Source organism: Sinocyclocheilus anshuiensis, unplaced genomic scaffold (genome assembly GCF_001515605.1).
Source record: "Sinocyclocheilus anshuiensis isolate Anshui unplaced genomic scaffold, SAMN03320099.WGS_v1.1 scaffold940, whole genome shotgun sequence".
Lineage (NCBI taxonomy): Eukaryota > Metazoa > Chordata > Actinopteri > Cypriniformes > Cyprinidae > Sinocyclocheilus > Sinocyclocheilus anshuiensis.
In genome coordinates, this window is record NW_015549620.1 from 928,855 (window position 1) to 999,490 (window position 70,636).

A 70,636-nucleotide genomic window follows, 5' to 3' on the forward strand; every position below is an offset into this window, starting at 1 on the left:
CAAAACCATGTGGATCTGAAGATCTCCTCTGCTGCTGTATCAGACTCTGCTCTGTACTACTGTGCTCTGCAGCCCACAGTGACAGGAAACACATCAGCTCTCTACAAAAACCTGTTACAATGAGTGACAAGAGAGAAACACAGAGATACAGATGAAGACAGAGAGAAAGAAGCTGTAACTGTTTTATACTGTGTACAGTATACAGTATTATATATGTCAGAAAACTAATAGAACCAATGAAAATAAATCACTGGCAGCTACCAAAATCTAAACGTAGACAAATCATTTAACTAGTATAAGAAAAAACTAAACACAAACAAAATGTAACATTTTAAAGTGAGTGAATCTTTGGCAATATTAAGATGAAGTATGTTAAAATCCTACAGAACTGTCTTACAATCATAGTGGAAAAATAAATTTAGAACATGGTGAAATAATAATAATAATAATAAAAAAAACAGTCAAATGTAACAAATGTTAAAATATCTCACATGATTCTCATGTGTAATATATAGTGCATACAATCTCTTGCTTGTTCCAAATTATGGTTATATACAAACATAGCTAGACTATAATGAGAAAGTCAATATTCTTCTAATTTCCATCAGTTAATATTTCCATGTTCATGAGAAATGAGAGGAAATTAGACTTATTAGAAATTAGAGTGAATAATGCACATACATAAAGTAAGCCATGCCTTTATAAAGCAGAAAGTTCCTGTGTGTGTTTATGACTGATCTGCAGTGACTTACAGCTCAGAGCACTGAGAGCCTCAACAGAGAACTGAGCTGATCTGATTGAACATGGACAGATGCTTTATACTGATTCTTATTATGGGAACCGGTATATTTTTCAAATTAAACAGTGTATTTAAATGATCACAGTATGTTTTTTTTTTTTTTGGTAAGTGCTGTGAAATGTGTTTCCGTTTATTTGGTAAACTTTGCTTTTACAATCAGAAATCAGTTTATTTGTGCTTATTTGTTGACAGGTTTGGTGGCTAGAGACAACATTGAGCCAGATAAAGGGACAGAAAAAACCTCTGAGCTGAGAAAAAAAGCTGAGCTGCTCATATAGTACAAATAGTGATTATGTTTGGCTTTACTGGTACAGACAGTATCACAACAGAGATCCGCATTATTTGTTGCACAAAGGTGCATGATCATATAGTTATGAAGACACCTCTGATGATCAGTTTCATTCGACTGCCCAGTGATACAAATGAGATATGTCATACAAAAACCTTAAGCTCTTTTGAACTGATCTAGTGAAAACCACAATCAAAACCCCAATCTATCCAACCCAGAATGTAATCAAATATGTGGTAACACCTGTAAATTAGGCCTGTTATATAACTTCAAAGAAACATTCAAATACATTCAGGATATCATGTTCAAAGTAGTTACTTCAGTGCACAAACACGTCTTAATTTCTACCTTAATTATTACATTTCAATCGTTCATTTTTTTTCTTCAAGAAAATGATATGTAGGTCAATAGTAAAACTCATCTATAAAATATTCTGCTTTTGTAAGTCTAAAATAATTTAATAAAATAATATAATAAAAAAACAGCACAGATTCCAACCAAACTTAATTTGGTTCAAAAAGAAAATAAAAGACAATTACATTCATGTTGAAATTCAGTATGACTAGACTAAGGAGATTACTATATGACAAAACTTCATTATAGTTTACATAATCAACACCACTATTCTTGCCTATTTTTGAACATTGAACTTCTTTTCACACTGACAAACTAACAAGTAATCGTTCTGCTCACATATAATCCAAACATCTCACTAAATGCAAAAGCATGTGTTTGCTACATTCATACGTGGCCATCCCTTGTAATTAAATGGTGTTGATATTCCAGTAATTTATGTGTGGACAAATTAAAGCCATAGAATGATGTTCTATCTAAAGCGTTTGGGGAGGGCCCATTCTGTTCCAGCATTACAATGCCCCTGTAATTTCAGATGATGGCCACAGTGTGGCATAATCTATGATGTTTTAAAGGGGTGGTTGACTGTTTTTTTTTATAGGCTTGATTGTGTTTTTGGGGTGCAGTCTAACATGTGTTAATGCTTCGTTTGTTAAAAAACGCATTATTTTTCACATAATTTACCTTTATTCCACACCTCTCTGTCCCTTCTCCTCTGAACGCATTGATCATTTCCTGCTTTTATGAAGCCCCTCCCTCAGAAATACACGATGAGAACGCTGCTTTAGAACATTGATTTTGAAACTTGTGAATCCATTAGAATCATTAGAAGACAGAATCGCGATTCATATATGAATAGATTTTTACATGCACCTCTAGTTTTCTCTTCCTCTTCTCTAAAGCAGCGCAGCATGGCCTCGCCCCCTTTGCTGCGTGTTCCCGGAGGCGGGGTTTATGTAAAATTCTGGGTCCTTGACGTAGCGGACCCGGGAAGTAACTCGTTGTAGTCCCTTACCAGTCGTTTTTGTAGGCATTAAACTGCCAGAATTTTAAAAGAGGATATCTCCGTTTGCATTGAACTTTCAGCTTCGTAACTTTGCAGATATTGTTTATGATCAAACAGCAACATTACACACTAACTAACATTAAAAAAGTGAAATCGCAATCAACCACCCCTTTAATGCTTTAATACTCTAAGAGAGACTCTTCCGAACTTGCAGCAATACATTGATTGCCAAACCCATTTCTCATGTACATTGGATCTGTGTTATGGTAGCATTGAGGATGCATTTAGGGCAATATGTAGAGCACCCATTGGCAGATTGGATCACATACAGACAACGTGTTCGAAGTGAGAAACCAGAGGGGGGGAAAAAATCCAGGTTTGTAGTAAGGATAAAGAGAACATGTTAAAGGATTGTTTTTGCACTACAAACTGGGATGTTTTCGTTGATTCATGCAGAGACCCTTATGAATTATCAGACTGTATCACTTCTTATATTCAATTCTGTGAAGATACTGTTATTGATACTAAAGTGGTTAAAATCTTTTCAAATAACAAACCATGGTTTACTAAAGATCTGAAGAAATACCTTAATGAGAAAAATGCAGCCTTTCGTGAAAATGACTTTGACGGTTTTAAGATGAAAAGAAAGGAATTAAGAGCTATGATACAAAAAAGCAAAAATTTATTTTAAAAGTAAGGTAGAGGATCAGGTAGCAAATCATAATGCAAGGAGTGCTTGGCAAGGGTTAAATAAGATGATGGGGCGTGACTTAAAAGGTGTAAATAATGATATTATAGACAGATATTTTAAAATGGGTTAATGATTTAAACTTGTTTTATGGAAGATATGGTGAGGTTGGTAACAAAGATAAGGTTGAAGAAACTGGTGCCAGGATTCCTGTGGGTTCACCTGTTTGCTTGATTGGTGAACACTAATTAGAATGTGTCGCAAATCAGGTCCTGTAAAGCGCCAGGTCCAGATGGCCTTAGGGGCCATGTTTTAAAGGTTTGTGTGAATGAATTAACTGACCCTTTAACAAAATTATTTCAGTTTTTATTAAATTCTCAGATTGTGCCTAATATGTGGAAATTGTCATTTATACGGCCCATTCCTAAAAAAGTGGGGGTGAAAAAAATAGAAGACTTCCGCCCTGTAGCCTTGACTCACTTGCTAAATGCATGGAAAGGGTCATTAGTTATCATCTTAAATCGTACATATCAGAGCACCTAGATGTATTGCAATTTGCGTATAAGCCACAAAGAGGGACCGAGGATGCTACGCTCACATGGTCGATCCAACTGCTAGTCATTTACAACAAGCAAAACCTATGCACGTGTTCTTTTCATTGATTATACATCTGCATTTAATACAATGCAGATACATCAACAGACAGACAACAACAAGTCTATGTTAGGGGAGTTAAATCAGACATTATGTTTCTAAATACAGGAGCACCTCAAGGATGCATTTTGTCTCCCCTATTATTTGTCTATACAAATGAGATGCAAATGCAGAGTACAAATTATAAATTATATAAGTATGCTGATGATATGGCACTGGTTGCACTCTTATGGAAAGATTGTGTTGATTATGAGTATAAAGAGCATGTTTTGAAATTAGAGAAATGGTGTAAAGCAAGTTATATTTGCTACGGAATTTAAGATAATTTTCTGTTAGCCAAGGTGTTCTACAAAGAGTTTATACTAGTCTAATAGAAAGTGTTTTAGGGTATAATATAATGGTTTGGTTTGGGCGAATTACTTCTGTAAATAAAGTGAAATTAAACAGGATCATAAGGATGTCAAGTAAAATAATAGAGTCTAAGCAAAAATCAATTCATCAGCTGTATGATATGGCAGTTAGGAGGAAAGCTTTGGCTATAAGTGGAGAAATAACACACCCTCTGATCTATGCCTTCGAATTGCTACCATCTGGGCGCCGTTATAGGACACTGAAGGCAACTAAAGCAATATATAAACAAACGTTTGTGCCATATGCAATAAGTCTCTTGAACAAAGGGTAGGACTGCATTGTTTTTAGGAGGGATGAATGAATTAAGTATTTATTTGATGTGATATGTTAATTGTATTGATATGTGTATTGTATTGTTATTGTTGAATGTTAAGCAATACCAAAGACTAATTTTCAGCCAAGGCTAAACAATAAAGTATAACAAACAATGTTTGTGGCAACTGTTTATTTAAGCTCCTGCTGTATATGTGTAACTTCTACAAACAATTGTCCACTGGAAAACTTATTAGACTAACATTGCCTGCTGTACATAAATTATGTTAATTTGAATAAGAAATTTACTTTTAATGGCTGCAGTCCTTGGTAAATAACTGTTAAGGCAAGACACTGCAGGTGAATAGGGTAAAAAAAAAACTAATAGTTATGGCCTTACTTACCCAGCTGATTGATTACATTGATAATTGCAAACATTATTTGTATTACAAGTTTTTTTAAATGTTCGATTTAAATATGCAAATGAGTAATTATTTAATGAAATATGTGCTAATTTGCATACATTTCTAGTACAAAAATCTAAACACTGAATGATGTCAGTTTCAAAAGTCTTGTTGAATTTTTTTGACATATTAGAGTCAAAAGTTTTTACAGAGGGAATTTTGGGTATCTCATTTTTGTCACTCCATAATTCAGAAAATGCTTAGAACGGACAGAAAACACTATATTTTCAAAATTTTGGGGGGAATAAACTGTTGTATATAATGAAGCAAATTATATATGAACAAATCCCTCTGTAAAAACCTTCAGGATATAGACAGGAATAAAAATGTAAAGTTTGGTGTGTGTAAGTGCTACTGAAGTGGAGATTTATGGCTCAGTGTAGGATAAAAAAACTCATTTTGAGAAAATGGCCTTTAAAAATATGCATTGTAATTGAAATCTATTGACACAAATAGATAAAGTGCTATAAAAGAAACACTTAACAGTGTCTTTTGGGTGTTTTCTTTCCACTTGTCTGAAAAAACACTTAATGAAAAACCAAAAAGCCCAAAATCTCAAACTTGATAGGTGCATGAAAAAACAGTGTTTTTGCCTGCAGTGTCTCCCCTTAAATGTAACACATTTGTTTTGTTAAAGTTTGAGTTGAGTTTATTTTATAATTTTACTTGTAACTATGAATATCCATGACAACATACAGAACAAAATGAACTCTGCAACAATTTAATAGTAATTTAAATACTGAAGACATCTAAGATAATTTTCAAGACCATTGATGACTGAGACGCATGATAGTGCCAGTTGCCTTTCAAACTAGAGAGTCTGCTCTGGTTTCAGTTACTGTGATGAGCAGACCAATCGGACTATACAGTATTGCTATGGATGATGGTAAATATTAGGAAATATAAGACTGGTGCTGAATGCAACGTTTGACCAACCAGTCAAATAATTCAGAGAAGTATAATAAGAGACTGTACAGTGTGCTTCAGTGAATTAAGTGATATAAGCTAATCAAATGAGTGGATGCATACTGCATGTACATTCTAAGATTAATCATTGTACATATAGACATAATTAGTTGATATGGTTTTACATATACACAATATTACAGTCTTCACTGACACTCACTGTAGCACAGGCTCCTCCCAGCAGTCAGACCAAGTGATTTGAATGTATTGCTGCTTTAACAGATGCAGAAAGAGGAAGAGGATCACAACATCTCTGCACATTTTTCAAGAGTTGGTGATTTCAATTGTATATAATGGCACTGTGGAAAAGTGCCATTGTGATCGTAGTTTTGTATATCTGGGGTGAGTAGCAATATCAAATAATGATTATTTTCAAATATTTTTTAAATGAATTTTCATTATGTGTGTATGTGCATATTTTTTTGCTTTCTTTTTTAATCATAATGTTTTCATTCAATTTCAGGATGTAATTCCCAAGACAAAGTTGATCAGCATACAAGGATTCAATCTGCTTTTGAAGGTGCTACTGTAACGATCAACTGTACATATCAGACTGCTTTCACAAACCCGACTCTCTTCTGGTACCAGCAGAAAGTCAGTGGAATCCCCAAGTACATGCTAAATAAATTTTCTAAATCTGGAAACAGTGAGGAAGAATTCAAGGACAGATTTCATGCGAATCTCAGCAAAACTTCAGTTCCACTGACAATCCAGGATGTGCGTGTGTCTGACTCTGCTGTGTACTACTGTGCTCTGCAGCCCACAGTGACTGAAACACACTCAACACTCATACAAGAACTCCAACAATGCAGCAGCATACATTACATCATGCAATTAAATTTGTTTTGCTTAGTCTATGATTTCATTTATAAAACCCCTTTCATCCATAAATATATTCTATTTTAGTAGGTTTCTTTCACTTAAAAGTTTACATTCAGTTTACATTATCTAATTTTACAGTTTAGCTGCATTTAATTTTGTATTAATTTCCCCCTACTGTTGGTTTCAGGTGATTTGCTATTGTTCATGCAGCTAAAATAATATACTTTTTTTTTTACTAAGGTTTGCGGTTGTCAATTTACTGGTATTTGAACCATTATTTAAGTCCCCCAAAAAGCACGCCTTAACCCATTTTGCGCTCGACATGGCTGCGAATTTGCACTGCTGTCAGTAGATCACTCGCTGAACTTTCCACACCCATCTGTGCTTTTATGGGATTGCCCTGTTTTTTTTATATCTGGCCCAAAATATTCTTCACATTTGCATTATATTTTTATGCTTATGAATGATGAGTCACGTCATAGACAAATTTGGCTTATACATAAACTAATAGACGAACCAAAAATTAAATAGTGCAGATATTTTATTACATTAAAAGATACGAGTAGCATACTCGCTGCAACTAAGTCTCACCTGAAACACATTTACATGTACATACAATACAGTCTGTCTATTATGTCTTGAACACTCTCCATTTGCATAAATGTGTCTTTTTGTACTGTCCTTTTAATACCATTGCACAGTGTTGTTCTGTATATATATTGTATGCATTTAAAGTATATGTTAAGTGTATGTATAGTTAGATTACTTCTTTCAATAGCTTAGCCATGTATAGGTTTATATATGTTTATATATCTAGCACCGTGGTCCTGTGAGGCACAACATTTCGTTCCTTTGTAGTAACATATAGCTAGCAGAATGACAATAAATTTGACTTGTACTTGAGATGCCATGCAATATACTTGTAGTTAACCAGAAGAGGGCAGTAGGTGCTCAGTATTACATTTGATAATACAGCAGCTTTTATAGGTCTCCACAAGCTCCTCCTTGGACCATTATTATAATACCAAAAGCAAAACTCTCATATTCACTGATTTCAGGTGTATTCAGCATAGACACAGTCATGTCACACAAGTTGAGGGATATATTATTTCTCTTTGCACTATTCATTTTTGGTATGAAGTTTCATTTAATACAACTGTATTGATGTAAGTTGATTATATGTTGTATTGTATTGTACATTAAATATCCTTAAACATTTACAGAGTGCAGATCAGAGGACACAGTTGATCAGACAGAACAACATGTGACTGAAGCTGAAGGAAGATCAGTAGAATTAAAGTGTAAATATAAAAGTACAAGTCTCAGTACAAGAAGAACTATTCTGGTACATCCAGAGAGCAAATGACTTTCCTAAATACATCCTGAGGAGAAACAAATATGGAGGAGAAAATGATGTTCAGTTCCAGGAGAGATTTCACTCTGAAGTGTCATCAAATTCAGTTCCACTGACAATCAAGAATCTGCGTGTGTCTGACTCTGCTGTGTACTACTGTGCTCTGAAGCCCACAGTGAGAAAACTCAAGTCAAACCACATACAAAAACACATGAGCTGAACTGCAGTCAAGACAGTTTAACGTGCTTAAACCACATTTTACTATTTTAACCACAAATCACTGGTCACGAAATTAGCAAGAACTGCACAAATAGTGTAGATGAAGTAACTTAATACAGGATAGCCTTTCCCTTATATTTTCTTTAAATGTTTAAGCTGTGTGGGTAAACTTGCAGACAGTTTTTCACAGGGAAAAGAGTCAGTGCTGCTCCACTCAATACTGATGGCTTCAAACATGAGTAGTTGAAACAAGTCTCTCAGTTAGTTGGAGTTTAATGTGAGACCAGATACTCTTTTGGGCTTTTCACACTTGAAATAGTGAACCCTGGGTCATTCTAAACCCCAGGTAAACGGAGTCCTGGGTTATCTCGCTTTATGTTTCACACTGCTTATACTTTACCCAGGGTTAAAAGTTAATCCTGGGTATGTATAAACTGCCGTTTCACAGTGCACATTCCTGAGTCCTTATTTGCATATTTGTGGTGTCAGTGTCACTGATTGGACGAACCTGCTTACATGGCTTTTCGCACATCTGTTTTCCTGTCAGTTAAATAATGTCGCCACAGAGGTACTCCTGGCCTGTTTTAAGCCTCCTGAGGTGGAAACGGACATTGACACTTTTTCTGTCATTTGACATTTATTTTTCCATCAAATGCTGTACTTTTTATACAACCTGCAGTTCCTGTTACAGATGTGACATGAGCCACACTGTTCAATTTCTGATTGGTTGTCTGTTGCTAAGCATCCAGCAGTAACATTCTAACACCGCTCTGTTTCACAAAAGCAGTGCTAACCATGCTCCAGAGCAGGGTTTCATAACCTCGGGTAAAAAGTGGTGCTAAACACACTTCTATACCCGGGTTTAAAAGCGGTGTATTGAATGACGATCAGCGCAGTGTGAAAAGCCTTTTAATAGGTTCTAATCCGTATTCTGATCAGGCCAAAACATGAGTCTGATGGACTATTTTCAAGTCACATCATAGTTGTCTACACAGTGTGGGCAAGAGCATTTTCTTGTTGACAAAAAACATCTGATCATTCTTCTTTAGATAACAACTTTTTAATTGTAGAAAGCAAGCCATTCTGCAATATTCTCTTATACTCCAAAACATTGACTCTTCACAGTGAAACAGCTCACTAGTACCAGCAGCTGAAAAGGCTCCCCACATCTTGCTTCACTGTGGTAGAGATTCATTCATTATTCGTTATTGTATTTCTTTCCAAATCTTCATAAACACTGCTCTGACGCATCACCATTGTACAGCTTGTATTTTTATCATGATTTATAACTCCACACAACTCTGCTGAACCACTCTGAATCAAACTTTCTATATTCTGCCAAAAACTTTCTGCCAAAAACATTCTATCTTTGATGTTTTTCTAAGAAAGCAATGACTTGTTAAGGAGCTTTGCTTAATTCTTTCAAATTTCCTCACCAGTAATTTGTAGTTAAGACCATTAAAAGCTTAGTATTTAGTTATTTTGAGCTCTGGATTGTTTTTTTTAAAACCAAGAATGTTTGTTGGTGAAATAATGAAAACAGTGACTAAAATCATGGGTAACCATTAAAATCAAAAGGTAGACAAACTATTTAATTAGTCTATTGGGAAAACAACAGAAAAGTGAGCGAATCTTTACCAATTTAAATATGAAGTGCATTGAATTCCTACAATACTGTCTTATAAATAAATAAAAAAAATCTGTCAAATGTAGTAAACGTAAAAATATCTTAAATGCTTATCGTCTGTGTAATAAATGGTGCACACATTCACATGGAGCTCCTGCTAGTTCCAAATTGTTGTTATATAAAAATCTAGATTGTTTAATTAGAAAGTAAATATTGTGCACATTTCCTTCAGTTATGTTTCCATCTTCATGATAAATAAGATGAAATGAGTGATGAAGTGAAGTGACGTGACATGTGGCCAAGTATGGTAAGTATGCATACTTGGAATTTGTGCTCTGCATTTAACCCATCCAAGTGCACACACACAGCAGTGAGTAGTGAACACACACTGAACACACACCCGGAGCAGTGGGCAGCCATTGCTGCAGCGCCCGGGGAGTAATTGGGGGTTCGGTGCCTTGCTCAAGGGCAACTCAGTCATGGATATTGAATGCGGAAGAGAGCGCTGTTCATTCACTTTTCCCACCCACTAAAACAAGAGTGCAAAACACAATGTCATAGAGTAATTAAAGCAGGAAGTTCCTGTGTGTGTTTATGACTGATCTGCAGTGACTTATAGCTCAGAGCACTGAGAGCCTCAACAGAGAACTGAGCTGATCTGATTGAACAACATGGACAGATGCTTCATACTGATTCTCATTGTGGGAACAGGTACATTATTTATGGAGTGAAAACAACTGAAACAGTGTATTTAAATAATCATGTTTTATGATTTTTTAAATTTAAATAATCATGTTTTATGTTTTATTTTATTTTATTATTATAATTTTTTTAAGTGCTGTGAAATATGTTAGAGTTATTATTTCGTAAACTTTGCTTTCACAAATAAAAGATCAGCTAATTTGTGCTTTTTGTTGACAGGTTTGGTGACTGGAGACGACATTGAGCCAGATAAAGGGACAGAAAAAACTTCTAAAGAAACAGAAACTGTCAAGCTGAGCTGCTCATACAGTACAAACAGTGAATATGTTTATCTGTTCTGGTACAGATAGTATGCCAACATAGAACCTGAGTATTTATTACGTAAAGGTGCACGATCATATAGTAATGCAGACAGCTCTGATCTTCGATTTCAGTCGATTGCATCACGTACATCCACTGAACTCACTATTACTGATGTACGTCTGTCAGATTCAGCTCTCTATTATTGTGCTCTAAGAGTAGGAGCCCAGTGATACAAAACATGAAGAATGTCATACAAAAACCTGAAGCTCTTTTCACTTTGAACCAATCTAGTGAAAACCACAATCAAAACCCCAATCTATCCAGACCTGAATGTAATAAAATATGTGGTCACACCTGTGAGAGGTGAAATTAGGCCTGTTATAAAACTTAAAAGAAATATTAACAATATGTTCTGGATATCACTTTATTGCTTCAGTGTATGAATATTTCATCTTAATTTCTACATTAATAACTACATTTTTCAAGAAAGTCATATGCAGGTCAGTATTAGAACTTCATTTACCTACATAGTCAATGACACTATTCTTGAACACTGAGCTTCTTCACACTTACAAACTTCATCCATCTAAATCCAGCTAAAATATAACCCAAACTTCTCTTCAGCAAATGCAAAACCATATGCGTTTGCAACATTAACAATATGTGGCCATGCCTTATAATTAAATGGTGTTGTTATATCAGTAATTTCTGTGATCAAAGACACACATTGCCTGCTGTACATAAACTATGTTAATCTGCAGAGGAATTTACTTGCTGTTCTTGGTAAATAACTTAACTTTTAAATGTAACAAAACTGTATCCTTACATAAAAACATTTCTATACATGATTCTGTTAAGATTCCCAGTTTACATGCTCCATAAACTCTCAACTGGATAAAACAACATTGGAAATAAATAAATATATAAACAAGGAAAGATTTCATGCAGATCTCAACAAATCCTCAAGCTCAGTTTCTCTGTCAATCCAGGATCTGTTTATCCGACTGCTGTTTACTACTGTGCTCTGCAGCCCACAGTGACTGAAACACATAAAGCATCCTGACAAGAACTAAGAGCTCTGAAATGTGCAGTTTCTGAAATAAGCATTTTTCCCCATATTTTTAATTTTTTTTAGAAAATAAACACACTCCATCAGTGGGTGGACTTTATTCAGCTTGTTGTGAGACAGAGTCAAACAGTTGTTCAAACACTATTTTTGCCATCACTGTCTCTCTGAAGACATCATGTTTGTCTTTACCTGAATAATAATTCAACTTTGCATGGGTAAGAGATATTCATTCAATTCAATATTTATTATGAAACAAGAAAATAAAAAAACATTATCATTTTATTGCTTGATTAATTGGGACTCTTTTCTTTTCCACATGAATTTCTTTTGCTGATACAATAGAACAACTGTCTTCAGAAAAATGTGACACTGTTTTGTAATTACAGTACCAATACTGGCACTGTTAACTCTCTCCAGTGGTATCGCCAGTATCTTGGAGCAAAATCAGATTTCCTACTTCTTGTCAACAAATATTCAAGTAAATCTGAGCCTAATCTTCATCTATACTCAAAAGCTACAAAATAAATCAAACGTGTGGATCTGAAGATATCCTTTGCTAAAGTATCAGACTCTGCTCTGTATTATTGTGCCCTGCAGCCCACAGTCACAGGAAACACAAGAAAAGAACACTGTACAAAAACCTGATTCACAGTATTGCATCTGTATTACACAAATGTGACAACATGCTTTAGTAAACTGGTGGACACAACAAATGTTCAGGAGGACCTTGTTTACCCAGTCCAGTCAATCTATTTAAGGGATAATGTACAGTCAGTCATGTAGAAATGAATATGTGGATATAAAACTGATTTTACAGTTAAAGTTTGAGTTTAAAAGATTAGTTCACTTCCAGAATAAAAAATTCCTTATAATTTACTCACCCCCATGTCATGCAAGATGTTCATGTCTTTCTTTCTTCAGTCTCAAAGAATTTAAGGTTTTTGAGGAAAACATTCCAGGATTTTTCTCCATATAATGGACTTCAATGGTGGCCAATGGGCTGAAGGTCCAAATTGCAGTTTCAGTGCAGCTTCAAAGGGCTCTACATGATCACAGCCAATGAATCTAGCGAAACAATTGGTCATTTTCTAAAAATAAATAAATAAATAAATAAAAACTTGTATACTTTTTAACCACAAATGCACGTCTTGCACATGAATTTGTTGCAGTCGCACTAATTGCATCATCAGGTTCTGTGCTCTTAAAGGGATAGGTCGCCCCAAAATGAAGATTCTGTCATAATTAACTCTCACCCTCAAGTTGTTCCTAAACCTGTATGAGTAAATTTCTTCTGTTGAGTACAAAAGAACACATTTTGAAGAATGTTGGCAACCAAACTGTTGACGGTATAACATTTTCTTGTTAGTTTGTAAGTGTGAAGAAGCTTAATGGTCAAGAATAGTGGTGTTGACTAAATATTACTGACTATTTTTTTTACTAATGACTATTTTTTTATGAAAATTATATGCAAGTCAACATTAGAACTATATTTACATAGTCTACAGCACTATTTTTGGCTATTCTTGACTTTCACACTGACAAACTAACAAGAAAATGTACTGCTTTATCCAGACATCTCCTCAGCAAATCCAAAGCCACATGCATTGCTACATTAATGATATGTGGCCATCCTCTTGATATATCAGTAATCTCTGTGAAGCAAAAGAATGACATTCTAGAGTTAGTTAGTTATTATTATTTTTTTTATAAAATGAATCTCTCTCTCTCTCTCTCTCTCTCTCTCTCTCTCTCAATGTAATGAAACTATGTAATTTCAGATGTTGTCCACAGTGTGGCATAATCTATGATGTTGATAGTAACTATTTATTTAAGCTCCTAATGTATGTGTTTAACCTCTGCAAACAGCTGTGCATTGGAGACCTTACCTGCTTTACATAAAACAACATTAATCTGTGGAGGAATTTACTTTTAATGAATGCAGTTCTTGGTAAAACTTAATTGTTAAATGTAACTTCATTAGAACATATCTATACACAAGATTCTGTTAAGATTCCCAGTTTACATGCTCCATAAACTCTCAATTGGATCAAACAACAGTGAAAAAAAATGTCTCAACAAAACCTTAAGCTCAGTTTTTCTGTCAGTCCAGGGTGTGCGTGTTGTTTACTGTGCTTTTCAGCCCACTGTAACTGATACACATAAACACATAACATCCTGTGCAGTTTCCGACATAAGCATATTTTTTTCTCTATTTAAAAGAAATAAACACACTACAGCAGTGGGTGGAGCTTATTCACACAGAGTGTGAGAGTGAAAACAGTTCCCTTTCAGTCGGTCACTCCCGACGTCACGTCGGATGACCGACGAATTGGATCTCGCTTAGAGAGACCAATCTACTTCGAGTGTAAACTAAATGAGCCAATGCACATTGGCATGCGATTATTGCATCCAGCTGCTGCTGAACACAGCGTGAGTATAAGTAGGCAGCAGATGCAGCGCATATTCAGCTTTTCGCTTCGGAGCCGAGCGGTTCTATCGTTCTGCTCCTGACCTTCTACGTAGAGAAGTAAAAACTACAGTCAAGCACGCTCTTCGTGGGCTCTCGTGCTGGTGGTACGGCGCTTCAGCGGCGGTGGTTTTCCCGTGTCGAGTGGGTTGCACACAGCAGGCTGCACTACCCCTGTGTGTGTTGCAGACGGCCATCTCCCCTGTGCGCTTCAGCACACTAAAAGAGCAATTTCCATCTAAAAGAGCTTCACGTGTGGAACGTCTTTTTAAAGACGCGTCTTTTGACATGCGCGAGACGGACAAGACAAGATTCTTGAACTCCCCTGTGTCCCAGACCGGCCTTTTCGGCGACACGGTGGAGAACTTCGCCCAGCAGTTCTCCGCTGCCCAAAAGCAGACTGAGGCCATCAGGTACATCCTGCCCCGGCGTGCAGCTGCTGCCTCCACCCGGCTGCCGGTGGCAACGCCTCAGCCCGCTCGTCGCCGAGGGTGGCCCCCGGCCGCCGCCCCCGCTCCCGCGCAGCGTCCGCAGCAGCCTCCAGCAAAACTGCGCCGAGGAGCCGGCCGTGACGGGTCATCGGCTCGGCTCCTCAGCGAAAACCTGAATATGCGCTGCCTCTGCTGCCTACTTATACTCACGCTGTGATCAGCAGCAGCTGGATGCAATAATCGCATGCCAATGTGCATTGGCTCGTTTAGTTTACACTCGAAGTAGATTGGTCTCTCTAAGCGAGATCCCAATTCGTCGGTCATCCGACGTGACGTCTCCGTTCCCTCCTTCAGGGAACGAGGGTTACCATACGTAACCGAGACGTTATTCAGATACTATTGTTGTCATCACTGACTCTCTGTAGACATCATATTTCTCTTTACCTGTATAATTATCCAACTTTGCATGGGTAAGAGATATGCATTCAATCAATGTTTATTATAATACAAAAAATAAATAAACAACTGAAAAAAATAAATAAAAGAAAAATCCATTTGAGTCTTTTCATTATTCTATTGCTTAAATAATCAAGATTATTTTCTTTTCCACAGAAACTTCTTTTGCTGATACAATTCAACCACTGTCTTCAGAAAAATATGTTGTTGAGGGTAAAAATGTGACTGTCTTGTAATTACAGTACCATTGGCACTGTTAACTCTCTCCAGTGGTATCGAGAGTATGTCGGAGCAAAACCAGAGTTCCTACTTCAGGTCAATGAATATTTAAGTAAATCTGAGCCTGTTCTTCGTCTGTTTTCAAAAGCTACAAAAGAAATCAACCGTGTGGATCTGGTGATCTCCTCTGCTGCTGTATCAAACTCTGCTCTGTATTATTGTGCCCTGGAGCCCACAGTCACAGGAAACACAAGAACACTGTACAAAATCCTTTCCTCATTTAATCCAATGAGAACAATCAATAGATACAGAGTTAAAGACTAAAAGAGAATCCATAAACTGCAGCAGTTAGTAAGTTGAATGATACTGCAAGTGAATGAAAATAAATAAACTGATAAAAGTTGATGAATCCAAATTTACATATGTATAGCTGAAATGAATCAATGTGACATTAAAAACTGAACAAAGCATCCTAATATTGCTAATTAAAATCATACAAAAGTAGCCAGCAGTTAAATGTTCAATCTATTACCATGTGTAACAGATTGTGCTGGTATAATGTGCCACAAGGTGGTACACATTTTTTAATATCGTGTGAAAAGTGACCAAAAGGCATGGAGATTTTTGGTATCATTTTTTCATATATCATTCTGTTAAACACTATTATTTAAGGTTCAAAGCTTTGGTTTCACACTTACAGAGAGCAGGAAGTTCCTAAATGTCATGAACAGCAGAAAGCTTCAGTAACACACAGTCAGAGCACAGAGCACTGAGAGAATTAACACACAACTGATCTGATCATATTCACCATGAACAAATACATGCTGCTGCTTTTCATTATGGCATCAGGTGCATCATTTATGATTTTAAAACCTTATAAAACACTGGATATATTTTTATTGATTTTTCTATCAACACAATTTTAAATGTGTAAAGATGTCTTTACTAATATACAACATTTAACCTAAGACAAAGTTAGTTAATATTGTTCTTAATGTTTGCAGATGTGACAGCTGTGAACAAAACTGAGCCAAATAAAGGGACGAGCATCATCAAAACAGAAGGAGAGTCTGTAATGCTGAACTGCTCATATGATTCAGACGGTGAAAATGTACGTCTGTACTGGTACAGACAATATCCTAATGGAGAACCTCAATATTTATTACGTGAAGGAGCACGATCAAACAGTGCTAAGCACAGCTCTGACCCTCGATTCCAGTCAAGCACTTCTCGCATGTTGACTGAACTCATTATTAGCAGTGTGACTGTGTCAGATTCAGTTCTCTATTACTGTGCTTTAAGAGTTGAAACCCAGTGATACAAAATATGAAACAAGACTATAAAAACTATAAAGCATTTTTTGAAGCTCTTACTATGAAAACCAAATCAAAACCTCATTGTGAGATAATAACTGCAAACACCTGTGTAAGGTTGATAGGAAAAATGTTTTATGAAAGGAAAAAAAAGGGCAAAAAACAAAAGCTTTTCAGAAAGATAAACTGCTTAAAAAGTTTCAGGGCTGCAACTGTGTGTTAAAAATGTACTACAGGTGTGCAACACTTCATTTATGTTACATTTGCAAAAAACCTAAAGCTTCCCCATGAATATGTGTTTCAAGTAGTTTTGTTTTTAAGTCTTACTGTGACAGACTGACTGACACCAAAGTATGACTAAAGTTAATTTTAACGTGTACAAAATCTACTATGCACCCACTTACAATATTATTACTTAGAATTAATCTTAACAATAATGGAAAGAAAAGTTGATTCACATAATGGTAGCAGTAATGAGCCAGGCCCGGAAAAAAAAAACTATTCCTTCAAAATAAAGCTTCTCTTTTGTCTTGAAGTTTAATAAGAGGAGGGACTTACATCAGACATGATCTAATTATGTCTCAGAGACAGTGTGGTTGAAATGATTCAGTCTGACTCTTCTCAGAGTGAACACTTGTACAATGAATCTTCATTCAGTTATTCTGTTCTGTGCCTCAACCGGTATGTGTATTCATTTGGCTGATTATTTGGTTGATCATCAAAAGAAGAAAATAATAAACAAATGTACCTCTTCTTTTTCAGCTGCTGTCTTTGGAAATGTCATCAAACCAAACAAAACCAATGTTTTTGCTGAGGAGGGTTCAAGTATTACATTATCCTGTAATTTTTCTGACTCTGTAGGTACAGATTATCTCCACTGGTACCGTCAGCATGGAAGATCAAAACCTGAATTTCTTGTACTCACCTACGACACTGCAAAAGAAGCTCAGCGGTCTGTTGTAGATCCAAGATTCACTGTCAGCATTACAAAAAGGGAACAAAACCATGTGGATCTGAAGATCTCCTCTGCTGCTGTATCAGACTCTGCTCTGTACTACTGTGCTCTGGTACGTGAAGGAGCACGATCAAACAGTGCTAAGCACAGCTCTGACCCTCGATTCCAGTCAAGCACTTCTCGCATGTTGACTGAACTCATTATTAGCAGTGTGACTGTGTCAGATTCAGTTCTCTATTACTGTGCTTTAAGAGTTGAAACCCAGTGATACAAAATATGAAACAAGACTATAAAAACTATAAAGCATTTTTTGAAGCTCTTACTATGAAAACCAAATCAAAACCTCATTGTGAGATAATAACTGCAAACACCTGTGTAAGGTTGATAGGAAAAATGTTTTATGAAAGGAAAAAAAAGGGCAAAAAACAAAAGCTTTTCAGAAAGATAAACTGCTTAAAAAGTTTCAGGGCTGCAACTGTGTGTTAAAAATGTACTACAGGTGTGCAACACTTCATTTATGTTACATTTGCAAAAAACCTAAAGCTTCCCCATGAATATGTGTTTCAAGTAGTTTTGTTTTTAAGTCTTACTGTGACAGACTGACTGACACCAAAGTATGACTAAAGTTAATTTTAACGTGTACAAAATCTACTATGCACCCACTTACAATATTATTACTTAGAATTAATCTTAACAATAATGGAAAGAAAAGTTGATTCACATAATGGTAGCAGTAATGAGCCAGGCCCGGAAAAAAAAAACTATTCCTTCAAAATAAAGCTTCTCTTTTGTCTTGAAGTTTAATAAGAGGAGGGACTTACATCAGACATGATCTAATTATGTCTCAGAGACAGTGTGGTTGAAATGATTCAGTCTGACTCTTCTCAGAGTGAACACTTGTACAATGAATCTTCATTCAGTTATTCTGTTCTGTGCCTCAACCGGTATGTGTATTCATTTGGCTGATTATTTGGTTGATCATCAAAAGAAGAAAATAATAAACAAATGTACCTCTTCTTTTTCAGCTGCTGTCTTTGGAAATGTCATCAAACCAAACAAAACCAATGTTTTTGCTGAGGAGGGTTCAAGTATTACATTATCCTGTAATTTTTCTGACTCTGTAGGTACAGATTATCTCCACTGGTACCGTCAGCATGGAAGATCAAAACCTGAATTTCTTGTACTCACCTACGACACTGCAAAAGAAGCTCAGCGGTCTGTTGTAGATCCAAGATTCACTGTCAGCATTACAAAAAGGGAACAAAACCATGTGGATCTGAAGATCTCCTCTGCTGCTGTATCAGACTCTGCTCTGTACTACTGTGCTCTGGTGCCCACAGTCACAGGAAACACGTCAGCTCTCTACAAAAAACAGAGACAGAGTTACAATGAGAGACGAGAGAGAGAAATTTAAGTAATCTAATGCAGAAAGGATCAAAACATAAAACAAAGCAACATTCTAAAGTGAGTCAACAGGGCAGTCGTGGACTAATGGTTAGAAAGTTAAACTTATAACCTGAAGGTTGTGGATTCGTGTCTTGGTACCGGCTTGTACATGACTGAGGTGCCCTTGATCAAGGCACCTAACCCCCAATTACTCCACGGGCGCTGCAGCAAAATGGCTGTCCACTGCTCCGGGTGTGTGTTCACAGTGTGTGTTCACTAGGGTTGTAAAGGTATGAGATTTTTACGGTGTGATAATCGTCTCAGGAAATATCATGGTTTCATGGTTATCACGGTATATATTAAACAATAATTCTTATCAGTAACAATGACTCTTAAAAGAACAAGAACAAGTTATTTGAGTGAACAAATCCTTTATTACAACAAACTTGAAACCATTTTAATGAAAGTATTGAAGTCTCCCTTCTGAATAAATAATTAAATTAATAAATTAATAAAAAAAATAAATAAAGCTGTACACCTTATGTATATCTATATCACACTTTAACATTTTAATTAATGTTTTAAAATGAAATTTAAATGAAAATGTACAACTCCTTTTATTTTTGGCAAAGTTAAAACATGGACAAACATGATATTCCTTGAAAACAATGTTTAAATAAATTATTTTATTATAAAGAATATTATTATTGTTGTTATTATAACTTTGAAGAACATCTGTCATAATTTCAAATTAAATTGAATGTTTATTTTGACGGGTTGTAGCTGACCTTTGAGTTTCAGAGTGTATTTGACAATGGTTTTTCTCAAATAAAACTAGGAAATGTTTATTTACGTTTTCTCTCAGAGCAGCTCTGCTGATGTTCATGTTTATGTAGGCTATCTTAGACGCTGAAAACACCATTGATGTATGCGTACTTCAGTACGCATAAAACGGCGCCACTCAGAGACATGCAGAAACAAGCAGATTATTCATATAGCAGTCTCTTTGCGCTTTAATATTCACAGACACATATCATAACTACTTTCGATTTATCCATCCATCCGATTACTTGACATCCTCGTTATACTGTAAATTCCATGTTCACGACTGCACGGGGATTCCCTCTGCTTCACGGAAATCATATGGCCTTAACTTATAACTTGTTATTAATGTGACATACCTTTATCTGCACGGAGGGATGGTGTCCGCAAATATGAGCGAAGATGTTGGATGTATTGCCTGCTTTTGCAGCCACTTTGCGTCCACATTTTTTTGCAAATTTGATCTGTCCTCAAGGACAACCCCGCACATTCGTTTTTTTTAAATATCCGAAGTATTCCCATACTGCAGATATTAACTTTTTTTTCGGCGGGGATGGAAATGAGATATTATCTCTCTGTCATTTTCTCCGCTGCACGTGCGTGTAACGTTAAGCAGCCAAGTGAATGCAGAGTGAAGCAGCCGAGCGGAAATAAGTTGCATGTGCGTGGGTGAGATTTTTTTTCATTCATTTTTTGTTTAAACCGTAGATATGCAAATGTTTACGGTATGATAACCGTGCACGTTTGAACCGTGATAAACCGTCATACCGGTATATCGTTACAACCCTAGTGTTCACTACTCACTGCTGTGTGTGTGCACTTTGATGGGTTAAATGCTGAGCACAAATTCCAAATAACCATAAGAGGGCAGTATAGGTACTATATTACCTTCGAGAAAACAGCAGCTCTCCCATTCACTGATTTATCTTGAAGGTGTATTCAAGACACAGTCATGTGACACAGGATGAGGGATATTTTTATTTTCACACTATTGGTATGCATTTAATATACCTGCATTTTCAATTGTTTGCATCGTTTTACGTTTAATATTCTAAAACCTTTACTGAATGAAGATCAGAGGATATGGTTGATCAACCAGACAAACATGTGGCTGAAACTGAAGAAGATCAGTAATATATAAAACAGATTCAGAACTTTAAGTTTTATTCGGGTACTTTTGAACAGTCAAAAATGGTGGGAAAATTAGTTATCAAACACAATTAAATTAACTAAAATAATACAGCATATAGATGAAAGTGAAAATTCAGAGGATGAAGTTCCTGTGTGTGTTTATGACTGATCTGCAGTGACTTACAGCTCAGAGCACTGAGAGCCTCAACAGAGAACTGAGCTGATCTGATTGAACATGGACAGATGCTTCATACTGATTCTCACTGTGGGAACAGGCACACTGTTATATAATTACATTGTTTTTTTTTAAATAATTATATAAAAATAATTTTAAAACATCAAACCACAAATGTACTAATATTTTATATGTTTCTGTAAAAGTGCTGTGGAAGATATTTGACATAGTACTTTGTCAGCCTTGCTTTCACAAATCAAAAATCAGTTTATTTGTGCTTATTGTTGACAGGTTTGGTGGCTGGAGACAGCATTGAGCCAGATAAAGGGACAGAAAAAAAACTCTCAAGAAGGAGAAACTGTCAAGCTGAGCTGCTCACATAGACCTAGTACAAGTAGTGATTATGTTTATCTTTAATGGTACAGACAGTATCACAACAGAGATCCACAGTTCTTATTATACAAAAATGTACGGTCGGCGAGTGATGCAGACAGCTCTGATCCTCGGTTTCAGTCGACTGCATTACGTACATCCACTGAACTCACTATTACTGATGTACATCTGTCAGATTCAGCTCTCTATTATTGTGCTCTAAGAGTAGGAGCCCAGTGATACAAAACATGAAGAATGTAGTGCAAAAACCTGAATCTCTTTTCACTTATATTATATATCACAATCACAACCACTATCTATCCAGCCCTGAATATAATAAATATGTAATAACACTTAAGTTGAGGCCTGTCATAAAACTTTAAGACACTTGTGTGGTTAATTTTATACACATAGTCTTAAAGCACCTTAATTAGTTGGAAAAAAATATGAAAATTCATTATGAGCACAAACAAGTACTTGTTCCTTTATCCACTACAACAAAATTGGAAATAAACTATGATGAACGTTGTGCTGGATTTGTTTTGCATTTTCATGTATTTTTTTGGTCATGAACCTGGATTTCAGACGTTTCTGGATCTGCCAGAGGGAGGAGTCAAAGGAACCTCTTCAAACAAACTCTGTAGTGTAGATCAAGTGCTCTTGCTCACTAGAGTATATACACTCACTCTATCACAGACTAGATCAGAGGTGAGAATAAGATCTGGATTTAGACTAGACTTAATTTTTAAAGCAAGAAAGATGACCGACTGGATAAAACAAACTATCATTGTTTTCATATATGTCTGGGGTAAGTAAAATTTTTGTAATTCTTTTTAATATTCTTAAATACTCTTTGCAATATATAAAATAATTTTGAATGTTTATGATATTTCTTTGCTGATGTTCTTCATGATTTGGTTCTGCAGGAATAGAATCACAGGACAGCGTTGAGCAGAAAACAAGAGTTCAGACTGCTTATGAAGGTGGAACTGTAATAATCAACTGTACATATCAAACTTCATACTCCCCGACTCTCTTTTGGTATCAGCAAAAAGTAAACAGAGTCCCTAAATATATGCTCAACAGAGTTGGTAAGACTGGAGATGAAGACAAAGAGTTCAAAGACAGATTTAATGCACATATCGACACATCTTCAAAATCAGTTCCACTGACAATCCAGAATCTGCGAGTGTCTGACTCTGCTGTGTACTACTGTGCTCTGAGGCCCACAGTGACTGAAACACACTCAACACTCACACAAGAACCTTCATCATTCAGTCAGTTCTGACGATTGTAGCTTTTTCTAAATGTAAATGAATGGATTATTTCATCTTAACTGGTTGCTCAATCATCCACTTTTTATTTGTTGTTATTTTTTAATTATTTCTCTGTTAGTTTATACTGGAGATGTCAAACTCTATAACTTTTAAAATGTGGTAAGAATGTTATTATTGACAAGTGATATTTAATCTACCACAGAAATGAATTTGTTAGCTTAAGCATAAAACTGATAACATGACTGATCTGCTGCTGAGGAAACTTTAAGACAGATATAAATATATTGTCATTATGCAGCTATAGGGACCCAGTAGAGGGAGCTCATTATCATTTGCTGATATGTGGATGCTGAGATCTCACTCGGGAACAAATCTCTCTCACAACAAAGTATTCTTATTGTGTTATTTATTATAAGTGCAACCAAACTTAAGAACTAAAAGACATAACTAAAGAATGTCCCAGCCATTTTTTAGTCATTCAGAGTCGTAAACTGTGTAAACAGCATTTATGGTAAACAGAATTCAGTAGTAAACAGACAGCTAAATGACTGCTTATATACAGTTATGTGATGATTGACAGGACAGAACGATCAGGCTCCCAAAACTTACATTTAGAGCTTCATTATACATATGCGGCTCAGTCAGTGCATCAGCTTTGTCCATACTTTTCTTTCTTAAACTGTTTTGTCTTCAAATATAATTATATTTTTAATTCTTAAAAAACTGTGGTTACAATTCAAATTCATGAAATGGATATACATTAATGTGTTTAACTGGCTCTTTTTTTGTTATCCAGGTGTGAATAAAATGGCTCAGAGAGGAAGGACTCAGTGTTCACAGATCTGACATGATGTAATTGTATCTAAGATAGATTCTGAAGATCGGTTTCATATGGCTGCATCACACACATCCACTGAACTCACTATTACTGATGTACATTTGTCAGATTCAGCTCACTGTTATTGTGCTCTAATGAAACATGTCATACAAAAACATGAAGTCATTTTTCACTTTCTAGTGAAAATCACAAACAAAACCACAATCTATCAGCCCTGAATATAAAATATAACTAAAACATATTATCTAATAAAATATGTGGTCCCACCTGTGTAAGACAGAATTAGGTCTTAAGGCATAAATGCAAATTAGAAACTTTAGAAAATAAGCATTAACAGTATGTCCAGATATCATATTCCACATGTTCAAACCACTCATATATGGCCAATTAAATCTATATGTTCTACAGCAGAAGCACAGATTTGTTAAAATGTTTCTCTTATTTTTTTTAACATATACAAAAATACATTATTTAATACGGATTAATAAATCACCTTTCATTTATTGGATTGTCATTCCACTTCATGATATTCCCTTTAAAATGTAATAAATTGAATTGAACAAAATTTAATAAAATACATAAATCCAGAGAGGAGGGACTTAGTGTTTTAACAGCATAAAAACCTCATTAAAATGCTTTTTTTTTTTTAAATGTGCAGAATAACTTAATTGTTAAAATGTTAAACCTTAGAAACAATTAACTTTAACTTGTTTATTGCTAACATGTTTAATATCATGTGACTTTAATTCAGTTGTAACACTTGCAAGAAACCAAAAGAGGGCAATATCTCTCAGTATCACACCAACAGAGAGGTTTCCTTTACATTTTCATAAACTCAGTCTCATCATAATTATGAGAGAAAAACTCTCTTATTGAAGGATTTATTTTGACTTCATTGTCAATTTGAAACAGATGATGAGGTGGTTCAGGAATATATTTATGGTATGCATTTCTACTAATTTTTCAACTTAAAGTTCTGTCATGAAACTCAGAAAAGATGGTGCAGGCCGATAGGTTCTAACTCAATCTGACTTAATGACATCATTATTAACGTGGCGCAGCTGATTGGTTCTTTTTGTATTAGCAGCCAATGAGCTTGCTGCTCAAACATTCAAATACTCAGCTAGTGCTCGCTGTAGCAGTTGCAGTGTGCTTCAGAAAACATCTGAAATCAACATCTGAGATAAGTGAATACGCATATCACTTTTACGCATATCACTGTTCATACTGCATGGTCTGCCTAACCAATTTCTAAATGAGCAACCATAAACAAGTTTAAACTAAGTGTCACGTTTAACAGTCTTGCATTCCTATACTAAGTATAATTAGTAGCATTTACATATCTGTGTTTATACAGCTTCAACAGCAAGCAGTCTGTAATTGTTCTGAGGACATGCCGACAAGTTAAGGACATGATAACAGGCTTAAATGAAATAAGCATTAACGTTGTATGCATTTCAACTGGGGTTCGCATATTAGCTGCTTAACCTCAATGTTCACGTTGGCTTATTTCTTAGGTCGATGTTTTTCGTAGCTGTACTGAGTGTGCGTTTGATTCAGCTGCATGCAGAGTCTGAGTCACGCTCTCTTTATCGTCCTACAATACACCTTTAATACACAATAAGTTATATAAATTACAGTTATCAAATTACTTTAATATATTTTGCACAGGTGGATGTTGGGGTCTTCTCTCATCAGCTTGCAACAAATATCTATTTGTTAACTACACATAGTGCACATTCTAACTAGTGTTAAGCCGGCCGGCATGGTAGCCAAGGCATACAATTGCTCCCTAGGCACTGCAGCAATGGCTGCCCACTGCTCCGGGTGTGTATTCACCGTGTGTGTGTGTGTGTTCACTACTGTGTGTACAGCAGCAGTGTAGCACATCTATTCCTCCAAGACCAAACACATTGACATTGACATGTATTTGCATGCTAAACTCGGAGGAGAGTTGTCATTGCAGAAATACAAAGTTCTACCAGAAAGACTCGGGAGGTGAAGATAAAATTCCAAAGTATTTATTTACAAAGCTGATACAAAAAAACAGAATTATTTGGTGTAGGCAGGGCCGCATTAAGACCTTACTGGGCCCTGGGGCTATAACTTACTGCAGGGCCCCCTATTACAAATATAATATATATATAGCTTTAAATAGGATTTTTATCCTATCAAAATTTTGATGCATTGAAATTTCATCATTCTTGTTACCAATTTCAATATATAAAAAAAAAATAAAAACACTAGCCTAAGTAAAAACAAGCTTATACTTAAGACAAGTAAACAGCCACAAATTAAAAAATAAATAGACCTACTTGAAACACTTAAAGCACTGAATAATAAATTATATCGTATAAAATAAATGTACAAATAAACTGAATAGTCTTCACTGTATAAATTCAATGTACATTCATTCTTATTTATTTTACAAAAATAATTTGGTTAAGGACAGTGAGTGATTTTCTTTCTAATGTTTGATTAACATTATTGACATAAATTTTAATAGCAGCTAGATTAAGCTGCTTTAGAGGAATAGCTCACCCAAAAATTAAAGGTCTGTTGTTTTTCTACACCTGTATGAGTTTCCTTCTGCTGTTGAATGTAAAAGTATATATTTGGAACAATACTGGTAACCCAACAGTTGCTGCCTGGGCCCCCATGACTTCCGTAGTATGAAAAACAAAATACACTACTGGAGTCAATGGGGACCAGAAACTTTCTAGTTACGAACATTCTTCAAAATATCTTCTTTTATGTTGAGGAGAACAAAGAAATTCATACAGGTTTAGAACAACTTGAGGCTGAGTAAATGATGACAGTATTTTCTTTTTTGGGTGAACTATCCCTTTAAAATCTCATATTAGGATCTCGTATAGCCTACTACTACACATGCTTTATATTTAACTATTAACGTTCATTTAAGACACAGATGACTGTGTTGACTAGGAGACATTGACACATAACTGCATTTGAACGTTTAAACACAAGGCGCGAAAAATAACTCAAGTTTAGACTGGCGCTGTACGAGCAGATAGATGCGCGCCACGTGACCGTCTTAATGCGCGCATTTGCCAAAATGAATTCTGCCCCACTGCTTAATGTCCCTGAACAGTTACAGTTGTTTTTAAACCACAATGCTTAAAATGTTTTTAAATGAAAAGCTTAACCTACATCATGCTGCGCAAAACAATTTATATATTTCTTCTGGTTTATCTCTCAACCCATAAGCGAATATACTTTGTTCAAACACAAAAAGCAATATACATCCATAAAGTTGTTAACTTGTTAATCAAACTAACCTAAAATCTGTGGGGACGATGACGCTGTGTTTTTATCTGCTCCATGTGCCCGGTCCACTTGCTGTTTCACAACTACTCCATCATCAGCTTTAGTAAAATAACCTGATAGCTGGGGATTTTACTGACTCACTAATGTTTTCCCCTCTCTCCTCTTTTTTTTTTTTAGAATAGCCCCTCTCTCACTTTCTTTTTAGAATAGTTTACATTTTTACTTATCGAAGATTGTTCTTTGCATGACCATTTCCAGGTTATGCCAGAACGAAGTGAAGAGAGGTGAATGTGGACATTGCAGTGATCACCTGATTGATACCTGGTGCAAGGGTCGTTCAAAAGTAAAAATATAGAATAAATGCATTTGATTGGTAAACCAAATTCAAACGTGACGTTTTAATCTCTAACGGTAATGCATGGAATATATGGAAAAGCTCCACTAAATAATAGCGCTAATAAGTGAGGGGCGGGGCTTTGGCAATCGGCACTACCCATGGCCAGTCAATCTACTCCACAACCAATCATGGGCCCCCTCCTTGTCCGGGCCCCTAGCCCAATGGTTAATGCGGCCCTGGGCGTAGGCCCCATCCGTAGCTTAAATCTGAAGTCGTAGATTCCAGTTATTCCTGCCGAAGACGAAGGCAGGGTGGAGCCTACCCCAAAAGAAAGAAAAGAAAATGAAATACCCACCAGACGAAGTATTTCTTAGAAGATCCTAGAACATATAAAACAAAAGAAAAGAAAATATATTTAATTAGTCATAATTAAGGTGAGTATGACAAGCGTTAAAAATGTATCCGATTATAGCCAAAGTATTGGTGCTTATAGAGTAGAGGAGATGGACCACAAAGGCCTCAGTGAGAGAGAGAGAGGCCACAATAGGCCTGATAGTGATAGGCCGCACAGAGAGAGAGGGCCATAGTGAGAAAGGCCATTATAGACCACAGAAAGAAATACCTCAGAAGGCTACAGAGGGGAAACCTGGGAAAGACAGGCCGCAGAAAGAAATTACACAAAGATAGGCAACAGAGGGAACGGCCGGATAGATAGGCCGCAGAGAGAAATGCCACAAAAGATAGGCAACAGAGGGGAAGGCCGGAGAGAGAAAGGCTAAGTTAAGCCACAGATAGTAAACCATAGAGGTTGTTAGGAGTAATATGAATAGGTATTACACCACCACCAGTAATTGCATATAGATTACCTTGAGTACAACTTGAAATTATTTGCTGAGCTGGTTTGTGGTTCAGGTCTAATGTATGATTCAAATGCAGAGGATGACAATCTGCCCAGCAGCTTGATGGCTGATGTTGTAACTCCACGTTCAGCAGCAGTAGTGGCCGGTGTATTGAGGAGGTGACAGACTACAGCTTTCTAAAACGGTGGCTAAATGAGAGCTGAACCAGCCACGGAGAGAAAGGCCATGATAGGCTGCAGAGAGAAAGGTCATGATAGGCCATGAGAGAAAGGCTACAAGAGGCCAGCCACTAAAAGCCGTGATAGGCCGTGAAACATGTAATGAATAGTTGTGACACCACCACCAGTGTTTGCTTAATTTACCTTAAACATACTGCATTAAATTTATAACAAAAGGCATAAATAATAAATATTTACAAACGAATGACTGTATGAGCTATCTTATGACAGGCCGCATTATGCCATTTAACACAGAAAGATAGCGTAGTTCATGTAATGAGAAAAGCCATTACAGGCCAATTTTGCGATGGACAATGATAGGCAGAGTTACGTGAACAATAATAGTCACACTTACCTAATGGTAACAATAGGCCAAATTGAACAAAGGCCACGATAGGCTGAGCAATGTGTAATGTCAATATGCCATGTAAATGCCCGACGGGCTGCAATTACATTGATAGCCTGTGCATGTTTCTATAAGCTAATGTGAAAGCCCCATGTGTGAATAACCACGATAGGCCATTGTATCAAAAGCCATGATAGACTGGACATGAGGAGCACGTGAGAAGTAACCACCACCAGTAGTTTGCCAAGAGTATCATACTGTACCTTGAGTATTACATTAAATAGTTTTAGAGTCTGATCTTGCCGGAACTCAGATGCGGAGGACGATCATGTACATAGCAGCTTGATGGCGGATTACAGGGATTCTAAACCACCACATTGTGTTAGAGATGCCATTAGTTTAGGTTAAATGATAGAGGTAGTATTAGGGTTCTAACAGCGACTAAGAAAAAGCATATACACAGATATATAATTAACATTCTTTAGGCTAGACTCCTGCACACACTTGATAGAACTCCATCTAACTGCCGGAACCCACAGAGGAAACCTCTCCCCCAAAAATAGAAAATGAGCCAGATCAGCATGACCATCAGTAGATGAAATACTCAATGTTATGCGAAGGCCCCGATAGGCCGTGATATGTGAAGGCCACGATAGGCCAAACTTCATAAACAGCAATGGACAAACTTACCTGATGACCACCATAGCAGAGTTATGCGAAGGGCCACAATAGTCCGTGTAATGTGAAGGCCACAATAGGCCAAGTAAGACCGAAGCCAATAGGTATGAGGAAACAGAATGAACCACCACCAGTAGATGCAAAAATAAACGAGCCTTGATTATAGCTTAAAGATGCCTGCTGAGCATTGAGCCGAATCTTACCTAGAACTCGAATGGGAGAATGACCATGTATACATCAGCTTGATAGAGACTGCATTCATAATAGCGCCAGTCCAAAAGAAAGACCTGTGTAAAGATGAGGTGAGAGTAAATGACTGCATTGTGATGAAATGGCCAAGGTTAGTAAAGTGATCGAGTGTAGTAGTTAAGTTTAAGCAGAAAGCGTAAATACGCATAAGCATAAATATTGGAACTGTAATAAACAGAACTATTCTCTGGCTTAACTCCTACGAAAGCTTGATAGACTCTGCAGAGAAGACACCTTTTAACCATAGGAACCCAACGAGTGAACCTTCAGAGAAACCAGATCGCATGAAATACAAGTTAAAGAAATACTAGGAATGTATGGAACTAGGACAAAGATAGAAATAAATCTTGTGGTACATTAGCCTTGCTGAAGGATAAGAACGCTTTACATTTGACACGATGCCTTACTAGCTAATTGAACTTTAGATAGCTATTGAACCATGTAAAAGCATAAAGAAAGCCCTTACACAAAGATTTTTTGCACAACTGTAAAGCAGATGTAATGAATGAGCATACACTGACCAGGACATTAATGTCACGGGGCACAAACTAAATTTTAACAGAAATGTAGTAATTATAACCTCCAAGTCCAAACATTGACAAAGTTGAGGAGAAAATCCAGAGAGGAAGTCATGTCTATAGACGGGAAGTACGTAAAACACATCAGACTATAGAAAGGCCTTCACGAGTACAAGTTCCAAGATAGAATACTTCAATGCTCACCACATAGAAAAAGAGAGAGTGCCAGCTAGTTATTTATCAGAGACTAATGCCACATAGCTAAGCTAAAGCTAATTACGTTAAATATAATATGTCCTGAGAATAGTATAAGAATAATCAGATTAGACAAAACTATGATGAAATTCTTAGTTAGAGTCAATTTATTGTGCATCGGGAAAACTTTAATGTTTGAGCATAGCAAGAAAACGTGTCCGTTTACATTCTTGCTCTTATTCAGAGGATGCTCATGCAGAAATAGACAGCGAGGACCTCTTTGCAAAAATGGGCTACGCAACAGGAGAGACTTAAAGTCGTAAAACTTACTCCATTCAAGTCATTCAGGAATTGTTGTAGTTAGATGCAAATGAAACAGTGATTATAATGGTGTAGGCTGATGAACTGATGAAGACGAAATGCCGAAGGAGACCAGCAGCCTTGTTTCTAACAGCAGGCCCGGAGAATCTTTGTTTGTGCAGGTTCACGTGAGCGTACAGGCGAAATATATTGTTAATTGAGAAGCGAGCAGCGCCGACGCGACAGCTCGGAAAGCACTCGGAATGACGCGGACGTGAACTAAAAGCTCCGCCAATGTTTCACATCCTCCGCCATGAAAACGCCAACACCTGTATATCATGGCAACACTACCAACAACCGCAAACATTCACCATGACACCAGAGCATTGCACAATTCCAATGATCTAGCGTGCATCTTGAGAGGAATGTCAAACTCGGCAATCGTTCGCAGAAGACAAACTTAACTATATGCAAGTAACCCAGGGAAAGTGCTCAAACATTCAAATACTGGGCTAGTGCTCGCTTTAGCAGTTGCAGTGCGCTTCAGAAACCCTCCACCTTCCCCAGCTCCACCTGTACAGATCTGCTACAGGGTGATTTCATGTATGTTTTATAGTGGGTTGTCTCATATATATGATATATGAGTCGCACAATTCCAATGATCTAGCGTGCATCTTGAGAGGAATGTCAAACTCGGCAATCGTCCGCAGAAGACAAACTTAACTATATGCAAGTAACCCAGGGAAAGTGCTCAAACATTCAAATACTGGGCTAGTGCTCGCTTTAGCAGTTGCAGTGCGCTTCAGAAACCCTCCACCTTCCCCAGCTCCACCTGTACAGATCTGCTACAGGGTGATTTCATGTATGTTTTATAGTGGGTTGTCTCATATATATGATATATGAGTAGCAGCAGTATTTCTCACATGCTCACAGCAGCATGTCATGGATGTACTGGCAGTAGCAAGTCTCAGTACTTGCTCTGCAGCAGCAGTAGCATAGCAGGTCTATTCTGCCAAGACCAAACACACTGACATGGCAGAATTTGAATTATGTAAAATTATTTTCTTGATTTAAAGGATGTTCACACATAACTGTGTTGCTAACATGTGAACAATTGGATTATGATGCATGATGGAAACATAAGTATGTGTTGCATTTTATTTTGTTTTTATAGAATTACCAAATTCCAACTGATGAACAGATAAATGTGTTTCACGTGATACTACGCTGTTGTGAGTTGGGCCCAAAATGACATTCAAAATGTTTCTGACTCTGATGGAGTAAAAAACTCTAAAACACTAAACACTAAAACACTTCCCCATTTAAAATAGCATTCATTACTGTCAAAATCATTTTAATTAAAGGCACACCTTGGCAATTAGTGATAATTTATTACAATAACTTTGCATTTTTCTGCTTAAGCATCAGGTTATTCTGTATTTCTTTGCTGTGGTATATTTTGCTATTCGGTTACTTGTCTTTCACTTCAGAATGTCTGTTATTTATTTTTTCTTATTATGGTACAGCACATTGGTCAGTGGACTTTTGTTTTAATAGTGCTTTATAAATAGACTAACCCAAACTGAAAACTGTTATTCTCATACAATCATATTCCTAAATAAGGATCCCAGATTAATGTTGGTTAATTTGTTTGGTACAGTTGTAAAAATTGTTCATGTGATTTAGATCTTACTTCTCTCCTCAATGTCTGAATTGAGTTATAATATGAGAGAGGAGGGACTCTGTGTTCATATGTCTCACAGAGACTGTGGTTGAATCGATTCTTTTCAGAGTGAACACTTGTATAATGGATCTTCATCCAGTTATTCTGCTCTGTGTCTCAGCTGGTATGTGTATTTATTTGCATAATTATTTATTTTTCTGTTAACAATTTTACTCAAAACTTTTCTCTAAAAAGTTACCAATTAACTTTCCATTTTCAGCTGCTGTCTTTGGAAATGTCATCAAACCAGACCAACCAGAAGTTTTTGCTGAGGAGGCTTCAGATATTACATTGTCCTGTAATTTTTCTGACTCTGGAACTACAGATAATCTCCACTGGTACCGTCAGTATGGAAGATCAAAACCTGAATTTCTTGTACTCACCTACAGCAGTGCAAAGGAAGCTCAGCGGTCTGATGTAGATCCAAGATTCACTGTTAAAGTTGAAAAAAGGGAACATGTGGATCTGAAGATCTCCTCTGCTGCTGTATCAGACTCTGCTCTGTACTACTGTGCTCTGCAGCCCACAGTGACAGGAAACACATCAGCTCTCTACAAAAACCTGTTACAATGAGAGATGAGAGACAAACACAGAGATAGAGATGAAGACAGAGAGAAAGAATCTGTGACTGGCAATTATGAACCAATAGTGGAAAAAAATCACAGGTAGTACTAAAATCAAAAGGCACACACAGATCCCTATGAAGCTACGCTTTAAAGGGGTCATATGATGCGATTTCAATTTTTCCTTTCTCTTTGGAGTGTTACAAGCTCTTGGTGCATAAAGAAGACAGCAGCATCATATGGCCCCTTTAACACCTGTAATTCAGTCAACTGTCAAACAATAAAGCATATTCCCCATTTGCAATAAATAGTGCAGGTTGATGTATGCCACAGGATGGCAGTGTTCACACACTTTCACGTGGAGATACTGCTATGTTCCTATCCTATATAAGAGAAATATAGTCATACTACAAAATTATGTTAAACGTTTATATAGTACAAATTATATTGAAAATATACTTACATAACAGAAAATATATAAATCAAGAAACCACATAATTTCTGGTATATTAATGTGCTTTTTGAAGAAATACTTCATTGTATATACTCCGTGCTCCATCATCACATTATCAAGCTTTGTGCAGTGATGCAAAATAGTGTAGTTATGAAAAATCAGTTTATTTGTGCTTATTGTTGACAGGTTTGGTGGCTGGAGACGACATTGAACCAGATAAAGGGACAGAAAAAAACTCTCAAGAAGGAGAAACTGTCAAGCTGAGCTGCTCATATACAGTAGTACAAACAGTGATTATGTTGTGCTTTACTGGTACAGACAGAATCCCAATGGAAAACCAGTATTTATTACGCAAAGGTGCCCGATTACGTTATGATGATAACACCTCTGATGGTCGGTTTCAGTCAACTACATCACGTACACCCACTGAACTCACTATTACTGATGTACGTATGTCAGATTCAGCTCACTATTATTGAGTAGCAGCCCAATGATTAAAAAAACATGACATGTCTGAAAAATCTGAAGCTCTTTTCACTTTGAAAATATCTAGTGAAAACCACAATCTATCCAGCCCTGAATGTAATAAAATATGTGGCAACACTTGAGTGAGTTTGACTTAGACATAAAAAGCAAAAAAAAAAAAAAAAAAACTCTACCGAAAATGAACTGACAATGTGTTCTGATATCATATTCTTTGCAGTTCCTTTTATACACAAATACATTCTTAATATAATTTCTTAATTGCTTGTCTTCAAGCAGTGAAACAGGGAGCCAATGGAGGGAAGTAACTTAAGTGAGATTTGTTGAAAAGGTGTTGAGATTTCTTTCTTTTCAATTATAGGACTCCTTGTAGTTCTTCAAATAACTGTCTCAGCACCACTTCTGTTGAGTTCATGGCTCTGTTGACTCTCCAACAGCATCCAGCCTATTTGATATTATTGTTCAGTCTGTTGGGTTTATCATGGCTTTGGCAGTGAAATTCTGAGCTTCTTCTTACATAAGCCATTGTCATGCTCAAATCTAGTCCTCAACAAACCAAAGCCATATTCTTTATATATGGACAAAAGCATGTGAAAACACCTTTTAATTGATAGGCGTTGCTAATCCAGTAATTTTATATTTATTAATTTTGCAAATGCTTTTACCCAAATGGTCTTTATGATTTATGTAATACAATAACATTCTGTGTGCTTTTTGGTCTTGCTGCAGCAGTTTGGGAAGGGACAACAATCCTGTGCACAAAGAAAGAATGATATGTTATTAAAACATTTGTTTTTATAATAGTACAGAAAGTAACAAAAGTCTTTGAAATCAGAAAGGGACTTATTGCATTAAGATTATATAATTTATTTCAGCTTTTGTCTAGAAGGTCCCTGTTTAATTTAATGAAACAACTAACATTAATTTCAGAAGTTGCCCACTGTGTGGCATAATCTATGACGCTGATTTATGAAGTCCCTGCTATATGTGTATGTCCTCTGCAGTTTTGCATTGTTAAACTAATATTGCCTGCTGCACATAAACTATGTTAATCTTGCTGAGGAATGTACGTTTAATGGCAGTTCTTAGTAAGTAACAACTCAATTAAATCTAACAAATGTGCAGGATCATTACATAAGAATATATATCTGTTTTTTTTTCCCTGACAGAGTGCATTACACAGGATTCTGTTAATCAGCCACAATATTTCAAAAAGCTTCTGAACATTACGCAGTTACACTTCACTGCACTTACAGTACCAGTGATTCATACCCTTCTCTTTACTGGTACCAACATAAAACCAACGGACTCCCAGTTTACATGCGCCGTAAACTCTCAACTGGATCAAGCAGCAGTGAAAAAGAATTTGAGGAAAGATTAAAGATCATGCAGATCTCAACAAATCCTCAAGCTCAGTTTCTCTGTCAATCCAGGATGTGTGTGTGTCTGACTGCTGTGTTTTATTGCGCTCTGCAGTCTGAAACACATACACATCCCGGACAATAAGAGCTCTGATTCATGCAGTTTTAACTTGAGCATTTTTTTCACTGCTGTTACAGAATAAACACACTTCAGCAGTGGGTGGAGCTTATTCAGCTTGTTGAGAGTGTGAGACAGTCAAACAGTTATTCAAACACTATTTTCCATCACTGTCTCTCTGAAGACATCATGTTTCTCTTTACCTGGATAATAATGCAACTTTGCATTGGTAAGAGATATTCATTCAAGCAATAGGTTTATTATGAAACAAAAAAACAAACACCTGAAAAAAAAACCTTAAAAACATTTGAGGCTTTGCATATATTTATTATTTTATTGCTTGATTAATTGAGACTCTTTTATTTTCCACAGGAACTTCTTTTGCTGATACAATACAACCACTGTCTTCAGAAAAATATATTGTTGAGGGTAAAAATGTGACTCTGTCTTGTAATTACAGTTCCACTGGCACTGTTAACTCTCTCCAGTGGTATCGACAGTATCTCGGAGCAAAACCAGAGTTCTTACTTCAGGTCAATGAATATTCAAGTAAATCTGAGCCTGATCTTCGTCTGTATTCAAAAGCTACAAAAGAAATCAAACGTGTGGATCTGATCATCTTCTCTGCTGCTGTATCAGACTCTGCTCTGTACTACTGTGCTCTGAGGCCCACAGTTACAGGAAACACAAGAACACTGTACAAAAACCTGATACACTATATTGCACTATATGTTTCATAAGTTTTCTGCATGAAGGCAGCATCAAATTAATCTATGTTTATTCGCAAATTCCTCTTAATTATCCATCATTTTAACATTTAGAGTTAGACTTTTGAGTACAGTATGTACTGTAAATGTAAAAAATTGTGTGTGTTACAAAAAAGATTAAAAGTCAAACAGGGAAAAACTACAACCAGTTTTTTTTTTTTTTAAATTTGTGGCAGAAGTTATTATGCATGCAAGCTCCTCGTAAGTGTTTAACCAGTGCTAACATATAGTCACACAGTGAAATCTAAACTCAGACTGGCTCATGTTCATTATCATAATATTTCATTAATATTACATCTGGAGTTTTTATACACTTTATGTAAACTATGTTAATCTGGCTGAGGAATTTATTTCTATTGGCTGCCGTTCTACGTAAACAGCTATTAATTCGAATTATTCCTTACATCAGGATATAGTTGAAAACTGATTTGTTTATTTACATATTTTATATTTCCTGATTGAGTGCACTTATCCAGTGCACTGATGGTTTAATCACTTTATTGCTTGATTCTTTTTCACAGAAACAGGAAACATAACAACACATTAAAGAAAACTGATACACAGTATTGCATCTACATCCCACATTTCCAACCCTCATATCTGCTAGCTCTATAAAGCACAAAATATTATTATACACATGGACTGTTAATTCACAGTACATGCATTTGCTTTCTCCCAGGTGGTGAGGAAGGAGGGGCTTCAAATATATCTGAAGGTAGTTTGTTGAACCCAACATAAGATCTTTTAAGCTGAGTCTGTAAACACAAATACAATGATACTCCATTCAGGTATTCTGCTCTCTGCTTTAGCATTTAAGTACCATTGTTTTTTTTTTAATGCATTACCTTTATGATCACAGCAAAGTGTGTACTATTACATCAAACAAAACAGTGGAGTTTGTTGCAGAGGGTTCAAATGTTGCATTATCCTGCAGTTATTCATCTGCATGGTCTTTACTTTGGTACCGTCAGTATCCCAGAACAGCTCCTGAGTTCCTTGTGCTCATCTCAGACAGTGCAAAACAAGCTCAGACGTCTGATGTAGATCAATGTTTCAGTACTAATGTCAGAAAAGAAAAACAAAACCATGTGGATCTGATCATCTCCTCTACTGCAGTATCAGACTACTGTGCTGTGAGGCCCTCAGTGACAGGAAACACAATGGCACTGTACAAAAATCTGACTGTAAAAGAAACTGGTGTTCTTCAGACAGGGAAAAATGTTACCCTTAAATCTTGAATTACATGCAGACCCTCCTCTATTATATCTAGAACCTTAAGATCATTTACTGCAAGGAAACAAAAAATAGGTGCATGATACCCATTGGTAGGCTATATCCAGTAACTAAATGGCTTTACAATACGGAGATGACTAGTGGGGATCAAGCATGTGTTCTAAAATCATTTTCAGGCAAATTCTAATTCTGTGAAAAATGTTATCCAAAATAACAATTTTTAAGATCTTTCAAACGTCATCCACAAGGGGTAAGCATCACTCTCTCCATGTATGAGTAGATCATGTGACAACACAAACATTTCAAGAAGCACTCTGTGAGATGAACACAGTTTTTGAGAGCACAGTTGAATGAATGTTTGTTCATAGATCAACTATGTTTAGATGGGCTTTGATTTCCCTGTGTTTCACAGCACATTATGATGGTAAGCACATCTGTATACTTTAAAAGAAAATAATTTACTTACAATCAGGTTAATAAATGTTTAGGTTTACTTTGCTAATAATTCATGTTAATGACTTACTTTTTTCGTTCTATTTTTCCAGTGTCCTTGGGACAGGGGAGGGTTGAACAGTCTTCAAGAGTAATGCCTGAAAGTGAAGGAGCTCAAGTTATTTTAATGTGTAATTATACTACTACTTCTACAAGTCCAAACCTCTTTTGGTACAAACAGCTACCAAACAGATCACCAACATTCATTCTGAATCAATACACCACTGAGCCTGATTTTATAAATAAATATTCTGCAACATTGAACTCCACATCAAGAACATTTCCACTGATGATCAAGAACCTACGTGTGTCTGACTCTGCTGTGTACTACTGTGCTCTGAGGCCCACAGTGACTAAAACACACTCAACACTCACACAAAAACTCAGGAATACACATTACAGGCGCACTTGAAAATCCATTTCACAATTCCACAAATTATCCCCCAAATTTATGTATTTTTTAAAGTTTGCAGATTCTGCCTCGGCATAATAAATAAGTAATAGGGGACAAAATAAAAGAAAACATACTAGAACTAGCAAAATATATTTTAGAATGACTTCTGTTTACATTTTCTTATGATAAGTTAATGACGGTAAATAAATCTCTTTCAAAATTATCAATTTGGATGATCCTGAAATTACACTATAGCCCACTGACCCACTTGACTAGACTGTATGTCCTTTTCAGTATCCTGAATTAAATGGCACACAAAAGGATATGAACCAAAACGCAAGAACTGCATTGCTGTAAACCAGTGGTCACCAACATTTTCAAACCCAAGATCCCTGACCTCGGCCTTTATGAAAGACATGATCTACTACTGTGTGTTTGCACTTGGATGGGTGAAATGCAGACCACAAATTCCAAGTATAGGACCATACTTGACCACACGTCATATCACTTTCACTTCTAATCACAATCCAAACTAAGAGGCTACACATATGTTTTTGAATTGAATTAGATGTATAATTTCAAGATTTAAACCAAAAACAGAACGGTCTGACTTTATCTTTGTGAAATTATGCTACACTGAACATACCTGCATGAAACAAAAACAGCAGACGGGCTGAATGAGACGCAAATTCACTCTGACTGCAGGTGGCGCTTATGGAACAGAAGTGAAATAGCGTTTCCTTGGTTACCCCTGTAAACAAAGCAGCGCTGCACTTATAAATACTACTTTATATGTAGGTAAGAGGAGAAGAAAATGCCATTGTCATGCTAACTTTTCTGAAGACAGTCACTTCCCTTAAGCGATACATTCATATAACCCCTCACCCAAATTCTGTATTTATATTTTCTTCCTATATTTCGAGCATCCTAAACAGTGAGCTTGCTCTGCCTGCTACAGTATTTTCTCCTCTTTGTGTCCATCTTCAGTGTCTCTGACCTCTGTTGATGTAAACACAATGGCACTGTACAAAAATCTGACTGTAAAAGAAACAGTGGTGTTCTTCAGACAGGGAGAAATGTTACCCTTAAATCTTGAATTACATGCAGACCCCCCTCTATTATATCTAGAACGTTAAGATCATTTACTGCAAGGAAACAAAAAATATAGGTGCATGATACCCATTGAGGCTATATCAAGTAACTAAATGGCTTTACAATACAGAGATGACTAGTGGGGATCAAGCATGTGTTCTAAAAACATTTTCAGGCAAATTCTAATTCTGTGAAAAATGTTATCCAAAATAAAAAAATGTAAGATATTTGAAACGTCATCCACAAGGGGTCAGCATCACTCTCTCCATGTATGAGTAGATCATGTGACAACACAAACATTTCAAGAAGCACTCTGTGAGATGAACACAGTTTTTGAGAGCACAGTTGAATGAATGTTTGTTCATAGATCAACTATGTTTAGATGGGCTTTGATTTCCCTGTGTTTCACAGCACATTATGATGGTAAGCACATCTGTATACATTAAAATAAAATTATTTACTTACATTCAGGTTAATAAATGTTTAGGTTTACTTTGCTAATAATTCATGTTAATGACTTACTTTTTTCATTCTATTTTTCCAGTGTCCTCGGGACAGGAGAGGGTTGAACAGTCTTCAAGAGTAATGCCTGAAAGTGAAGGAGCTCAAGTTATTTTAATGTGTAATTATACTACTACTTCTACAAGTCCAAACCTCTTTTGGTACAAACAGCTACCAAACAGATCACCAACATTCATTCTGAATCAATACACCACTGAGCCTGATTTTATAAATAAATATTCTGCAACATTGAACTCCACATCAAGAACATTTCCACTGATGATCAAGAACCTACGTGTGTCTGACTCTGCTGTGTACTACTGTGCTCTGAGGCCCACAGTGACTAAAACACACTCAACACTCACACAAAAACTCAGGAATACACATTACAGGCGCACTTGAAAATCCATTTCACAATTCCACAAATTATCCCCCAAATTTATTTATTTTTTAAAGTTTGCAGATTCTGCCTCGGCATAATAAATAAGTAATAGGGGACAATATAAAAGAAAACATACTAGAACTAGCAAAATATATTTTAGAATTACTTCTGTTTACATTTGCTTATGATAAGTTAATGACAGTAAATAAATCTCATTCAAAATTATCAATTTGGATGATCCTGAAATTACACTATAGCCCACTGACCCACTTGACTAGACTGTATGTCCTTTTCAGTATCCTGAATTAAATGGCACACAAAAGGATATGAACCAAAACGCAAGAACTGCATTGCTGTAAACCAGTGGTCACCAACATTTTCAAACCCAAGATCCCTGACCTCGGCCTTTATGAAAGACATGATCTACTACTGTGTGTTTGCACTTGGATGGGTGAAATGCAGACCACAAATTCCAAGTATAGGACCATACTTGACCACACGTCATATCACTTTCACTTCTAATCACAATCCAAACTAAGAGGCTACACATATGTTTTTGATTTGAATTAGATGTATAATTTCAAGATTTAAACCAAAAACAGAACGTCTGACTTTATCTTTGTGAAATTATGCTACATTGAACATACCTGCATGAAACAAAAACAGCAGACGGGCTGAATGAGACGCAAATTCACTCTGACTGCAGGTGGCGCTTATGGAACAGAAGTGAAATAGCGTTTCCTTGATTACCCCTGTAAACAAAGCAGCGCTGCACTTATAAATACTACTTTATACAGGTGCATCTCAATAAATTAGAATGTCGTGGAAAAGTTCATTTATTTCAGTAATTCAACTCAAATTGTGAAACTCGTGTATTAAATAAATTCAACGCACACAGACTGAAGTAGTTTAAGTCTTTGGTTCTTTTAATTGTGATGATTTTGGTTCACATTTAACAAAATGACTTCTGTCCCATGTCAATAACATGCATTTAAAAAACAGCAATTTAAGAATTTTAAATTAGTTAGTTCTGATTACTATATAGTTTTACATAAGGTCTATGTGCCAAAAAATGATCTTCATATTCTTCTGTGAGCCTGTATAAAGATGATATTTTCTTGACCTGCATGAGCAGATCTCACATTTAATAGACTAAATGTAATGTTTAGTTTTAAACTATGTGCAGATGTGAGTTTTTTTTTGGCATCAAACCTAAAGAGGAGGAGTTTGGCATATAGATCCGAGATGATCTTTTACATTTACATTTGCTAGACTGTCACAAAGCTCAGTCCTGCTGTAGTGAAACACACACATGTACAATGATTCTTCATTCAGTCATTCTGCTTTCTGCCTTGGCATGTAAGTGCTTTTGTGTATGTTTTGCATGCATTTGCATTTCGAATTTGAGAATATACTGTACATATAACATACTTTGTCAAATAATCTTCTCACCTTACTTGCTTAATGAACGTTTTAATTGAAAATATAAACTTATTACATCCTTAAATAATGTACATTTTTCTCTGCTCATACACTTTAGAATCTTATATCACAATGCGACATTAATATTTAATATAATTAACTAGCATTGTTTATTATATGTATTCCATTTCAAATCACTGCAGTAAATCAATTTCATCATTATTTACACTTTTTTTTTTTCCAGGTGTGAGTTTTGGAGATGAAATCACACCAGACAGCACTGAGAAATCTGCTGCAGTGGGTTCAACTGTTAGTTTATTGTATGTATTCCATTTCAAATCACTGCAGTAAATCAATTTCATCATTATTTACACTTTTTTTTTTTCCAGGTGTGAGTTTTGGAGATGAAATCACACCAGACAGCACTGAGAAATCTGCTGCAGTGGGTTCAACTGTTACTTTATCCTCCAGTTACTCCTCTGCAGACTCACTTCAATGGTACCGTCAGCATCCCGGATCAGCTCCTCAATTTCTTGTGCTCATAATAGAGAGTGTGAAAGAGACTAAGACATCTGATGTAGATCCCAGGTTCTCTACTAAGCTCAGAAAAGAAAAACAAGTCACAAAAGAAATCGAAATCAACCGTGTGGATCTGATCATCTCCTCTGCTGCAGTATCAGACTCTGCTCTGTATTACTGTGCTCTGAGGCCCAGTCACAGGAAACACAAGAACACTGTACAAAAACCTGACACAGATGAAGGTGTATTTCTTTCCATAAATATAGGTATATTATAAATTCACACTGTATTAATATGAGATAAACTATAAAACAATATATAAACTATATAGTTGCAGCAGTGGTAAGATAAATTATTCATATTTTTAAACTTAATACTATTATGAATGCTATTTGTTTACACTCCCCTCTAGGATGCAAGTCACTGACTAAATGTTGATTCAAATACAGTTCAACTTGAATTTTTGTAATACCTATTTTTACCACCAAAATAAACTTCATCCCTAAATTCACTCTTTGTGGATATGCACATCTAAAGAGAGACTCACTGCTGATAATCTTGGTTATGATTTAAAGTCATATAAGTATTGCATGAGGAATTAATATTAACTATAATAAAGTGTTGCATGAGGAATTAATCCAGATCATATTCTGTTTATCACATAATCATATAACAGAGTCAGTAAGTAACCACAAGAGGGTGCTATGCAGTATAGGATATGAATAGTACTCAAATAACATAATGGTCTATGAAACAGATCTGATTTGATCTGCTCTCTCAAAGAGCTCTCTAGAAGAGGTGGGGTTTAAAGCACTGATACCTGATGTGATCTTCTTAAACTTCATGTCTGTTAGAGAGAGAAATAAGAAACACACACAATGAGTCTCCATTCTGTCATTCTGCTTTCTGCCTTTGCATGTAAATATTGAAGTGTTGTGCATCCAGATACTCCGAGCAGCCATAATGGCTCATTTCTGCTCAAAATTAAGTATGAAGTGTTTTTCCTTTTGTTACTGAACATCTAAATTGAATGATTCAATTTTAACACGTGTTCAAAAAAGATTTGATCTACTTTTGCAGATGCAACGTATGGAAATGAAATTAAACCAACCAAAACAGTGGAGCTTGCTGATGAGGGTTCAAGTGTTGAATTATCCTGCAGTTATTCATCTGCGTATACTCTTCACTGGTATCGTCAGTATCCCAAATCAGCTCCTGAGTTCATTGTGCTCATCTCAGACAGTGCAAAAGAAGCTCAGGAGTCTTATGTAGATTCCAGATTCACTGCCAAAGTTAGTAAAGACAAAGAAAACCATGTGGATCTGGAGATCTCCTCTGCATCTATATCAGACTCTGCTCTGTACTACTGCGCTCTGACGTCCACAGTGACAGGAAACACAAGAACACTGTACAAAAACATGATACACAGTATTGCATCTACATCACACATGTCCAGCCCCCATATCTTCAATAGTTAACACAGGGGAACACCCCTCTATATAGCAAAAAACAGTATTATATACATGAATTGTCATTCACTGTATAAAAAGATACAGTATAACATAAAGGGTCCCTGTTGAAAAAAACAGCATAAGCTAGTTAGGTATGTTTTGAAGCATGGCTGATGGTTTAAGATGGTCATGTGCTGGTCCTAAGCTGGTCCTGAGCAGGAGATAGTTGCTTAGGACCAGCACATGACCAGCTTAAAACAGCTCATGACCAGCTAAGGACCAGCTTAAACCAGCTCAAACCAGCAGTCATGCTTCAAAACATACCTAACCAGCATATGCTGGGGTTTTTTTCAACAGGGGTGACAGACAAAGATTCACTTAAAAGATACTTCAGGTATTCATAACATTTTATAAAGCAACCATGTTGAGGCAACCATAAGAGGTTTATATCTTAGGGGTAGTTTGTTGAACAGAGACTGTGTCATTTAAGTTGAGAAAGCACACATGATTACACTCCTTTTAGTTATTCTAAACAAATGTCCATGGGTATATCCAGTGAGTAAATAACCTTAAAACATACAGAGGGATATGTAATGAGGATCCAGCATTTGATTTGTAAAAAAAACAACAACAACTATTTTTAACAATCCTATCTTGATAAAGATTTGTTCAAGGTGTACAAAATAATATAAAGTTTAGCAATTTCAAACTTCATCCAGAGCCTCATGAGCCTCAAATCATCACAACAAACAAGCTCTTCAGTGAGCATTTAACTAATACATTAGCATATGCAGTGGAGACCTGACCTGAATCTGGAATTCAAAATCTCATTTAAATCCGGAAGTATTAACACTTTGAAACATTCATGTTAATTTTATTTGTTCATTAATAATTCATGTTTGTGTTTTTCTTAAGATTCATGTGTTAAATAAATATATACTGTATATATAATTCCTTGAAGCTAAAGCTTTCTTCTAAGCAATGGCAGAACAAAAACATGAGAAGCATTAGATGGCATCATCACACAGAAAGCAGGAAGTACCAGTGTGTTTGATTGTGAAACTGCAGAGACTCACAGTAACACAGATCTACAGCTCAGAGCACAGAGAACATTAATACACACCTGATCTGACCTAGTCAACATGGAAAAACACCTGCTTTTGATTTTAATTATGATTTCAGGTATAATATGAAATTTTTTATTCATTACAGTTGTAGACACATTTAAATGGAATAGTCTTGTGTTACTTGACTCACAAATTATTTTGTTCATTTGTTTTAGGTGTGATGACTGCAGACCAGATTAGACCAAATCAAGAAATTAGTGTCATAAAGGAAGATGAGACTGTGACCCTCAACTGCTCATATGATACAAGCAGCAGTTATGTTTATCTGTACTGGTACAGAAAGTATCCTAATGAAGAGCTTCGCTATTTGCTATACAAGGCTGCACGGTCAAGTAGTGGAGGTGGGAGCCCCGCTGATCATCGCTTTAAGTCGACTACATCACACACATCCACTGAACTCACCATTACTAGTGTAACTCTGTCAGATTCAGCTCTCTATTATTGTGCTCTAAGAGTAGCAGCCCAGTGATACAAAGTCTATGTGTAGCTATACAAAAACTCAAATTATTTGTCCCTTTTGATGTCAAGCCACATCAAACCCACAATCTAAAATTCACACAATATAATTACACTTGTGGAAACACCTGTGTGTGGTTACAGCTGAAATTTAGTTCAAGTTATAAAGGCAAACGAACATAGGCATATTCAACGCATGACCAGTCCTAATAGATGTGGACATCTGTCATGAACAATAAAACATAATATCTTAAGATCAAATAACAAAAATATTAATAAACCTGATTTAGATATACAGATATTGTTGAAATTTACAGTCTAGTTCAGCAAATGTGCTAAGAAAAATTTATTATTCTTATATAAAGCTAAACCTTAAGAATATAAAACTACTAAGAAAAACAAAGAAGTTTGACTGAATATTATATTATCCTGTCATTTTGTCTATCCTGGTTTCTCATCTTGGTTCAGATACATATAGATGTATATTATATGTAATATCATTTTACACAACAATGTCATATTATGCATAATCTGTCAAAGAATATTGCACTCTATGGTTTATATAATTTGAAATGATTTCAAAGGTTACAAATGAACTGAAAAACTGAAGTTTTTACTACAATGAATTCACCACCAGGGGGAAGCAATCCTTTAATTTCTTGTGTGAGACTGTTCTGTTGTTGAAAATATCAAGAGAAGCTACTAAGGATTGAGAGAGATTTGCCATTAGTAGAGACTCACATCAGTTGTCTGTCTCTCACTCTCACTCTCACTCAGAGCAACAATTACAAAATGGCTGATTATTACTCTTTTCTTCACACCACATGATTTTGGTGAGAACATCTTTCATTTACTCTTTATTTATTTGAGTTAATTAATATCTGATTGTTAATTCATGTCCGATCCTTTCCAGTGTGCTGGGGACAGGACAGTGTCAATCAGCCTTTAGGAGAAAAGACTTCTGCTGAGGGAAATCAAGCGACTTTATTGTGTAATTACACCCTCATGAGTGCTGCAAATGCTTATCTCTACTGGTACAAACAACTACCAAACAGATCACCGACATTCATTCTGAGTGACTTTTCCATTGGTAAAGGAACTATGCAGCCTGAATTTAAGGAGAGATTTCACATAAAACTGGACTCCACATTAGGAACAGTTCCTCTGACAATCAAGAATCTGCTTGTGTCTGACTCTGCTGTGTACCACTCTTAAGAAAAATGGTTCTAAACAGTACCAGAAAAGGGTTCTTCGGCTTGTAACAATAGCAGAACCCTTTTTAGTGCTAAATAGAACCTTTTTTATAGGGTTCCATATAGAACCATGCTTTGAAAATGCCATACAGGACCTTAATGGTGTTATAAATAACCTTTTTAATGATTGTTTTCATTAATATTAGTATGTTAATATCATTAATATTAGTATATTAATGATAATTATATATATATATATGTCACACCAAAATACAGATAATGATTAACTTAGAGGCATCATAGAGGATTGTGAAGATATTTCACTGGAGCTTGGTCTTCAATACACTTTTATGTTCTATTTTGTTTGACTTCTTTAAGCATTTATTTATGTTCAATGTCCATTGTCATTCATTAATGTATTCTGCTAATGACAGTGTTCTAACAACAGTTATTAGCAGAATACATTAATGAATGACAATGGACATTGAACATAAATAAATGCTTAAAGAAGTCAAACAAAATAGAACATAAAAGTGTATTGAAGACCAAGCTCCAGTGAAATATCTTCACAATCCTCTATGATGCCTCTAAGTTAATCATTATCTGTATTTTGGTGTGACTGAGTGGCAGTTTCTCTCTGCAGACGATGAGGTTGTAGGATGTGACAGCATCTGGAATGCACAATTGAGTTTAGATATACAGTTTGTCTCCTTTCATTTGTATATTTGAAAACAATTGTTTATGAAGGCCAAAAGTAGTATGTGAGCACTTCACAATGTTAAAAGAAAAAAGTAATATAAAGTCAAGGGATAGCTGGGTTTACCTGAATAGAGCTGGTCACACTTACATGTTTTCTTAAAAAAACATTCAAAATCTTACTGATCTCAAACTTCTGAATGGCAGTGGATGAAAGTGAACAGTAGCAGGAAGTTCAGAGAGGATGAAGTTCCTGTGTGTGTTTATGACTGATCTGCAGTGACTTACAGCTCAGAGCACTGAGAGCCTCAACAGAGATCTGAGCTGATCTGATTGAACATGGACAGATACTTTATATTGATTCTCGTTCTGGGAACAGGTGCATTATTTACTGAACAATTAATGAAAATCTGTATATGAATATTTACATTGTTTTAAAATCTCAAACTCCAAATCCTTTAATCGTTTGATTTTTTTGGAAAAAGTAAAGTGTGTTTGCGATATTATGTTTTCTACCTTGATTTCATAAATCAAAATCATATTGTTGACAGGTTTGGTGACTGGAGACAACATCGAGCCAGATAAAGGGACGGAAAAAAAAGAAACTGTCAAGCTGAGCTGCTCATACAGTACAAGTAGTGAATATGTTGTGCTTTACTGGTTCAGACAGTATCCCAACAGAGAACCACAATATTTATTACGCAAAAATGCACGGTCATCGGGTGATTATGAAGACACCTCTGATGATCGGTTTCATTCAGCTGCATCACGTACATCCACTGAACTCACTATTACTGATGTACGTCTGTCAGATTCAGCTCACTATTATTGTGCTCTAAGAGTAGCAGCCCAGTGATACAAAACATGAAACATGTCATACAAAAACCTGAAGCTCTTTTCACTTTGAAAATATTGAGTGAAAACCACAATCAGAACCCCAATCTATCCAGTCCTGAATGTAATAAAATATGTGGTCACACCTGTGAGAGTCTGAATTAGGCCTGTTAAAACAGTTCATCAAGTTTTACATCATCAATCCGTGACATGTTCATGCTGGTGAGCTGCATTTACAGTACATGCCGAATTGGAACATATTACAAACTTCTCTTCAGCAAATGCAAAACCACATGCATTTGCTACATTAACAACATGTTGCCATACCCTCGTAACTAAATGGTGTTGATATATCAGTAATTTCTGTCATCAAAGCCAAAGAATGACATTCTAGAGAGATTTTTTTTTAAACAAAATGAATCTCTCTCTCTCTCTCTGTAATTGTAATGTAAAACTGTCATTTCAGAAGTTGGCCACAATGTTGTGGCATAATCTATGATGTTGGTGCAAACTATTTATTTAAGCTCCTGTTGTATTGTGTTATACTGTATGTGTTTAACCTCTGCAAAAGAATGACTAACATTGTAATATAATAATCCAATTACAATAAACAATAAACGCCTTACAGGAAATTATGCAGATGTTAATATGGAAGTGGGATCCATGTGCAACCTGCTTTAAAGAAGTCAAGAAACCATAAAATAACAAATACAGAAACCAGAAAGTTAAAATGACAAGCAATAATTTTTAAATATAGAAAATGTATATGGTTACAGCATGCAGATGTAAATCATAAAAGTCTTTTCTAATTATAAATATGATGATGATGGCCTCTACAGAAGAAGCTCCGCCTATAAAGTGTTTGAGGTCTACTGCATCACAGAGAAGCAAAAGCAAGAAGAGACTCTTAACTTCTCAGTTAATTTTTATGACTTCTGTGATTTCAGTTGGAAAGCACAACAGATATAATGAAACAGTGGCAAAGGGTTATCATTCTATTCACATATTTGTGGGGTAAGTGGCACCATTAAATATGTGTGGTTTTAGACTAATTTTAATTTTTTAATATTGGAAATCCCTGTGTGTGGTTGTGTTTTCATTTCATTAGAAAATAAACTTACTTTTTAAAAAATTATATTTTAGGATGTGATTCTCAGGACAGTGTTGAACAGAAAACAAGAGTTCAAACAGCTTTTGAAGGTGAACCTGTAACAATCAACTGCACATATTCAACCACTGATTCATTTCCATATCTGTTCTGGTACCAGCAAGAAATAAAAGGATACCCTAGATATATGCTGAAGAAATTTCCCGGATCTGGTGAGGTTGATAAACAATTTGAAGGGAGATTTGATGCCAATCTCAACACCTCTACAACATCAGTGCCACTGATGATCAAGAATCTGCGTGTGTCTGACTCTGCTGTGTACTACTGTGCTCTGAGGCCCACAGTGACTGAAACACACTCAACACTCACACAAAAACCCTGCAAATAAATGAGCCCTAAATTAAATCATTCTTTTTTAGATTATATAAACATTTACAATTCCAACCATTCCACTTCATATCATAAATCAATTTATCCCATGTTTTAAATGTGACACTAGCCTAATATAAATCAGGTCGTTTTCACATCAAAACAACACACAGTGACCAATATTATGTTAAAACACATATGTTGAGTGTACTAGGTTATTACTAGAAATACATTTAATATGATATGAGCAGAAACGCAACTCTTATTTCAATGCTTTATACACTGTTGAATATTCCCTGTTTTATTAAATAACCCTACTGGGGACCAGAAGAGGGCGATATACAGTCAGCATTCATACATCAGCTCTTTAAGTTGGCATTGACAGAAAATAATTATGTAAATGAGTGTTACATGAGGCACATTAATACCTCATTTACTGGAAAAAAAAAACTGATTGTGATCAAAAACACTACATTGCTGTAAATAAATTCAATGAGATTTACTAGGATTGTTTTATATTTGAACTCAAATGTTGATCATCAAGAAGTACAATTAATTTCAATGTGTTCACATTCTGTGCAGTCACAACAAGGAGGAGTCTGTGGAGGTTTGAATAAAAGCAAAGTGATCATTTAAACTTCTCACAGTGCAAACATGATGATTCCTTCTGCTCTTCTTCTGCTATTGTTCATAAAAAGTAAGTGAAGTTTACTTATGACTTTTAGACATTTGTACAAATAATGCAGTTTACATATTTTTAGACTGACTTTGTTTAAATGCTATAATGATACAAATTCTGGAAAATGTTTTAAATTTTCCAGGTTACACATTGGCACAGTCAATAACACCACAGGAAAACAAGGCACATGCAACTGTGGGGCAAAAAGTCACTCTGTCCTGCAAATATGAAGGAGCTATAACTAACCTGCACTGGTATCGCCAATATCCCAGATCCAAACCAGAGTTCCTGGCTTGGATTTACCCACAAGGTGCCACAAGTAACCCACTTCCTCCTCGTATTATACCAAAAGTGGACAAAAATCTTGTGAGTCTGGAGATCTCTGATGCTGAAGTAACAGATTCTGCACTGTACTACTGTGCGCTGACGCCCACAATGACAGGAAACTCAACTACAGTGTACAAAAACCTCCTGAACAATAAAACATGTCTCTATCAATTCTTGAAATCAGTCCCCACTTATGGATGTGCAGTGAATTCAGTGCTGCTTACCTTCTAATTTACACATATTTATAACACTACAGTGAAATAACACTACATTAAATTGCTACATTAAACAATTACAGATTTATAATAATGACAACAAATAATAACACCTACAGTATAAAACAAATGCTGCTATTTTCAATTACCATATACTGTACATCCAAAGGACTTTATGCCAATGGTCACAGCTTAAGTTTTATTATTGTATGTCTATCTTAGGCAGATAAAGCATGGTGCTCACATTTTTTCCATTTGTTGTTTTTAAAATCTTATTTTAGCCATATTAACTATTTGCATTTTGTCAGGTGTATGCAGTGTGTTTGGTTTATATTCTGCTTTTTGTTCACACGTTTGGTGTCTGTCACACAAGAAAGAGAAAGTGTCAAGCTGAGCTGCTCATTTAGTGCAACCAGCAATAGCGTTCGGCTTTACTGGTACAGACAGAATCTACATGGATAATTTATGTTTTTAGCATATAAAGGTGCTCGATTATGGAGTGCTGCACACACCGCTGATGATCTGTTTCAGTCGACTACATCAGATACATCCACTGATCTCACTATTACTGATGTACGTCTGTCAGATTCAGCTCTCTATTATTGTGCTATGTTAGTAGGAGCCCAGTGAAATAAAACATGAAGAATGTTGTACCAAAACCTGAAGCTCGTTTCACTTTTTAATCTGTCTAGTGAAAACCACAATCTATCCAGCCCTGAATGTAATAAAATATGTGGTAACACCTGTAAAGTAAATTATTTAAGGCATAAAAGTAAACCAGAAAGCAAGCATTAAAAATGTATTCAGTTTTAATTTTTCATGAGTTTCCTGCATTAATACAGCATCAAATTCATCTGTTTATTCAGCAAATTCTTCTTTTAGTTTAAGGTGATCAGTAAAATAAATAAATAAAATAAAAGTCAAACAAGGATAAATTGCAACCTGTTCTGCTGTTTTTTGTTTTATTGGAAGTTATGTAATTGCACATCCTGACCACTTTGTGGCAGAATTGTATCCTACTATACATGCAAGCTCCTCCTATATGTGTTTAACCTTTGCAAACATAGTATCACACACAGTAAAATCTAAAGTCAGACTGGCTCATCATCATAATCATAAACTCAGACTGTTAATCATCCTAATATTTCACTAATACTGCCGTTTTTTTTTACGCTTTATGTAAACTATGTTAATCTGGCTGAGGAATTTTCTTCTATTGGCTGCAGTTCTAGGTGAAGTAACTTGCCTTTACTCCTTATCTTCACATCAGAATATACTTGAAAACTGACTTGTTTATTTACATTTTTATATTTCCTGACAGAGTGCAATACACAAGATTCTATTAATCAGCCAACAAGAGTTCAAAAGGCTTCAGAACATGAGATGGTTAAACTTCACTGCACTTACAGTACCAGTGACCAATACCCTTCTCTTTACTGGTACCAACATAAAACCAAAGGATTCCCAGTTTACATGCTCCGTAAACTCTCGACTGGATCAAGCAGCAGTGAAAAAGAATTTGAGGAAAGATTTCATGCCGATCTCGACAAATCCTCAAGCACAGTTTCTCTGTCAATCCAGGATGTGCGTGTGTCTGACTCTGCTGTTTACTACTGTGCTCTGCAGCCCACAGTGACTGAAACACATAAACATCCTGACAAGAACTAAGAGCTCTGAAATGTGCAGTTGTTGACATGAGAAATATTTCCCTAAATATGCATGTTATATGTGATTTATTTTGCTAAATAAATCAACTGAACATTTTTTACTGTATATACATTATATAGCTATGAAGTGCTGCTCACTGCTAATGCAAAAATGTATTACTATGTTTGTTATGATATTCATAATATAGATCAAACTTCCACTTTCCACAAAGACATCTTGTCCAATTGTTACAGAATAAAACACTCCAGCAGTAGGAGCAGATTCACACTGATGTTGACAGTTTGAGATGATGATGAGTGAAATTATTATTATAAATTATTAGTTATTGAACAACTATTTTTGGCATCTTCGTCTCTATGCAAACATGTTGCTTTTTACCTGGATATTAATCCAACTTTGCATGGGTAAGCGATCATTTCAATATGTCAGTTAAAATAAATAAAATAAAAAAACAGCGTGACACCGTATAGATTCTGATGGTTTAATCACTTTATTGCTTGATTAACTGAAGCCCTTTTCTTTTTCACAGAAACTTCTTCAGCTGATACAATACAAGCATTTACTTTAGAAAGACATGTTTTTGAGGGTGAAAATGAGACCCTCTCCTGTAACTACAGTACCACTGGTGTTACTGTTAACTCTTTCCAGTGGTATCGTTAGTATCTCAGAACAAAACCTGAGTTTTACTTCTCACTGAATATTCAAGCAAATCTGAGCCTTAACTTCTGTTCTGTTCTTCTGTGCCCTGCAGCTCACAGTGTCTCAAGTGATCTAAGTTAAATCCGAAAGCGATGACAGATAAATATGCTACTCTGGGTCTTTGTAACATTTTATGATGCAACTGTGTTCAAAAAGGTAACAGTGACAAAATTATATTGAGGTGTATTGCCTTTTTTTTAGTGAGGAAGGAGGGGCTTGAAGTATATCTGAGGGTATTTTGCTGAACCTGACAGATTATGTCATAAAATCATTCAAGCTCAGACTGTAAGCACACATACTGTACAATGATACTCCATTTAGTTATTCTGCTTTCTGCTTTAGCATGTAAGTACAATCATTTTAATGCATTACCTTTATTTTATAAATGAAGTATGTTAATTAATAAATAATTATCTTATAATAATCTTATTTGGTGGATTAAGATATAAAAGTGTCTTATATTATATTATTAGTCATATATTATTTACACCATCTGAGACTAAAACTAACATTTCGATTTTCTTTGCAGGTCCCAGTAAAGGAGATACTATTACACCAGACAAAACAGAGGAATTTGCTGCTGAAGGTTCAAATGTTACATTATCCTGCAGTTATTCATCTGCATGGTCTTTACTTTGGTACCGTCAGTATCCCAGATCAGCTCCTGAGTTCCTTGTACTCATCTCAGACAGTGCAAAACAAGCTCAGATGTCTGGTGTAGATCACAGACTCACAACTAAAATCAGAAAAAAAGAAAAACAAAACCGTGTGGATTTGGAGATCTCCTCTGCTGCAGTATCAGACTATGCTCTGTACTACTGCGCTCTGGAGCCCACAGTGACAGGAAACACAAGAACAATGTACAAAAACCTGACTGTAAAAGAAAACAATGGTATTTTAATGATATGGAGAAATGTAACTATTGTTCCTCTGATGATGAGCCAGGATTTGTGGATGAAACACACTCAACACTCATACAAAAGCACTGACAAATTACAGAGGATAAAATAGGGTGACCATACATGCTCTTTTTCCTGGACATGTCCTGGCCAGGGTTTCTATATTGCCTAAAATATCCAGGTTTTGGCTGTTTTCCTGTTCCGATTATGTACAATGCCTGCTTGTTATTGGTCAAACTACTTTTCAATCATTACCTTCAGCAAGTGTGAAAACAGGAAAACAAAGCCAAAACCTGGATATTTTAGACAATATAGAAATCCTGGCCAGGACGTGATCTAGGGTGATGTATGGTCACCCTAGGGAGACCCTATGTCTGATGCCCTCAGTGACAGGAAACTCATCTACACTTTACAATCAACATTTAAGTATTAAATAAGAGCAGTCTCCAGTTCACTACAACTAAGAACAAATGGTAGTATTACATCTAAATGGACAATATACCTCCCAGGTGTCTGATCATGTGATAAGGACTGCTATATATATCACAGAGAAAGTATTTGGCTGAAATACACTTCAAATTTAAACAAACCCAATAATACTAGAATTTGTATCTGTACATCAAGCACAGTAGGCACAAACTCATCTCACATCTTTGAATAAATATAAATCTGACCCTTCTATTTCCTATATTTCCCAATACATTAAAGGTATATGTTACATTAATAAGAGTATATGTTAATGCTGATATCGTAGGGATGTAACGATTAACCGCGAGCCGGTTGAAATTACTTTGGTACCGTCAGTATCCCAGATCAGCTCCTGAGTTCCTTGTACTCATCTCAGACAGTGCAAAACAAGCTCAGATGTCTGGTGTAGATCACAGACTCACAACTAAAATCAGAAAAAAAGAAAAACAAAACCGTGTGGATTTGGAGATCTCCTCTGCTGCAGTATCAGACTATGCTCTGTACTACTGCGCTCTGGAGCCCACAGTGACAGGAAACACAAGAACAATGTACAAAAACCTGACTGTAAAAGAAAACAATGGTATTTTAATGATATGGAGAAATGTAACTATTGTTCCTCTGATGATGAGCCAGGATTTGTGGATGAAACACACTCAACACTCATACAAAAGCACTGACAAATTACAGAGGATAAAATAGGGTGACCATACATGCTCTTTTTCCTGGACATGTCCTGGCCAGGGTTTCTATATTGCCTAAAATATCCAGGTTTTGGCTGTTTTCCTGTTCCGATTATGTACAATGCCTGCTTGTTATTGGTCAAACTACTTTTCAATCATTACCTTCAGCAAGTGTGAAAACAGGAAAACAAAGCCAAAACCTGGATATTTTAGACAATATAGAAATCCTGGCCAGGACGTGATCTAGGGTGATGTATGGTCACCCTAGGGAGACCCTATGTCTGATGCCCTCAGTGACAGGAAACTCATCTACACTTTACAATCAACATTTAAGTATTAAATAAGAGCAGTCTCCAGTTCACTACAACTAAGAACAAATGGTAGTATTACATCTAAATGGACAATATACCTCCCAGGTGTCTGATCATGTGATAAGGACTGCTATATATATCACAGAGAAAGTATTTGGCTGAAATACACTTCAAATTTAAACAAACCCAATAATACTAGAATTTGTATCTGTACATCAAGCACAGTAGGCACAAACTCATCTCACATCTTTGAATAAATATAAATCTGACCCTTCTATTTCCTATATTTCCCAATACATTAAAGGTATATGTTACATTAATAAGAGTATATGTTAATGCTGATATCGTAGGGATGTAACGATTAACCGCGAGCCGGTTGAAAATCGATTTAAATATGTGACGATTCAAATCGGTTGTGTTATATTTCAATTTCACAAAGAAACATGTAGTATTTTGTCCAAGCAATAATAAAAGGACACATTTAATTTATAATTTGTCTTAAATCTCATTTTGTTAAAAAAAAGCATGAATCAAATCGAATCGTGAGTTGAGTGAATCGTTAAATCCCTACTGATACGATAAAGGATGATTTATCCATCTTCCTGCCTCTTTGCACTGTACATACTGTATATGTACAGAATGTAAATGTGTTAAATACAATCACACATGTTTGTCAGAAGTGAATATTATCTGAATGCTGACATTCACAAGACCGTGTTAAAGGGGTCATATGATGCCCATTTTCCACAAGTTGATATGATTCTTTAGGGCCTTAAAGCACTTCTGTAGATGAGGCTGGATCATGAATGATTCGCGGGAACATAGACGCATTTAAGCAGACCAGGGGAGCATTCCCTTCAGAAACAAATGTAATCCACTGCGAGTTCAGCGGCTCAGATGTCAGGAGTAAATGACGACATTTAACGAGATAAAAAAAAAAACAGAAAAACACCGGGTGGATTTTTAGCATTATAGGGTGGTTGTGTACACACACTGCCAACACACATTTCAGTTCAAACAACTTGTAAAAGTGCATGTAGCATCCTATGACCCCTTTAAATATTGCTCTCTCATATGCTACTGAATAATGAATACAAAACCCTCTCTAGTAAAATCTTTTTACAATAACATCCTGGAGAGGGCAATATACACACACCACTTAAAATCGTTATTCATTTTCTGTATCTGTTTAACCTCTCCTCCTCATGAACCATCCTATTTCTAACTGAAACAAGCGACTGAATGAATGATTTATCTTTTTCTCATGTTTCAGTTATGAACCCACAGTGACTAAAACACAATCAACACTCACACAAAAACAGAGCAAGTGCTCAATTATGTGACATGCAAATCTCCACGATATCAGCTTCTGTACCACAACTATAACACGTATAAAATCAGAAATGTAAGCATTTTTTATTATTTAGTGTTGTGCAAAGTGCATTTCACCCACTCTATACATTTTAGTTTCACATAAGCTGCCGAATAATTATCTTCATAATCTTCTGTGAACCTGCATAAAAATTTAATCACATTTATTAATCTAAATTTAATGTTTGGTTTTAAAATATGTGCAGATTTGACAACCTTTTGGCATTAAACTAAAAAAGGATGAAAGAGGAGGAGTTTAGCATATGCATCTGAGATGATCTTGTTACATTTGCTAGACTGTCACAAAGCTCAGTCCTGCTGTAGTGAAACACACACATGCACAATGATTCTTCATTCAGTCATTCTGCTTTCTGCCTTGACATGTAAGTGCTTTTGTGTATGTTTTGCAAGCTTTTGCACTTTAAAAAAATCTCAGAAACTTTTAGAACATAGATATAATATTTTGTCATCAACAATTTCTCATGCTAAATTAACTTATTTAATTGGTCAATCAATTGATCAACATTAATTTTTAATATAATTAAGTAGCATTGTTTATTGTATGTATACAATTTCAAATCACTGTAATCAATCAATTTCAAAGTTGTTCTTTTGCTCTTTTCCAGGTGTGAGTTTTGGAGATGAATTCACACCAGATAGTACTGAGGAATCTGCTGCAGTGGGTTCAACTGTTACTTTATCCTGCAGTTATTCCTCTGCACACTCACTTCAATGGTACCGTCAGTATCCCGGATCAGCTCCTCAATTTCTTGTGCTCATAATAGAGAGTGTGAAAGAGACTAAGACATCTGATGTAGATCCCAGGTTCTCTACTAAGCTCAGAAAAGAAAAACAATCCACAAAAGAGATCAACCGTGTGGATCTGATCATCTCCTCTGCTGCAGTATTAGACTCTGCTCTGTATTACCGTGCTCTGAGGCCCACAGTCACAGGAAACAAAAGAACACTGTACAAAAACCTGACATAACTCTACCTTCTACTAATCAGACTGGGACACATAACAATCAAGAGAATCATGTTCTTAAATTGCCAACTCAGACACTGAGAGCAAAAGTCTGATAAAATACATTCAAAGACACGTTTTAAATTAGATTTAATAACTTAGTACAAACCCAAAATTTCCGTGATCATATGTACTGTAAGTGAAAGGTACATTTCACAATGTAATTGCTAACAGCATTTATAAAAAAAAAGAAATGAAATAAAATAAAAAAATATGTAGGATTTTATAGGATGTTACTCTACAATAACAAAAATATACTGAAAGTTTCAAAACTCAAAATTATATGCTTCTGAAACGCCTGTTTTTAAAAGAGAGAGAATCATGATCGTCGTATCAAAGAGGCGTGTTGTGAACATCTCATGTCTGTCCATCAAACACAAAACCGATACAGCTGTTAGGTAAAGAAAGCTGCAAACAATTTGCAAACTTTTTAAACTGATCTTGATTTGAAACTGCATTTCATGACCATCATGACCAGTGATCGGTGTAATATATAAGGACTCATGTACAAACGTTCTTTACCGTAAAATGGTTTACTGCTGTTTATGCATTAGTGAATCCAGTGACTAAACCATCAACTTCACACTGTTCCTGTTAGAAGCGTGGCAACTCTGTTACCTATATCGTGATTATTTTATATACAGAAAGCAATCAAAGATCGTTTTTTTATAATCACTGCAGCAGTCAATTCAAGATCAGCATGAGTCTATCAGTCATTTGATTTCTGCATTTTCACCAAAACTAATGTTATAATCAATGACACTTTACACAATTCTCAATGAGTCGTGTTTTCATTGTGTTAGTTATGATAAAAGTATATCCGTCATGACTGTGTTTGGCTACAGTGCAGCGCTGCAACCTTTGATGCAATGAGAGGAGTTCTAAATAAAAAGCCATAAACAACACTTTTCATTAGTTAATTTTAGCGGCTGTTATAATAAAATCTCAGTAAATGTTTTCAAGAGAGTTCTGCATATAATACTCATTTCATGTGGAAAGGTGTTTACACTGAAGTCTAACAGCAGAGATGTCCCTTCAAACAGAGTGTTCAAATCAGAGGGCTAAGTTCAGGGTAGAAAAGGCCCATTTGTATCTAAATTACGTTTTTGATGAAAAAACAAAAAACACATACTAAGACTATAAGTGCACCTCAGGAAAAGCATTTTATGACCCCTTTAAATTAATGTGACTTTCAAAGTACAATAAGCATGCTAATACTGTTTATTACACCAAATCCATACAAAAGTAGCCTAAAATTTATGTTTAGTGGATTATCATGTGTAACACACTGTGCTGGTATAATGTGCCACAAGGTGGCAGTGTTCTCAGAGATTCACTAGGAAATGCAGCAATAAACATCAGCATTGAATTTACAGAACTGAATTTGGGTATCATGTGGCTCAGAGAGGAGGGACTCTGTGTTCACAGATCTGACATGATCTAATGTGCTTGACAGAGACTTTGGTAGAAACTATTCAGTCTGACTCTTCTCAGAGTGAACACTTGTAAAATGGATCTTTATTCAGTTTTTCTGTTCTGTGCATCAGCAGGTAAATATTTAGTTAATTATAAATTTTGTTTAATTTAAAACATTTCACTGAGAATAAATGTTTTCTTTTTCAGCTGCTGTCTTTGGAAATGTCATCAAACCAAACAAAACTGATGTTGTTTATGAAGAGGGTTCAGATATTACATTGTCCTGTAGTCAATCACCTGTAGCTTCAGATAATATCCACTGGTACCGTCAGTATGAAAGATCAAAACCTGAATTTCTTGTACTCACCTACGGTAGTGCAAAGGAAGCTGCAGTGTCTGATGTAGATCCAAGATTCTCTGTTAAAGCTGAAAAAAGGGAACAAATCCATGTGGATCTGAAGATCTCCTCTGCTGCTGTATCAGACTCTGCTCTGTACTACTGTGCTCGGAGGCCCACAGTCACAGGAAACACATCAGCTCTCTACAAAAACCTGTTACAATGAGAGACAATAGAGAAACAGAGAAAAAGACAATGAGGAAGTAGTAACTGCCAATTACAACAATATGTCTAAGAAATAATGAGAATAAGTTAATAAACCACAGGCAGTTACCTAAATCAGAAAGGACACAACTCATTTAATCAGTCTTTGGCAAAATGATAAAATCAAAGGAACATTCTAAAGTAAGTAAATCTTTGGCAAAATAAAGATGAAGAACATTAAATCCCTATAATACTGTGCTTTGACAAATCAATTTAAAATATTCTGTAATTCAGGACACTGTCGAATATGACAAACATTAAAACATCTCAAATGATTCTCATGTGCAACACATGGGGCAAGATCATGAATGCCACACGATGGCAGTGTTCACACACATTCACATGGAGATAACGCTATTTTTTATTCTATAATATATATATAAAATAGCTAGACTATTCAATTACCAAATAAATATTCTTTATATTTTCATCAGTAATATTTCCATGCTCATGAGAAATGGCAGGAAATTAGACACTGAAAAATGCAAAGACATCAAGCCATGCCTTTATAAAGCAGGAAGTTCCTGTGTGTGTTTATGACTGATCTGCAGTGACTTACAGCTCAGAGCACTGAGAGCCTCAACAGAGAACTGAGCTGATCTGATTGAACATGGACAGATGCTTCATACTGATTCTCATTGTGGGAACAGGTACATTATTTATGAGTGAAAACAACTGAAACAGTCTATTTACATTAGCACAGTATGTTTTTTAAAAGATTTATTTTATTTATTCATTTTTATTTAATTATTATAATTATTATTTTGTAAAAAGTGCTGTGAAATATGCTTGTGATATATAATTTTGTTAGCTTTCACAAATCAAAAATCTGTTAATTTGTGCTTATTGTTGACAGGTTTGGTGACTGGAGACAGCATTGAGCCAGATAAAGGGACAGAAAAAACTTCTAAAGAAACAGAAACTGTCAAGCTGAGCTGCTCACATAGACCTAGTACAAGTAGTGATTATGTTTATCTTTAATGGTACAGACAGTATCACAACAGAGATCAACAGTATAAGTAGTGAATATGTTCGGCTTTACTGGTACAGACAGTATCACAACAGAGAACCACAATTCTTATTATATAAATATGCACGGTCATCGGGTGATTATGAAGACACCTCTGATGATCGGTTTCATTCAGCTACAACACAAACATCCACTGAACTCACTATTACCGATGTACGTCTGTCAGATTCAGCTCTCTATTATTGTGCTCTAAGAGTAGGAGCCCAGTGATACAAAACATGAAACATGTCATACAAAAACCTGAAGCTCTTTTCACTTTGAAAATATCTAGTGAAATCCACAATCAAAACCCCAATCTATCCAGCCCTGAATGTAATAAAATATGTGGTCACACCTGTGAGAGTCTGAATTGGGCCTGTTATAAAACTTCAAAGAAAATATTAAGAATATGTTCAGGATATCATGTTCCATTTCTGCCTTTTTAATTTCATGCAACTCAATTTCTTTTTTTTCCCTAACTTATAATTACTTAATTGTAATCATTAAAGTTTTTTTTAGGTATTATATGTATTTAAGTATAAAACTCATATATAAAATATTCTGCTTTGGTTAGTATAAAATAATTTAGTATAATAATATTATTTGAAAAACATCACAGATTACAACCAAACCAAATCTGGTTCAAAAGATAAAACATAATTACATGCATTTTTTCATTGAATATTACTAATCTTACTTATCTTATTACAAATCTTTGTTTACATAATTCCACTATTCTTGGCTTTTCTTGACCATCAGCCTCAGCAACTCATGAACATCAGCAAAGGCAAAACCATATGCGTTTGCTACATTCTTAAATGGATATTATAAATAACTTCCTTTTTTAATACATGTATATATATATATATATATATATATATATATGTTAGGGATAATGTACAGTTATTGTCAGCCACATACAGTATAAATTAATATGAAATTGATTTTACAGTTAAAGTTTGAGTTTATTTTAATCTTACCTGTAGCTATTGCATTTTAAATCTTCCGCTAAGGAAAAAAAAAACAGTCCACAACAACATACAGTGCATGGCGGTCAAAAATGACCAATTTCTTTATTTCAATTAGATAAATATTCTATATTTTAGTTTGATATTGTTTTTTATTTAATGTTTTGTATTTTTATGGGATGTATGGTACTAAATTATATTTATGCAGTTATAATTCATTTATTGCTTGTTAACCACTTTTTAAGAACAGACCTAAAAATGAAATTTCCAACTTAAACGGATGTAAATCTTGAATGCTTTGGCGCACAGACTTAAGTTTGGTCTGTTTTGAAAGAAGACACTTCACAGATTATTGCTGAAGTGAGAGAGAAAAAAAGTGAAATAAAAAAGTTATAGAAGTTTAAGTTTATTTTTTAATGAAAACTGCACACAAATACTATTTTCAAATGTTATATGAAATATATCAAATTACATCAAGCACAAGACACAAACTCATCTCACATCTTTTAATAAATATAAATATGACGTTTCTATTCCCTATATACTGTATATTAAGGGGATATGTTACATTATTATGGTTATATGTTAATCCTGATCCACACTATGATAGAGGATGCTTTACCCATCTTCCTGTCTCTTTGCACCGCACACACTGTATGTACAGAATGTAAATGTGTTTAGTACAATCACGCATGTTTGACGGAAATTAAGATTATCAATAACTGAATGCTGACATTGGGAACACAGTGTTAAATATTGCTCTCTCATATGCTACTGAATAATAAATACAAAACTCAGTTTGGTAAAATCTTTTTACAATGACATCCTGGAGAGGGCAGTATACACACACCACTTAAAATCTTTATTCATTTTCTGTATCTGTTTAACCTCTCCTCCTCACGAACCATCCTATTTCTAACTGAAACAAGCGACTGAATGAATGATTTATCTTTTTCTCCTGTTTCAGTCACACATAAAAATGATAACCCCTATGTTGTTGAAGCTGTTCATTTTTGCATCGGTTTATCATGGTAAGTGGGGGAATTTGTATTTTCATAATTACTTCAAACAGTTTTATAAGCTTATTACAAGTAAATGTTTACACAAAATGTTTACAGTTTATTATTACATTTTTGTATGTTTTTACAGAGTGCCATGGAGAAGACAGTGTTGATCAGCCAGATAAAAACATCACTGAATTTGAAGAAAGATCAGTAACATTACAATGCAAATATAAAACAGCTTTATCACAACCAGAACTTTTCTGGTACATCCAGAGAGCAAATGACTTTCCTAAATACATCCTGATGAGAAACAAATATGGAGGAGCAGATAATGATGCCCAGTTTCAGGAGAGATTTCATTCTGAAGTGTCATCAGATTCAGTTCCACTGATGATCAAGAATCTGCGTGTGTCTGACTCTGCTGTGTACTACTGTGCTCTGAGGTCCACAGTGACTAAAACACACTCAACACTCACACAAAAACAGAGCAAGTGCTCAATTATGTGACATGCAAATCTGCACGATATCAACTTCTGTACCACAACTATAACACGTATAAAATCAGAAATGTTAAAGCACTGCGCATTATAACCAATCCCATGCTATTATTGAACTGCTTTAAAAGTTTTTCTTTTTTTTATATGCATAATTTACAGGACAAACTGCGCATTTCACCCACAATTGTTTGGTGTGATATGATTCCAAATTTAGGGGGGACCAAAGGGGGGGGCCAAGCTTGTTGGCAGGGGGGCCCCGCCCCCCCCCAGAAAAGTAAAAGCAAAAGTTACTCAAAATAAAACTACTCCAGTAAAGTACAGATACTTAAATACTTAGATAGGCTAGGCCTACTTAAAAATGTACTTAAGTACAGTAACGAAGTAAAACCACTCCGTTACTGTCCACCACTGGTAATATGTAAGGACTCATGTACAAACATTCTTTACCGTAAAATGGTTTACTGCTGTTTATGCATTAGTGAATCTAGTGACTAAACCATCAACTTCACACTGTTCCTGTTAGAAGCGTGGCAACTCTGTTACCTATATCGTGATTATTTTATATACAGAAAGCAATCAAAGATCGTTTTTTTATAATCACTGCAGCAGTCAATTCAAGATCAGCATGAGTCTATCAGTCATTTGATTTCTGCATTTTCACCAAAAAAAAATGTTGTAACCAATGACAGTTTACACAATTCTCAATGAGTCGTGTTTTCATTATGTTAGTTATGATAAAAGTATATCCATCATGTTTGGCTACAGTGCAGCGCTGCAACCTTTGATGCAATGAGAGGAGTTTTAAATAAAAAGCCATAAAGAACACTTTTCACCATTAGTTAATTTTAGTTGCTGTTATAATAAAATCTCAGTAAATGTTTTCAAGAGAGTTCTGCATATAATACTAATTTCATGTGGAAAGGTGTTCTGAACACTGAAGTCTTACAGCAGAGACGTCCCTTCAAACAGAGTGTTCAAATCAGAGGGCTAAATTCAGGGTAGAAAATGCCCATTTGTATCTAAATTATGACTATTTTTAATGAAAAAAAAAACATACTAAGATCATAAGTGCACCTCAGGACTTTCAACGTATTCATAGATTTCATGTGACGTCACACAGTGGTTCGGCCGCCATTTGTAGGACCGAATTGCAACATGCTGTCGTTCTGCTGTGCTGTGGGCAGTGATAAAAGCAAATCACAATGGCTTATTTTCCAAGAGCAGAAGATGTATGGGGTCATATTGATTAAATGTTTCTGGTAAGCATCGATGTGCATTTACATTTTTTTGTATTTTACTTAGCAGGCGCTCATAAAGGAACTTGAAAAAGTTAACTTCTTGTGCGAGACTGCAGTGAATGTGGCTTTCTTGATTTGCCCGAAAACCTTCGGTATGCTTACCACCTAAAACTAATACATGAACGAGATGTTTTCTATCGTGAGTGTGAAGACATGATTTGCTCTATTGCTAATTCTATAGAAGATCATTGTTTTCAAATAACATCAATTAACTAAATACATAAGCTTTCAGTTGTTTTCATGATGAGAATGAACAGCAATCAAATTAATATGCATCAGTATGTCTAAAATCATCTGCAATAGCTCTGCCCTGCTTTTACAGTTGCTAAATGTAAGCAGACTTTACGTGTATCTTACTACTGACTACAACACAAACACAGCTCCACAGTTTATCACTTCAGTTGCTTCTTCACTCAGCATGTAGAGACACACAGGAATATCTGATTATTTCCCTTAACATGCCACAAAATGCTTTTAATATGTTTCTGTTTTGTAGTAACCAAGAGAAGTGTCTTCGCTGAAGAAATGGCAGACGTTACTCCTCAGACACCTGTGAACACCAAGCAGTCTTGAGTCCAAGACAGTACATCAACTTTTTATGCTTCTCTGACTGAACTAACAACAAGCAGTTAGAGCCAAAGAGGAAGTAAGTTCAAGTAAATGTCTGCATTGACCATTATACCGTGTAATTTGTTGCAACAACTGGGGCAATCATAACTGAAGAGACAAACTGACCAGCAGGAAGCTTTGGATCAGCTGAATGTGTATTTTTCAAGCATTTCATTGCAGCATTCACTGTTATTTTTCTGCACAGTGATGACTAGTGAAGAGTGTTTCTACTCATTTACTTAAAAGTGTAGCTTACACAGGACTCTGTCAACATTTACATCATTACCCCCTCATTTTTTTCCAAACCTCTGAATTTTGCTTTTCTGCAGAGCTCAAAAGAAGATACTATGAAGAACACGAGGGGGAGTAAATGATTTTCATTTTTGGGTGGACTATCCCTTTAATTAGGATGATGCACACTTTAAATATTAATCATGCTGGGCAATCACTGCAATTAGTGCTGTATATAGTCTGTCAAACAACATGTGCATTACTACAGAATATATTTAATTTAATTCAGCTTGGTGCATTAAGGTAGACCTTTAGTAATAGATACTTGTATATTATTTGCTCTTTACAGGTGCAGAAATGAAAGCTCCCAAGCAAAGAACTCACCAGATTAAGATGTGGAAAGACATGTTACACAACGACCACAATTCCCGATAAGAGATTTGGAAAATGAGCAACAACCAAGGAACAGTAGTCACTGATCCACTCAAAAATGATTCATAGTAATAGTTAGATAATGATTAAAATTATTTTGCCAAGTACAAAATGTTTAATTCCAAAAACATTTACCAACATGTTGTTCTAAAAAAATAATTTTTTTATGTTTTTTTAAGCTTTACTTAAATGTTACAATCCAAGTATAAGTAAATGCATGGGTAATTTTGCAAAATGTGTTCAATGTTTTATCTACACTTATTGTGTACCTGCTGTTTTTTTTTTTTTTTGCTGTAATTGCATGGTTTTGTAAATAAAATGGCAGAAGTTACTCCTCAGACACCTGTGAACACCAAGCAGTCTTGAGTCCAAGACAGTGCATCAACTTTTTATACTTCTCTGACTGAACTAACAACAAGCAGTTAGAGCCAAAGAGGAAGTAAGTTCAAGTAAATGTCTGCATTGACCATTATACCGTGTAATTTGTTGCAACAACTGGGGCAATCATAACTGAAGAGACAAACTGACCAGCAGGAAGCTTTGGATCAGCTGAATGTGTATTTTTCAAGCATTTCATTGCAGCATTCACTGTTATTTTTCTGCACAGTGATGACTAGTGAAGAGTGTTTCTACTCATTTACTTAAAAGTGTAGCTTACACAGGACTCTGTCAACATTTACATCATTACCCCCTCATTTTTTTCCAAACCTCTGAATTTTGCTTTTCTGCAGAGCTCAAAAGAAGATACTATGAAGAACACGAGGGGGAGTAAATGATTTTCATTTTTGGGTGGACTATCCCTTTAATTAGGATGATGCACACTTTAAATATTAATCATGCTGGGCAATCACTGCAATTAGTGCTGTATATAGTCTGTCAAACAACATGTGCATTACTACAGAATATATTTAATTTAATTCAGCTTGGTGCATTAAGGTAGACCTTTAGTAATAGATACTTGTATATTATTTGCTCTTCACAGGTGCAGAAATGAAATCTCCCAAGCAAAGAACTCACCAGATTAAGATGTGGAAAGACATGTTACACAACGACCACAATTCCCGATAAGAGATTTGGAAAATGAGCAACAACCAAGGAACAGTAGTCACTGATCTATTAAAAAATTAGCCATAGTAATAGTTAGGTCATTATTTAAATTATTTTGCCATGTACAAAATTCCAAAATTGTAATTCCAAAAACATTTACTAACATGTTGTTCAAAACTATTTTTATTTATTTTTTAATGTTTTAAGCTTTACTTAAATTTTACAATCCAAGTATAAGTGAATGTATGGGTAATTTTGCAAAATGTGTTAAATATTTTATCTACACTTACAGTGTATTGGTAAAACAATCAAAAACATTCTAAAGTAAGTGAATCTTTGGCATAATAAAGATGAAGAACATTAAATCCCTATAATACTGTGCTTTGACAAATCAATTTAAAATATTCTGTAATTCAGGACACAGTCAAATATGACAAACATTAAAACATCTCAAATTATTCTCATGTGCAACACATGGGGCAGGATCATGAATGCCACACGATGGCAGTGTTCACACACATTCACATGGAGATAACGCTATTTTTTATTCTATAATATATATATAAAATAGCTAGACTATTCAATTACCAAATAAATATTCTTTATATTTTCATCAGTAATATTTCCATGCTCATGAGAAATGGCAGGAAATTAGACACAGTGAAAAATGCAAAGACATCGAGCCATGCCTTTATAAAGCAGGAAGTTCCTCTGTGTGTTTATGACTGATCTGCAGTGACTTACAGCTCAGAGCACCGAGAGCCTCAACAGAGAACTGAGCTGATCTGATTGAACATGGACAGATGCTTCATACTGATTCTCATTGTGGGAACAGGTACATTATTTATGAGTGAAAACAACTGAAACAGTCTATTTACACTAGCACAGTATGTTTTTTTTAAATATTTTATTTACTCATTTTTATTTAATTATTATTATTATTATTATTATTATTTTGTAAAAAGTGCTGTGAAATATGCTTGTGATATATAATTTTGTTAGCTTTCACAAATCAAAAATCTGTTAATTTGTGCTTATTGTTGACAGGTTTGGTGACTGGAGACAATATTGAGCCAGATAAAGGGACAGAAAAAACTGTTAAAAACAGAAACTGTCAAGCTGAGCTGCTCATACAGTACAAATAGTGAATATGTTTGGCTTTACTGGTACAGACAGTATCACAACAGAGAACCACAATTCTTATTATATAAATATGCACGGTCATCGGGTGATTATGAAGACACCTCTGATGATCGGTTTCATTCAGCTACGACACAAACATCCACTGAACTCACTATTACTGATGTACATCTGTTAGATTTAGCTCTCTATTATTGTGCTCTAAGAGTAGCAGCCCAGTGATACAAAACATGAAGAATGTTGTACAAAAACCTGAAGCTCTTTTCACTTTGAAAATATCTAGTGAAAACCACAATCAGAACCCCAATCTATCCAGCCCTGAATGTAATAAAATATGTGGTCACACCTGTGAGAGTCTGAATTGGGCCTGTTATAAAACTTCAAAGAAAATATTAAGAATCTGTTCAGGATATCATGTTCCATTTCTGCCTTTTTAATTTCATGCAACTCAATTTCTTTTTTCTTCTTCTAACTTTTCCTACCTTATAATTACTTAATTGTAATCATTCAAGTTTTTTTTAGGTATTATATGTATTTAAGTATAAAACTCATATATAAAATATTTTGCTTTGGTTAGTATAACATAATTTAGTATAATAATATTATTTGAAAAACATCACAGATTACAACCAAACCAAATCTGGTTCAAAAGATAAGACATAATTACATGCATTTTTTCATTGAATATTACTAATCTTACTTATCTTATTACAAATCTTTGTTTACATAATTCCACTATTCTTGGCTTTTCTTGACCATCAGCCTCAGCAACTCATGAACATCAGCAAAGGCAAAACCATATGCGTTTGCTACATTCTTAAATGGATATTATAAATAACTTCCTTTTTTTAATATATGTATATATATATACATACATTCAAGCAGTTTCTGACATAAGCATTTTTTTCCTATTGTTAGAAAATCAACAGTCTCCAGCAGTGGGAGGAGTTTATTCACACTTTTGAGAGTGTGAGACAGAGTCAAACATTTATTCAAACACTATTTTTGCCATCACTGTCTCTCTGAAGACATCATGTTTGTCTTTACCTGGATAATAATCCAACTTTGCATGGGTAAGAGATATTCATTCAATCAATTTGTTTATTATGAAAACAAACAAACAAACAAACAAACAAAAACTGCTTGTTTAATTGAGACTGTTCTTTTCCACAGGAACTTCTTTTGCTGATACAATACAACCACTGTCTTCAGAAAAATATGTTGTTGAGGGTGGGAAAAAAAAAAACAGTCCACAACAACATACAGTGCATGGCGGTCAAAAATGACAGATTTCTTTATTCTATATAAATATTCTATATTTTAGTTTGATATTGTTTTTTATTTAATGTTTTGTATTTTTATGGGATGTATGGTACTAAATTATATTTATGCAGTTATAATTCATTTATTGCTTGTTAACCACTTTTTAAGAACAGACCTAAAAATGAAATTTCCAACTTAAACGGATGTAAATCTTGAATGCTTTGGCGCACAGACTTAAGTTTGGTCTGTTTTGAAAGAAGACACTTCACAGATTATTGCTAAAGTGAGAGAGAAAAAAAGTGAAATAAAAAAGTTATAGAAGTTTAAGTTTATTTTTTTATGAAAAATGCACACAAATACTATTTTCAAATGTTATATGAAATATATCAAATTACATCAAGCACAAGACACAAACTCATCTGAATAAATATAAATCCGACGTTTCTATTCCCTATATATATTAAGGGGATATGTTACATTATTATGGTTATATGATAATCCTGATCCACACTATGATAGAGGATGCTTTACCCATCTTCCTGTCTCTTTGCACCGCACACACTGTATGTACAGAATGTAAATGTGTTTAGTACAATCACACATGTTTGACGGAAATGAAGATTATCAATAACTGAATGCTGACATTGGGAACACAGTGTTAAATATTGCTCTTTCATATGCTACTGAATAATAAATACAAAACTCAGTTTGGTAAAATCTTTTTACAATAACATCCTGGAGAGGGCAGTATACACACACCACTTAAAATCTTTATTCATTTTCTGTATCCGTTTAACCTCTCCTCCTCACGAACCATCCTATTTCTAACTGAAACAAGCGACTGAATGAATGATTTATCTTTTTCTCCTGTTTCAGTCACACATAAAAATGATAACCCCTATGTTGTTGAAGCTGTTCATTTTTGCATCGGTTTATCATGGTAAGTTGGGGAATTTGTATTTTCATAATTACTTCAAACAGTTTTATAACCTTATTACAAGTAAATGTTTACAAATGTTTACAGTTTATTGTTACATGTTTTCATTTTTTTTACAGAGTGTCATGGAGAAGACAGTGTTGATCAGCCAGATAAAAACATTGAATTTGAAGAAAGATCAGTAACATTACAATGCAAATATAAAACAGCTTTATCACAACCAGAACTTTTCTGGTACATCAACACTCATACAAAAACAGAGCAAGTGCTCAATTATATGACGAGATGCAAATCC

The 70,636-nt window shown here is 35.4% G+C and overlaps 5 gene segments (V, D, J or C); all 5 read left to right on the forward strand.

Moving 5' to 3' along the window:
* The first annotated feature begins 18,724 nt into the window (after nucleotides 1-18,724).
* Nucleotides 18,725-19,234, forward strand: LOC107659360 (Ig kappa chain V-IV region S107B-like). The segment is given in 2 exon segments: nucleotides 18,725-18,764; nucleotides 18,846-19,234. Coding segments are annotated over 2 exon segments (429 nt in total).
* Nucleotides 19,235-32,613: 13,379 nt separating this feature from the next.
* On the forward strand, nucleotides 32,614-33,106 carry LOC107659361 (T-cell receptor alpha chain V region RL-5-like). The segment is given in 2 exon segments: nucleotides 32,614-32,657; nucleotides 32,754-33,106. Coding segments are annotated over 2 exon segments (393 nt in total).
* A 24,073-nt stretch (nucleotides 33,107-57,179) lies between these two features.
* Nucleotides 57,180-57,853, forward strand: LOC107659362 (immunoglobulin iota chain-like). The segment is given in 2 exon segments: nucleotides 57,180-57,248; nucleotides 57,492-57,853. Coding segments are annotated over 2 exon segments (402 nt in total).
* A 1,546-nt stretch (nucleotides 57,854-59,399) lies between these two features.
* Nucleotides 59,400-59,868, forward strand: LOC107659363 (T-cell receptor alpha chain V region RL-5-like). The segment is given in 2 exon segments: nucleotides 59,400-59,439; nucleotides 59,513-59,868. Coding segments are annotated over 2 exon segments (396 nt in total).
* Nucleotides 59,869-62,874: 3,006 nt separating this feature from the next.
* On the forward strand, nucleotides 62,875-65,255 carry LOC107659364 (T-cell receptor alpha chain V region CTL-F3-like). The segment is given in 3 exon segments: nucleotides 62,875-62,914; nucleotides 63,033-63,374; nucleotides 65,179-65,255. Coding segments are annotated over 3 exon segments (459 nt in total).
* The last annotated feature ends 5,381 nt before the right edge of the window (nucleotides 65,256-70,636 follow it).